This window comes from Pinus tabuliformis, chromosome 4_1 (genome assembly GCF_031772625.1).
Source record: "Pinus tabuliformis cultivar Carrire ecotype Pingquan chromosome 4_1, CPIR1, whole genome shotgun sequence".
NCBI classification, from domain to species: Eukaryota; Viridiplantae; Streptophyta; class Pinopsida; order Pinales; family Pinaceae; genus Pinus; species Pinus tabuliformis.
In genome coordinates, this window is record NC_142303.1 from 4,490,265 (window position 1) to 4,562,353 (window position 72,089).

The following is a 72,089-nucleotide window of genomic DNA, read 5'->3' on the forward strand; positions in this document are numbered from 1 at the left end:
TTAGACCTCTATGTGTTTGCGTTATGTTTCAATGCGTTGTTATGTAAATTCAATTTATTTTAAGTTGATCTTGTTTAGCAGTTTGCCTTTATGGATCACCACGAGATGTATGGTACAACTCCTAAATGCAGTCTAAGATGATAAGCAAGCTTTTCAATCTTTCAACTTTGAAAATCTTAACTACTGAGGGAAAAGAAAGACATCATCTTTTCACACAGATCATAGAGCACACACTAATGCACTTTTCCCTAAATCAACATACAAGCTGTCAAAATGCACATGCACAATGCAGGTATTTCTTTTCTCTTTCTTAATGTTGATGTACTACAAAAAGAAAGCTGTTGTATAACTTTTAATTCAATTTCAAGTGAAAGCAAACAAGCTTTTGTCCAAAACCAAAAGACACCTTAAGATTTACTTGTTTCAACACTAGAAATACATAAATTCTAACCATATGACGAAAGCAAAAGCTCAATCAGCTATGAACAGCAAACAAACTAACTCTTAAGATCAAAACGACACTTATCACAGGTCTAGATCTAAGAGGCCACAGCAAGACTAGTTCACTTTCGTTATGGGAAACTACAAATGATGTAAGAAATACACAAAGAACAAATACAGTTTCTTTATACAACCGAGGCGGAATAGTGGCAAAGAAAGGTGGTTTCAGATAGGTACATTGACTGATAACAGGCTGCAAAAACAAGGATGAAAACCGGGCAATAGAAAGCAGAGAACCCCAGTTGCACAAGGCAAAATTGGTTCAGCGCAGGTAGAACACTGTCAGTTTGACATTCAGCGCAGGTAGCCCCTTCGGGACCTGCGATGAAATGCAGACTGCCTTCACAGTGCCTGCAATGAAGAGAGAAACTCTCGTTTCTCTTGGTTTCCGGGTTACAGATTGCTCAAAAATCAACAGTTTTTGGCCAAATCAAAGCTACCAATCAAGTACACACTAAAGGATGAAAAGGAGGATGAAAAGCTATCACTAAGAGCTGTTCAGAGTCCTTGTGGATCAGCTCTTCAAATCATAAACATGCCCAGAAACTGAGCTAGAGTAGCTGCCCTCTACTTTGCATTTGAAAGATCCAAATGCAGTTCGATTCGGTACTCCCTGTGTTTAGGAAATGAATAGCAAAAACACAAACAACCAACAAGATACGATCCCCAGCGGAGTCGCCAATTTGTTGTTGGGAAAAGTATCCAATACGGAATGACCCTATCCCACTCTAAGGGTGATAGTACCTCAGCAACAATCGAAGCAAAGCTATCTAAGATTTCTTCTTTATGAAAGTAAAATAGGGGAGAAAGAGATCCACTAACCGATGTCTTTCGCTAATGGTTGATCCAATCTTCTCTCCTTGCTGCTTGCTCCCAGCTCCTTGCTCTTTCACTGGCCCATCTACACCAAGATCCTGCAAAATGGCAAGAGAGGGAAACTACAAGAAGCATACATTCATAATTGATTCAAGGATTAGAATAAATCAAATACACAAGTATAACAATACATCATTGAGACACATGCATATAGAAGAACCTCAAATGCTTTATTAATGGAAGAAGTAAAGTTCAGGAAGTGATACAACCATAAGAGGCCCAATCCAGCATCACCTTCCCAGCAGAAAGATATCTCCTCTTCACCTCCTTCAAAGCAAATCACCCAATAGTTCTAAACTCAAACCAACAGCAATTCTTTACATTCACAAGATTCCAGCCTCCCTAGACCTCATGAGAGAGATCTATATATAGGAGTTTTGGAGAAAGGATGAGTCAGCTTGAGAGCTGACTAGTGTCCTCTCTCACTTCAGTTATTCTTCAGTTCTTGAGTCCACTTGGAGGTTCTTGCTTCCACTTGGAGATCTAGACCCTCTTACTCATCACCAGTCGAATTCCTTGATCCAAGTGTCATTTTGGAAGCTTCCTGGGCATTGACACCTTGAGGAATGACTGTGCCACATGTCCAAACTCGCCCAGCGCAGGTAGCCTTCTTTGCAGTTGACATTCAACGCAGGTAGACAGTGGAGCAGTTGACATTCAGCGCAGATGCTCAGTGGAGCAGTTGACATGATCCAGAATTGCCTTGTTTTTGAGTGTTTTCAGGTGGAGAACTTTTATTCAGTGCTGTGGTTTGCTGACCTTGTTCCTCTAGGGGTAGGAACAACATGTTTAGGGACTTTGGATCCCTTAGATTATGGACATTTCATGCTTCACGCTGTAAGGCACAAAAATGTCTATAACACTCAGGCGATTCCATCTTATCCTGGGTATGCTCCGCCTAACCTGAATCAACAGTTGCCCTTTGTAGCAACTCTAGAATTACCAGATCTAAACCGGCTGACGAATGATCCAATTGCTTATGCCCCTTGGTGGCCAGCGATTCCGCATAAACTTCCATCGGACATTCCTAAATTCAATGGAAATCCAGGTGAAGACCCATCGAATCACGTCATGACTTTTCATCTGTGGTGTTCGTCGAACACCCTGAACGATGATTCGATAAGGCTTCGCCTTTTTCAGAGGACATTGACGGGTCCAGCGGCTAAATGGTATATTGAATTACCTAGAGCCTCTTTCGACAATTTCAGTTCCCTAGCCACGACTTTCTTAACCCATTTTCAATTACTGATAAGGTATGAAACTGGAACGGAAATCTTAACCAACTTCAAGCAGACGACGGCCACACATATATCCGATCATATACATGAGTGGCATCGTCATCGCAGGATGGTAAAGACTTACGTTCCAGATCATCTATTAGCTGAATGGTTTATAAAGTCGTTACTTCCTGCCATAACGGAAGATGTGGCCAAGGGGGGAGTCGTAACGGAGGAGCAAGTTATTGCTCGTGCACAATATTTAGACTTAGTATATACTCAGTCTGGCACGCTCTATGATAAAATACCTGACGCACCTAGACCGGAATTTTCAATTCCTCCTCCTCCTAAATCAAATAGTGACTCTCATGCCGGCGATGGCATGATTGGCGCAACAGACATGAAATCGATAAAGGCTGTATCTAAAAAGGCCCGTAATATTTCCAGTCAAAATACAAATGAGGAACTTCTTGCCTCGGAAGTAAGTGCCGTGTCGGACGACAAGGGCAAACAACTGAAGCAACCAGGGGGCAAGAAGAAAAAGAAAGGGAGAAAAAGGAAACCCCCTACGGGGTGTCATATATGCGATGAGGATCATTGGACAGCAGATTGTCCATACAAAGCTGAGCTTAAAAGATTCTTTAAGAGTTCGAAAACCTCAACTTTGTTGACTGATCCGTTTCCAAGCCCGAGAACCGAGCTGGTTGCTAATCAAAATGCTTCCCGATCCCAAGTGCTTATGTTGTCTGTATCAAAGCAGCAAAATGATGCTTTGACGAGGAATAAGGATTACAGGAATCCAAAGCTGTCGAACAACAAGGCTAATGAACAACCTAGTAGTTCGACAACAACTTTGACCGAAGTTGTGCCACCCATCGTCCCTGAGCCAATGATAAAGTCGCAAAAGGGAGCAGTACACAAATTGACATTTAATCCTTGTGCGAAAATAGCACAGATAGAGGACCTGGCCCAATCGCCGTCCGTTATGTTGACACTTGAGGTACCACAAAATTGCTTCTCCCAAGAGCAAGCTTTATTATCAGCAATAGGTGGAATTGACCCAATGGATTCCAATCTTGTGGCCTTTGATCATAAAGGATATGACCCTCAGTTACCAGCTCAACTAGCTTTCCTTATTCAAGTGAAAGCCCTCAACAAAACTGTTCATCGAACAATTATTGATGAGGGGGCATCTACATGCATTATGTCGATGAGTTGCTGGAAAACTTTAGGATCTCCAACCTTGTCGAGGTCTGCGACGACGTTAAAATCATTCGACGGAAGGACATATACCCCATATGGTATACTAAATAACTTGAAAGTTGAACTAGAGGGAAAAACGGTAGAAATAGATGTTGAAGTCATCGATGGGAATCTTGATTACAACATCCTACTAGGAAGACCATGGATATATGCCATGGCAGCTGTTGTGTCGACCTATTTTAGGAAGATTTCATTTCCCTTCCAAGGAGGAATTACAATCGTTGACCAACAAACTTTTCTCCCCAACAGTTCGCAAGTTACGGGAAGCATTCCAATGATCCATGGAAGGAATCATTCGCTCCAAAATATCGGAGTAGGTCTCCTAAAAGACCCTGCCTTAATGGGTACTTTTTCCCTACCGCCTCCGAGTAATCTGGCGGAAGTGGCCACAGTGGAATATGAAACCTTCTACATCTAATGGATTTGGACGCCGAGGACGGTTCTTATCTTGTGTCAACCTCATTAAAAAATGAAACAAATCCCCTTTCTCAAAGGTAAACCTTCATTCCAACCACCGAGTTGAATGCAATGAAGCTTGGGTGGCGTGCACCTCGATTTGCGTTATTATGTTGGGGGCATGCAAACTTATCACCGAGCAGTTTTAGCACATAGTTCATGCTCGTTAAAAAATAAACATAAGATTGAGCAGTGTTTTGGCGCATTCAAGCTCGTTAAAAAATGAACCCATCCCGGTAAATAACCATTGAGTATGTAACCTGATCAACCATAAAAGCCTTGGTCGTGTTTCGTGCACCGTCACCTCCACCGTTCATTTGGCCGATCGTTTACCTCCATTTGATTGTTTACCCATTTTGAGGAACAGCTGCGAAGAGTGATTTCACCTAGCCATCCTTGTGACACTGTCGTGATTAGAAAATTCCAACCTGTACCTGGAATCAGCTGCTAACCCTGTTCATCACTCGTTCCTCAAAAGACGAGTCTTCTTTAAGCTCTTTTCAATTGACTCGTAAAATATGAAAAGATTGCCGAGTTTTGGCCTTCCAGCTCATTAAACGACTGGAAGAGCTATCCCTCCTCTAGATTTTAATCTTTTTGGACCTGAGGGATTATTGCACAAAAAGATCGAGCGCTTGTTTTGTTCGGCTCGTTAAAACTATCGAAAACTCATCCCTTCTGTATTGTTTTATACTTTTTCGGACTTAAGGGATTAGATGACGAAAAAGGAATTTTGGAGTTAACTTTATGTACCTTTTCAGACTCTCTAAAAATGAAAAGGGTCGAGTTTTCCTTGTCGTTAGACTCGTTAAAATCACTAAATAGCGACAAACTTGTCTTTAGACGAGAACGAGTTTCCCTATCACTAGGCTCGTTAAAACATAGCGATGGGCTTGCCCGAAGGGCAGGTTATAGAACAAGCATATGTTATCCTCCTCAAGCTTGACAAAAATAAAGAGGTACTGGTCAACAATGACTGGGGAAAAATTGGGAAAAATCAAGAAAACTTTGATGGTAGCAGGTCGCTCTTGAACATGACACTTTTCCTCCGTATCACATTCGGGTTGGGTTGTTTCATTCACCGGTCACATCACCATGGTCTTGCCATACCATCCATATTTGGGGTAATGCTACCGATCCATCGCATCAGTGTCGCCATATGTTCAAGAGAAGTCGTTCAGAAAGAGTCAACCGGGTCCCATCCACTGCCATACATTATCCTTCATCCATTCATGACCGCCACCCTGAATCATATGTCACAGATTGTTTTCACCTCCATTAAAATCATTAGCTCCGTTCCGTGTCACTGATGTGGGATTCATTAAGGCCCTCCTCTGACGGATCGCTCCTTGTCGACATCAGCTCATTATCCAAGGAGTTGATCTAGGAAAAACCCCTTCAGTACTTTGAAGCTTGCATGCCCCAATGGCAAGTTTCTCACTTCCGGCGACAGGTATACATCAATGACCTTCGACCAGAAGATTTTGCGTGGTGTTCGACGCCAAATCCTTTATTCACACCACGTGAATTGTACTGCAGTACCTTGAGGGTCATTATCATTATCGGTGATTCCTCTCGCGCTTGTTAACGGTTTACATCATTGACCGGTAATCAAGCGATGTCTTTCCATGTTCGACTTCAGCGCAATTCTCACATGGATCGACTTGTACTTAGAGTGAAGATCGAACGAGTTTGAAGACCCCGGATCTAGTTTCATCCATCCAGGCTGCGATATATATTCAGGAAAAAATAAAGACATTTGACATGTACATCATTGCAGCAGATGATCATCCTACTCAAAGGATGATAATTTCACCAGAATTATCAGTCTACTATCAGACGATCGTCTGTTCTATGTACAAAAATGAATTTATAAAGCTGAGCATGGGCATGCCCACCTCAGCTAGATCATGAAAGCAGTATGAATCATAATGTATTGTATTGTATTACAGGTCTCCTCCCAGTAGATGGATGAACTTCGAACCCTCCTGGATAAAGCATTTCACCCGATAAACGGCCTCATACTTTAGGGGGCAACTGTTATAGACATTTTTGTGCCTTGCATCACTGAGCATGAAATGTCAATAATCAAGGGATCCAAAGTCCCTAAACATGTTGTTCCTACCCCTAGAGGAACAAGGCCAACAAACCACAGCACTTAACAAAAGTTCTCCACCTGAAAACACTCAAAAACAAGGCAATTCTGGATCATGTCAACTGCTCCATTGAGCATCTGCGCTGAATGTCAACTGCTCCACTGTCTACCTGCGTTGAATGTCAACGGCAAAGAAGGCTACCTGCGCTGAGCGAGTTTGGACAAGTGGCAGAGTCATTCCTCAAGGTGTCAATGCCCAGGAAGCTTCCAAAATGACACTTGGATCAGGGAATTCGACTGGTGATGAGTAAGAGGTTCCAAATCTCCAAGTGGAAGCAAGAACCTCCAAGTGGACTCAAGAACTGAAGTGGGAGAGGACACTAGTCAGCTTCGTACTAGCCTCAAGCTGACTCATCCTCTCTCCAAAACTCCTATATATAGATCTCTCTCCATGAGGTCAAAGGGGGGCTGGAATTTGGTATTTGCAAAGAATTGTTGTTGGTTTGTGGCTAGAAACATTGGGTGTGTTATGCTTTGAAAGGAGTTGAAGAAGGAATTCCATTCTGCTGGGAAGGAGATGCTAGATTAGAGCCCTATGGGTTGTATCTCTTCCTGAACCCTGTTACTTTCAATAAAGATATCTTGATTCTTTCCTATATGCTGGTGTGTTTTGTATGATTGCATTAGTATATTTGATTTACTTCTAATCCTGAATCATTTATGAATATGTGTATTTTCCTTTGTATTGTTTGCAAGTAGTTATTCTCTTGTCACAGGTAGCTGTTCTCTTGTGATCTCGTGGGATTCAAGTAGCTGTTCTCTTGATCAAGCGAGGAGGCAAGTAGTTGTGGACACACAAAGAGAAGAGGATCTAGTTCGAGGGACAACCGGAAGACAACGGTAAGTCTGCCAATCTCCTCTCTTTCATATTTCATAAAGGAAGAAATCATGATAGCTGTATTCGTTTGTTGCTAAGGCGCTGTCACACCTTAGGTGGATAGGATCGTCCTAAATAGGCATTTTTCCCCACAACAAAGAGCAATTTCTATAGGGTTCAGAGGAACTTCTAATAAAACAAAATTTTCTTTTCTTTTCGTTAATTCACGCTTCACACTCACAAAAGCTAACAAAGCTATGTATGCCTAAAAGGGATGCAAATCTATCCTAATGCAACAAATATATGCGGATGCAAGATTTAAAACTACTCTAAAAACAAAAAATGAAAGTTGCTTGCTTATCAATATTTATCTTGCCACTTTAAAATGTCTAGATGGAATATGAGATGCTACAATTCATTTCGTCTAAACACTAAAAACAAGTTCTAAGACAAACATAAAGCACTTTCACTCACTAAAAGGAAACCAAATTAAAACCAAGTTCAAGAAAGCAAAACTAAGTTTTTCAAAAAGATTTTCTTCAAAAGTAACAACAAAAGAGTCTTTTCAAAAATTCTCTCAACAACATTGAAACTTGTGATTGAAGAATAGGCAGTCAAACACTTTTGCAAGTTGACACCACACAACGGATGAAAACTCAACAAAAATAAATGTGTTTAAAAGTGCTCTTAACAATCAAAAGCAGCAATGAAAGATTTGGCAATGAAAACCAAAAAGATCAAAAAGACAAATTCTAAGAAAGTGTCAATCAACAACTTTCATGAAACAAAGAAGTGGATGGTCACAAAAAGCGTTTTTTGTCAAGCAAACAAAAAGTCACCAAAAGCAAGGTTAACACAAAGATTGAGATCAATCTTCCTACCCTGATGAATCAGAGTAGCCAAGATTCCTAGCAAGAAATCTTGCGTGCTTTAGCAAAAAACGATGACGCTTGCAATCAACAAAAAACAAGACCAATACCTCTTATAATCAGAGAGAATTCGGAACAAGATGCTCGCTGTAGAACAAATAACTGATACTGGAAAATAATTGTTTCAGACTGAATCAAACTACCAGACAGACCTTCAAAGACAAAAATATTTACAAATCTTGAAAATTGCAAGATATACGCGACTGTACTTATGTACAGAATGCGTGTATACGCTACTGGAACTAAGGAAACCTGCGTATACGTGGGTTCACTTAAAGAAACATGCGTACATACGCCTCTGTAACTAAGAAAAATAGCGTATATAAAAGGTTTCAAGAGAAATAAAAAAACAAACTGAAGAAACTGGCAAAACTTAAAGTTCAAAAACAGACCAAACAGTAACAGCAAACAAACAGGCAGCTGAGCCCTGATTGGCTTGAAAAACACCCAAACTAGGAACAACAAGAGTGTTGTCCCCAGTGGAGTCACCAATTCTGTTGGAGGGAATTGCTCCCCTAGGGATTTTTGGGTTGAAACCCTAGCAGACTGAAAGTTGTCTATTCAAAGAAGCACACATTCACACAACCATTACGCTATTATAAGCAAATTCTATTGTAAAGGGTACGTACCTTAGGTCCTACGTTTGAGAAGGCCTTTAGGGTCCAAACCCTTCTTGGAGTTCCCTTCTTCTCTTTTGTCCTGCAAAACAACCAATTCAAAGAACACAACAGTATATGGACAAAAACTTATAAAGAAACCATCTTCATGTTATAAAGAAAGGTAGTTAGTTATGAAATCCAAACAACCATTTACATATGAATTCTAAACATGAATATCATTAACATAAAGAAGATTCATTTCGGGAACCAAGACATGTGTTTCTTTTATTATAGACAAATAAAGTACATAAAAAGGAATATTTTCTCATGAGTCACCTTCAGCAGGCTCCAAGCAAAGCTTCCTTCTGGATCCATTCCAACCTCAAGCCTTTAACAAACTCCTTCCATGACTCTCTCCATGATGTCATAAATGGTGGATGAACATCAACACACAAGGAAACAAAGGTTTCCTATACAAAATGGGGGAAGTGCAAAAGGCACAAGGGACTTCAGACCTGATCAAGGGAAAAATCTCAACATAATAACCTTTCTCTCTCTTCTCTCCTCCCTTAGGCCTTCCCTTTGAGGTCTTTTTATACCTCTCCCAAAGTAGTTTTTTAGTTGGGCGTTGGTTGGGAACAGTTGGGCCACGGGCACTAACAGGTGATCAGCAGGTAAAACCCACGATCTCTGCCCGAAAATAAGGAATTTTATATATTTTTAAGTGTTTTAATACATATACGCGGGTTGGGTATACACAGACCCGCGTATACACGCGTTTAACTCAGGGCAATGTCACGTATAAGGGATAAAACACTGTTTTTTAAATTTTAGGACCAGGTCTGGAAGGAGGGGTTGCCCTAGGCCATGAGTACAACATCACAAACCATAAGAGTGAGATTTGGAGCTATAACACCGCCGCAGCTAGATCATGAAAATATTGTGAAGATAATATATTGTATTATATCTTATTACAGGTAACCTTCCAGTTCGAAAAACCTCAGATCCTCATTATAAAGCATTTCACCCGACATCAAAGGATTTACGACCTCATGCTTTAGGGGGCAACTGTTATAGACATATTTGGGCACTGCAACCCCAATCACATATGTCCATAAACCAAGGGCTTCTAAACCCCTAAAAGTGTTGTTTCATACCCTAAAGGAACAAGGTCAGTTGATTACATCATCTCCTAGAAGTTCTCCATGAAAAGCTACTCAGAACTGGTCAAAATTGGACCATAAAGATTGCTCCATGCATAGGGTGCGATGCATCTCACCTATTACACACAGGGGGTGCGATGCATACTGGAAAGCCCTTCTATAGGGTGCAATGAGCAAGAGCGGACGAATGGCAGAAGCAGTGTGCTAGGTGGAAACCCAAAGAATCTTCTAGAAACTGCTCATATGACACTTGCCTCTCTGAATTTGCCCAGGGATGAGTAAGAGATCTAAAATCTCCAAATGAAACCAAGAACTATTAGTGAAATGACACTAATCAAAATCCCAGAAGCTGACTCACTCTCCTATAAACATCTATATATGGATCCCTCATCCAAGAGATCCGGAGGCTGAAATTTTCTAATTTGCAAGGAAGTGTTGTTGGTTTCTCTTTGAAGACATTGTTGGGTGATCTTGCTTTGTATGAGGTGAAGAGGGCTTTCATGCTGGGAGATGATGCTGGATCAGACAGCCTGGTTGTAATCCTCTCTTCTACTACTTCTATCAATAAAGCTATTTGAGTTTTCCTCCATATGCTTGTATATATCTGAATCTTGTATTTGTATATGCATCTATATGGTTAATGTATATCTGATCCTACATTATTTATGTTTATAGATCTCTATGCTTTGATGGTATTTTGTTGCCTTGACTCTGCAGGTGTTCTTTGAAGTGGGACAAGTGAGAAAGGAGTGGCGAAAGATCTATCAAAGGAGAGAGGAAACGAGCAAGGAGACTAGCTAAAGACTGAAGTTGGTACTCTCTGCTTCTCTCTCATCTATCTCTCATAAAGGAAAACACAAGTAACTTTAGTTTGTTTGTTTCTAAGATAGCTACCCGTCTTAGTGGGACTAGCAGCTCTGAATGGACACTAGTTTTCCCGATAACAACTAGGGTACCATCAACTTTGCCTCTTAACAGCTCATTAGTTCTTCAATGATTATTGTAAATTCAAAGCACTAGTGTCTAATTTGATTGATGGCTCTGATACCTTGTAGAAATTTGATAGATATTGCAACTACTCAAGATTTCAAACTGAAAAATAAGAGATACAACTCTACTCTACAATTATACAGAATGGAAATCACAATTTAGATACACATGAATAGACATGCAACAAGAAAAACCACGAGTACTCATTTATTTCTATGGGAACCCAACTAGGAAAAACCACTCAATCATTTTACATTAATCATTTGAATAGAGAAACTATTATAATTGCATGCTCTAGCTCTAGGCACCACCTACAAAGGTAAAATTGTTCTCCCTACTGAATGAGAACTTCTAGCCAACACTTAGCCACTTTATGGCTCCTCCAACCTCATATTTCCTTACGCAAATTGGAACTAGTTTGAGCTCCTAAACAATATGGAAGTCCCTATTTCCTTGCGCAATTCCCAAGGATGGATTATCTGCTTGCATTCAAAATTTTGTACACTCTTCTAGTATACAAATAATTTTACATTGGCCTTAATTCCTCCACTCCACCGAGGAATTTGAATGCCATGCATGCATGAGCTATTTTGGGTTGATTGATTAGTTAACTAACAAATCTCTGAGTTAGATTGTTGTGTCACTGCACAACTGACCTTCAACTCACTCTATTTATAGTTAGATGTGAGTTAAATGAGTATAAATGAAAATAATTGAGCTAGATTGCTAAAATTTAGCAATCAACACAGGCATGACTCAACTCCAAGCCCAGTAACTCGATTTAATTGAGCTAGTTGAGTGACAAGAGCCATGTCACACTAGTTAATTGTCTCTAAGTTGTCTCGCTGATGTGGAAATTTGATTTACTCAATTTTACTAAGGCTAAAGTCAAATTGAGCAGTTCTTGCTACACTTTCTAATAATATGTTAATGCTTAGCCAAGATATTTTAATGCTAATGGATAACATATTGGAAATTCAACAAATGCTTGGGTGACTAGAAGATGAACAAGACATAAGAACGTTATTAGAAGGGCTCTTGCAAAACTTGAATGAAGTAACCACATCTCCATTCTAATAGCATAATTAGTAGAAGTGTCAACCTCCAGGAACTATGGTTAATTAATAAAGAAATCGTTACCAAATTTTGCTACTTGCTCAACCAGTTTTGAAATTCAGTATATGCTAAAGGCTATATATTGTAATTTTCTTGACACAGTAAGAAAAAAACATGTTGGAATATTATGGAATATAAACTTATGTATACATGCAAAATATTTTGTAAATTATGTCGTACTCTTCCATACATCATTTCTTTGAACATAAGCATTTGATTTACAAATTTGTTTGAGTTCTATATGATAATGATTAGTTTATAAATTTGTTTAAATTCTGCGTGACCGTCCCTTTTGATGGAAATTAGTTAAAAAAAATTATTATAAATATGTTAATGCAGTACAAATAAATGAAGAAATGTATGTCAAGAAACATATAGTAAAATATTCTAATAACATTGCATCACCTATACTTTGATTTGATCATGTTCATGGAACATAAATTTTGTAAATAATGCCAAACTGGATCAACAAAATAATGCAAACTTTGTGAAATTATTTGCTTTTGTTTCTAATCTAATTGAATTGTACAATTGCAAATAGATGGAAATACATTTTTAATATTGGTTGACTATTTATACGATTTTCAAATTTGATAAATCAATAAAACAATGTAAGAAATCACATTGCAAAAAAGTTGACACACCATAACACAATGAACTAGTTACACATTTAAAATCAAAACATAGTAAATAGCATAGTACAAACATAAATACTCAAAGGTGGGGAGGGAGGCATCATTGTGCAGAGCACAGAGGAAGAAATGACAAGGTGGGTAGGGGAACAAATCCTTCTCTGCATCTTCACACAATGTATCAACATTAACTATTCTACAGACTATGCAAGGGTCTCGAAACGAGAAAGAATATTTATTAATTTGACATGAATGAAGCTTGGAATTTTTTTTTATTTTGTCTTGGAAATGTAAAACTTGAGTTCCAAACACAGATAACTATAATATATTGTATGTTTTATTTACACATTTTTTATTTTTATTTTGGGAAAGTAAAAACAAAATAACAATGTAACATTGAAAACTTTGATTTTACTTTGTAAATTTTAGATGCTTTGACTTAGATTGAAAAGTACGAAGGTCGTCGTCAAATATTATTAAACGCAACTTTTTATTTCTAGAGACATTAAGCAAGTATTAAGTATCCACAAAATCCTTAAATATATAAATACAAAGACTCTTCACACAATGTTTTGCTAATATAAACTATGTGCAAAAGAAATACTTTTTGTAATATTGTTTAACTAATTATAGACTTTGCAAATATGATAAATCAATAAAACAATGTAAGAAATAACACTGCAAAATTGCAGATACAACATAACACAATGAACCAACTACACATTAAAATAAAAACATAGCTAATAATCTCAGTGAATCACATAGTATAAAACATAGAAATTGAATAAAGAAATTCATTGAAATGTGTTTTTTTATAATGCTAATGGCTACAAATTACGTAATCATAAGACAAAATCAGATTCCAACTATCTAATCAACTAAAAAACTCTTTGAAAATACTCAAATTATTGAACCAAAAAGTAGAATACATTATTAATAATCGAAGTACAGATATGGGGAAGCACAAAAATGTGGATGGCCCCCCACCCCTCGCTAATATTCAATGGGAATTCAGCCTTACTAGTTTATGGTAAGAGAGATATCTGCAATTTTCATACAACACCTCTTGATTTTGACAACATGGCAATAATATTATCTCTAGAATACCAATAGTACATTGCTTGACAATGCAAGCAAAGAGAATAATAGATCAGCTAACCATAACATGAAATCAGATCTCAATCATCTAACAAATCAAAAAATATTTTCAGCAATAGTTAAATTCTTCAAGCAGAAAGTACAAGGTCATGTTAATATTGGGACTATGGATATGACAATGTGTATAAATGTGGACTATTCCCTTACTCCTTTCCAGCGACAAATTAAGTAACCAAAAGATGAAATAGGATCCCAAACATCCAACAAACCAGAAAATCTCTTCGACAATGCTCAAATTCTTCAAGAAATAAGTAAAATGTAGTGTTAAAATTGAAAGTATGAGTATGGAGAGGTGCGAGAGTGCGAAAAATGCTAACGAAGAGAATGAGAATACCATCAGTAGCAGTAGAATACTTGACAATGCAGGCAATGATAACTATATTATCACTGGATTCCTCAATAATGTAAACAAAGAAAATTTCCATGGTATGTGTATAATCACAATTTGATGGCTTATTGTAAATGTGCATGTATCTCGGAACTAGAAAGAACATCAATAACAATTGATTTGATTACACAATATTGCTCATAAGAAACTTTTCGTAGATCAAGTAATACTTTCTCTAGTTTCGTGCCTCCTAGGACATGGTATATTGTAGTCTTGTTGTTTTCATGTATGATACAATTTAATTGATGGAAACAATGGCGTGATAGTTTTCACTGCAAATGGTACAATAAAGCATAGTTTCATTCATAGTTCTAGAAGTTGTAATTGAACTACTGCATTTTACACATACAGTCAAATAGATTCATATATGCACTAGTCGGCGTCAATTGTCCTTGCAAGTGCTACAAAATTGATATAGAAAATTGAGACTTAGCGACTTGAAATCAAATCTCTCTCTCTCTCTCTCTCTCTCTCGCTATATATATATATATATATATATATATATATATATATATATGTTGTGTATATTGCACTCGTCAAAGAAATCAATTTTCTAGTAATAATACTAATAATTAATAGTCAACAAAGTTTGATCGTAAGGAAAATGTTATAGTCCTTGGCAAGGAACAAACTAATAATGATAATTTTACATTGCAATTTGTGGAGTGCAGAGGTGCGTGGGTGTAGAGAAAGCACAATGACATTTTGGTAATTGGCATAAACTTGTAATTTAATTCAAATCTCACCCTCTATTTGTCATTTTATTAAATGTAAGCAATTATTTCCATAGTTTGAATGCACAAAATATTATATTTTGAAATAATAAAAAACAAAGTATAAACAAACACAAAACGTAAGGTTTCCATTTCAATGTGGACACATCTAATTTGATATTGGGATGCAAAAGAATTTTTGTTAAGTAAATAGTGCATACTTTCTTCTATATGTGAGTACTTATTGTGTTTTTACAATATACATTACACATGTAGCAATGAGATGCAGAGTTCAAAAAGTTGATAATATGACAGTGCTAAAAACATTTATACAATATATGTTATTGTCATGTGGCTATTACATCTGAATTGTTTTCATGTTATGACATTATTTTCATGTTATTTCTATATATTTGATCTAACTCATATACAGTTGAAGACAATGATAACTTTGGTAATAGGTTTGACTTTGTTCGATTTTTTGTCACTTTATTATTGTTACATTCTATAGCTCTATGTTTTTTTTTGCTATATTTTTTTATGTGCTCTATGATATGTAATGTTGTATAGAGGAAGGTATACATAAATGTATGCAAACATACAAAACATTGTGGAATAAATTTTTTGTTCCGTGCTCCGCACAATCGTTCTTCCGCACAAAACATACATCACTTATTATTGCATGAAAGAGCAAATGAAAGCACCATTGTTCCAATTTTGACAAGGAATAACTAATTTAAAGATTTTAATAGCCTTGTTAAACTCTCATTTAGACACAAGTTGCAGTCTCAACATCTTTTGAACAGTTCTCCGCAAGCACTTCCTGCTTCAAAAGTCTTACTATTAATTAATTATGCATATTGGCTCATAAGTGTTACATGTTTCCTGAAAACTAAAAAGGTCTTGCCACTCTAGAACTTGGGTCATCTCCTTCAAATCTATTATATCCTACTTCTTTGCATATATAAAAAAAAATAGGGAATTGATTAAAGTTAAGAAACTGCATGTTCTCACATATTCTCATACAATCCTTGTCCAGGTGCAGAGGTGCTTCACTGCACTTCCTTACCTCTGCACAATCCTTCATTCTACAGAGATTCTTGACTATATGTACCTTTTCTCCTGCATAGTTAAATATGTAAAAGTTTAAGATGAAAGAACTGTTTAAAATGAAATAAGATTGAAAGGCACTAGCAATAGCTATAACCGTGTAAATGTCAATGTTAGGACTATGAAATATTCTTCCACACATCCACACTCAACTTTGGCATTAGTGGATAGTGCAGTAGCACGCTCAAGCATAACAGTGTTAGACCACTAACTAACAAAATGACCACTCACAAAATTAGCCTTTTTCTCCCATGCCTCGAGTCTGCATAATAAATTAGCTTTATGCACAATATGGAGGAAGAAAACATGACTCTATATAGTCCCTCCTCCTTAACAAACTCCTCTGCACCCAATTTCTTTGCACACCCTTTTTGTCGCACTTCTCGTATAGCCTTTCTCTTTCCTCCACATATCACAAAATTAACATTTTGTGTCCATGCCTTGACTTCACATATTAAATTAGTCTTATGCAAAGTATGGTGGAAGAAAACTTTACTCAATATATTATGTGCTCTTTAACAAACTCCCCCGCACATAATTTCTCTGCACACCCTTTGTCTTGCACTTCCCACACATCCTTTCTCTGCGCAACAAAATCATAGTTGTCTCATATTAAATTCATATTTCAAAGCTATTTTTTCATATTTCTTCCCAATTTCTTCGCACACCATTTTTGCCACACTTCCTCCACAACCTTTTTCCTTCCTCCACATATCACAAAATTAGATTTTTTTGTCCATGCCTCTATTAGACCAGAGCATACATAACACATAGTGGATTTATACTCAGAGACAGAAAAATGGAGAAACAACAAGATTACTCAATCAAAAACAGTGGAATAGATAAAACAATCACTGGAGAACAGAAATCACTTTGCATTACATAACAGGCTTGGGCCTTGGCTTGCTTTCCTTGGCCAGAGAAATTACAAATTTATGGAGGCAGAAGAAGGATCTAGAATCCTGTATGTGATTCAGATGGAGATCTGGAATGATCTAGAAACTAATGGCGGTGTAGAAAGATCTAGAATCCTGCATGTGATTCTAGAAACTACTTGCGGTGTAGAAGGATCTAGAATCTTGCATGAATTTGGCTTCACACTTAACATTCTCCCACTTGAAGCCAAATAAGAGTCATCAAGTCACACCGAGTCCTACCATGCCTCTACATAACTCATGTTTATTTCATGGTAGAATCTTAGTGAGCATATCAGCAGGGTTCCTATCTGTATGGATCTTTTCCAAGGATAACTGTTCTTCCTCCAACACATGCCGAATTCAATGGTACCTTAAGTCAATGTGCTTGGTTTTTGAATGAAATGCTGGGTTTTTTTCCCCAAGTGAACGGCACTCTGACTATCACAATATAACACATACTTATCCTGCTTTATTCCTATCTCTCCTAGGAATCGCTACATCCACAACATCTCTTTACAAGCTTCTGTTGCAGCTATGTACTCTGCGTCTTTTGTAGAGAGGGCTACTATTCTTTGTAACCTTGACACCCAAGATACTGTTGCACCTGCAAATGTATACAAATAACCTGTAGTGGACTTTTTCGTATCCATATCTCCAGCCATATCCGCATCTGTAAATCCTTCAAGCATAGTCTCATCATGACCAAAACATAAACAATAATGACTAGTACCCTTGAGATACCTCAAAATCCATTTTATTGCTTGCTAATGTTGTTTGCCTAGATTGGCAAGGAACCTAGTCACTACTTCCACTGAATATGCAATGTCTAGTCGTGTGCATACCATGGCATATATCAAACTGCCAACTACTGAAGCATAAGGAATATTGCTCATTTCTTCTTTCTCTTTGTCATTACTAGGACATAATTCAGTACTCAGCTTGAAGTGGGCTGCAAGGGGTGTACCAACTGGCTTGGCATCCTTCATATTAAACATGGCAAGCACCTTCTTGATATATTTTTCTTGTGACGGCCACAACCTTTTGTTTTTCCTATCACGCATAATATGCAAGCCCAATATCTATTGTACTGGTCCCAAATCCTTCATTGCAAATTTGCTACCCAAATATTTCTTCAACTTATTGATCTTATTCTTATCATTTCCAACAATCAACATGTCATCCACATATAACAATAATATGATATACTTTCCTTGATCATACCTCTTGATATAGACACAATGGTCAGCTTCCAACCTCTCAAAACCATGTTCCAACATGAATGAATCGAATTTCTTGTACCATTGTCGAGGTGCCTATTTCAACCCATAGAGACTCTTCTTCAACCTACAAACAAGGCCTTCTTTTCCTTTTTCTATGAAGCCTTCTGGCTACTCCATATAAATTTCTTCCTCCAATTCACCATGAAGGAATGCATTTCTTACATCTAACTATTCACATTCTAGGTCTAAAGCAGCAACTAGACCAAGAATGGCTCTAATGGATGACATTTTAACAATAGGTGAGATAATTTCAGTGAAGTCAATACCTTCTTTTTGGCAAAACCTTTCACCACCAGCCTTGCTTTATACCTCTCCTTCTTTTTGTCACCTTCGTGCTTAATCCTGTAAACCCATTTGTTTTGTAGAGCTTTTCTACCTTTTAGGAGGTTTACCAACTCCCAAGTTTTATTTTCCTGCAAAGAGTTCATTTCTTCTTCCATTTCTTTCTTCCATTCCTTACTGTGCTCGACTTTACAAGCTTCTTGAAAACAATTAGGTTCACCTTCATCAGTCAACAAAATATAGTTTGAAGGAGGATACCTTTGTGAAGGCTTATGAGGCCTAGAAGATCTGTGAACCAATTGTGGTGGTGCATTATCAGGTTGAATCTCCTGTAAAGTTTCCTGCAAGATTCCTTATTCTTGTTTTTCATTATTTTCCACTTGTTGTTCTTCATGCTCCTGAATTTGTTGTTCATTTTCTTGTATTGGTGGTATGTTTTTCTGCTGCTCTTCAAACTTGTCAATAAACTTCTTGACTTCCAACTCACCTATAGTCCTCTTGAACATTTCTAACTCATTAAATATAACATCCCTGCTTCTAATAATTTTATGTTTGACTGGATCCCATAGACGATAACCAAAATCTTCATCCGCATATCCCAAAAAAATGCATTTCATAGATTTATCATCTAGCTTAGTTCTATTTTCTTTGGGAATATGTACGAATGCTTCACATCCAAAGATTTTCAAGTGAGAATAATTCAAATTCTCACCAGTCCAAACTTCTTTAAGGATACCTCCATCCAAGGTTGTAGTTGGAGATCTATTTATGAGGTAGCAAGCAGTCCTGACTGCTTTAGCCCAAAAATTCTTCTCCAAACCGGAATTGGACAACATACTTCGCACCTTTTCCATAATGGTGCGATTCATCCTTTCTGCGACACCATTCTGTTGAGGAGTACCAGGCACAGTCTTCTCATGCTTTATGCCAAACCTGTTACAATATTCCTTAAATGCATTTGAGCAATATTCTCCACAATTATCTGTTCTTAAACACTTCAGCAATTTGTTAGTCTCTCTTTCAACAGCAACATGGAATTTTTGAAATATTCCAAACACTTCACTTTTATTTTTCATAGGATATGCCCAAACCTTCCTGGATGCATCATATATAAATGTTACAAAATATGATGCTCCTCCTAACGATTTGATGTTAACAGGCCCAAACACATATGAGTGTACCAATTCTAAAACATTTTTCTTTCTATCATGGCCACCTCTAAGAAATGAAACCCTTCTTTGTCTACCATAGATACAATGCGCACAAAGATCAAGATTGTAGGATTTCAAACCTAGCAATAAATTTTTATCAACATTTTAAACCCTTCTCGCTCATGTGACCCAAACGCTGATGCCACAAGTCTGTTGAATTTCCTTCTTTTGTGATAGCAGCCAAATTTGATTTTCCTATCAGTGTCTTCAATGTGTATAATGTTCTTGTCTTGGGTCTTTTGGCCATGACCAATGCACCTTTGCTAATTTTCCAGCCTCCTTTTCCAAAGCTTGTCGAATAGATTTCATCATCCAATTGTCCCATAGAGATTAAATTCATGCGCATTTCTGGTACATGCCTAACCTATTTTAACAATATATCTTGTCCATCTTTCATCTTGATCTAGACATCTCCCACTTCAACAATACTGCAAAAATGATTATTCCTCAAATGCACTCTACCATAATCACCAAGATTATATGAAACAAAACTATCTTTGCATGGGGTTACATGGTCAGATGCCCCAAAGTCAAGGATCCAATCAAAGCTACTGCTAGATGTATATACACATGCATCCTCTACTGAAACGGTAAACAACACATCACCATCTGTGGCTACAACAATAGTCTCACCTTCATTTGTGCTGGATGACTTGTGATTTGCACTGGACGGTCTCTGATCCTTTTGTCCTTTCTTCCAGAATCGACATTCTTTCTTCATCTGCCCGAGTTGGCCACAATGAAAGTAGATGATTTTGCCTCTCCTTGATTTTGATCGGCCTCTCGATCTTGATCGCCCTTGCTGGCCTCGATCCATTTTCCTATCACGATCAGCTAGAGCTAGAGCCTCTCCTCCCTAGTTTTCCGCAATTGACTTGCGTCGCAGTTCCTCATTCATTAAACTACTGCTGACATCATCAAACTTCAGGGTCCCTGTAGTTGCTGAAGTGCTCATAGCTACAATTAAATTTTCCCAATTGTCTAGCATAGAACACATCAGCAATATGGCTCTAATTTCATCATCTAAAATGATTTTAATAAAGGCAAGTTGATTAGTAATAATATTAAATGCATTCAAGTGCTCAGCAACTGAAGCACCCCCCTTCATTTTGAGATTAGAAAGCTTCTTCATCAAGAACACTTTGTTTGATGTCGTGTTCTTCTCATATAGATCATGGAGCTTCTTCCATACTCTTTTTGCCGTCTTTTCTCCAGACACATTGAAATAAACATTCTTTGCTAAATATTGGTGGATTGTTGCAATCACCTTTCTATCTAGCTTATTCCACTCTTCATTTGTCATCGATGAGGGTTTCTTTGTTGTGCCCTCAATCGGCAAATATTGATCCTTTAAAATTAGTATATCCTCCATCTGTGATTTCCATAGGGCAAAATTAGCCTCGCTCAAATATCTGTAACTGTTGTCTCCATTTTCAATCAAATTCACGCCCCAAAACACAAAAACTCCACTTAAAAATAAAACTTTAATTATTACTCTTTAAAATTTAGTAATAATGACCTTCCTCCTTTTAAAATACCCTTTTCAAAATTCCTACTCCTTTTTAAAATATACTTTTCAAAATTCTAACATATAATTATATATGTTTCATAATAAATATAAAAACATATATAATGTTTTAACCTTTTCACATTTCACACATACATATGTTGGTTTGAGAAAAAACTTGACGTATACATGCAAGCTTGATGTAAAAAAAACTTACGAACACCACGTTTCAACTCCAAACTCCACGGATCTCCATGTTTCAAACTCCAGCAACATGTTTCAACATAGATCCATGACCTTGTTTTTCTTGCAGCAACTGCCTTTTAGTTCCAGCGTTCCTCAGCTATTTCCTGGACAGATCCTTCAACAGCTCCAGGGGTAGCAACCAACGTTTTAACAAACGCTACCAGAGTAAGGCAATGGCACTAAGCGGCTTGCACAATGGATATTCGACCCTAGCTCTGATACCAGTTGTTAGACCAGAGCATACATAACACACAACGGATTTATACTCAGAGACAGACAAATGGAGAAACAACAAGATTACTCAATCAAAAACAGCGGAATAGATAAAACAATCACTAGAGAACAGAAATCACTTTGTATTACATAACAGGCTTGGGCCTTGGCTTGCTTTCCTTAGCCAGAGAAATTACAAATTTATGGATGCAGAAGAAGGATCTAGAATCCTGTATGTGATTCAGATGGAGATCTGGAATGATCCAGAAACTAATGGCGGTGTAGAAAGATCTAGAATCATGCATGTGATTTTAGAAACCACTTGCGGTGTAGAAGGATCTAGAATCCTGCATGAATTTGGCTTCACACTTAACAACCTCGACTTTGCATATTAAATTAGCCTTATGCAAAGTGTAGAGGAAAAAAGTTTGACTTGATATATTTCCTGCTCTTTAACAAACTCCATCACACACCTTCTCCTACATTTCCAGCGCACCCTCTTTTGCACAACAAAATAGTAGTAGTTAGCCCCACCCCCCTCACATACACAAGGGAAATGCAACCCCGTCAATTATAGTATTATTGCGCACTCACCACTGATGAAAATACCACTCACAAAATTGATATTTTTTATTTTAAAATGATTTGTCATGCACGGACAAATAGTGAAAATAAACCCTCTACCAAGGGAAATGTGCCATATCAAACTCACTCACCTAAAAAAAATTAGAAATAAAATTTCCACAAATTAGAAAATAATTTTTAAATTTACTAAAAACTAGGAATACTCACCATTTCCCAAAAAAAAAACAAAATTACACTCTATAAAATAATTGATAGTCGAAAGACTTTGACCTAGGGGCTAGTGATATAATCTTACACAAAAGAGAGACTAATAAAATGAATATTGTGAATAGAAATAGACTACTCCTATAATATTGTTTTATTAATTTATTAAAATTTTCAATACTCTAAAATTCATATGAAGTGTACACTAATACTCACCATTCGCCCCACTGCCCTCCCCTCCCCAAAAAAAGAGTTCAAAATCACAAAACTTTATAAAATAATTGATAATCGAGAGACTTTAACCTAGAGGCTAGTTATATAGTCCTACACAAAACAGGGACCAATAAAATGAATATTGCGAATAGAAATAGGCTACTTCTGTAATATTGTTTTATTGATTTAGTAAATTTTTCAATACTCTAAAATTTATATGAAGTGTACACTAAAGTTTTAACTGAATTCAACTCAGTTTTTACTAGAAAACCATCTTTTGTTATAACCGTCGCCTATCCTGTTTTTATTGAGATTTTGAATGTAATCCACATACGTGGAAATAATTTACAGAAGCAAGAAATAAAATTCAGGGTACTTCTAAAATTTAACAGAATTCAACTCATTTATTACCAGAAAATAATCTTTTGTTATAACAGTAGGCTATCCCTGGTCTTTATTGAGATTTTCAGTGTACTGTTTTATTGTGATTTTGAATGTATTCCACATACGTGGAAATAATCTCTAGAAGCAAGAAAAGACTCGCCCCTACGTTATCTCCGCGCGGTATCTAGGTGGCGCACGTTCTTTGAATGCAATGCGTTTCAAATTTGACGCATAAAGTGTGGATGTTTCTTGCTATTATCTCCAAGCAGATGTAGGTGGTCCACGTTCTTTGAATGCAATGGGTTTAAATTTGACACATAAGTTGTGGATGTTTGTTGTTATTAGCCCCTGCATTATCTCCCTCGCACCAGAATCTAGGTGGTCCACGTTCTTTGAATGCAATGGGTTTCTAATTTGACACATAAAGTGTAGCTCACGGCTCACTTTTTGAATATAGAAAGCAATTTCATCCATCGTGGACTGCGATGTGACCTCAGGTCCACGCCCACATCCACAGTGCGAGAACAGCCCACGATCACGACTCAGGGGAGGGGAGTAGTCTACCAGGTGGAGGAATGGCCCGGTTTTCGTCGCCACCCAGAAAAACCTCCGGCTTCTGCCGCTGGCAATTCCTCCGCCCTCCGCGAGCTCCGCCCAGCTTCGCATTAATGTCGAAGACTGACAGGTCCCTGACATACAGCCTGATTTCCATCGCGTCTTGCCGCACGGGAAGTTAATTCAGCATGGAATTTGAATTATTCCAAAAACCCGCGGGCTGCTCCCTCACCAATTCGACCCTATTAGACCCTGCATTCTGGGAATCTCACTCACCAATTCGACCATTGGAGGGTGGAAAAATCTGAGCAACTCTATCCAGAGCCTCACATTTCGCAGCAATGAGGCCCTGGTTGGAGAGCTCCCGTCTGAGCTATGTGAGCTGGGAAACTTAGAAAATCTGGTTGTGAAAGAAAATAACATGAAGGGTCCATTGCCAGAGGAGCTGGGGAGATTGTATAAACTGAAAAAGCTCGTTGTCAGTCGGAATCAGTTCTGTGGCCAAATTCCAACTTCGATTGGCAACTTGGAGAATCTGCTAATCCTGGACCTGAGTTTCATTAAGTTGAATGGTACTTTGCCTTCTGAAATTGGGGGCTTAAAATCTCTCATGAAGATGGATTTGAGCGATAATTTTATCAGAGGGAAGATTCCGCTGGAGTTGGGCGATTTGAAAAATGTGATGCTGTTGGATCTTCGCAACAATGGGCTTCATGGCAATCTTCCACAGACATTGACGGACATGAGTAATTTGCAGGAGCTTTATCTAGGAACCAATCCTATTGGGGGCAATATTTCTCTAGCATGGGATAAGCTGCCAAAGCTAATGAGTTTCGATCTCTCGACCTCAAGATACGAGTGAAGAATACCAGAGTCTCTGGGTTCATCCAAGCAATTGCGATATATTGCTCTCAATGGCAATTGTTTCACCGGGGAAATCCCATCGAATTTGGCGGAGATTCATTCCTTCCTTGAATACATTATATCTCAATGGAAATAATTTATCAGGCACAGTGGTTTTTCCTGAGATCTTTTGCAGGAGATTGGGAAAGCGCCTAGCCCTGTGGAATAATAGCCCGGGCCTTTGTTATGAAGGCTCTGGTATAATAATTCCTCATGGTGTCAGTTGCAGCTCCGAACCATCAAAGGCAGCAAGCCACCCATCTTCTCCAACTAGTTTTGTAAGCCCAGGCATAAAGAGATATGATGTTGAATATGTTTCTGTACTGCTGTTATTACTGTATGTAGGCACTATAATGGCTCAACAGCCATAGATAAAAAACAGACCGCCCTTATTTTGAAAGACGCGTATATAATTTTATGTGTATACTACATCAGGATACCTGTGTTCCTTTTTGTTATCGTTCGTTATATTAAGAAATATAAAAAAAAGGTTCGGGGATACAAAATCTGTTTCATCTTTTTGTGTTTCTCTAAGTAATATTTGACCCAATCAGTCATTTGGTGATGATTTGACTCAGTTACTGCGAGTACATGTTACCTGTCTGACCTTATTTTGCATATTTTTTCAGGAAAAGACTTGCTAATATATGAATTGACCATGGCTTTAAATTCCAAACTGGCCATGGCATTTTGGTGGAAAAGTGAGGACAGTGTAAACTGGCCATGGCATTTTGGTGGAAAAGTGAGGACAGTGTTTGATATAAATGTGAAGAATCAGCCATATTTTAAGAGATTGTCAGTCTGTAACAGTAAACCCTAACCCTACTGTAAAACGGGAATTGACCATTGCTTTAAATTCCAAATTGGCCATGTCATTTAGATGGAGGAGAAGTCTGAGGGCAGGGTTTGATATAAATGTGAATAATCAGCCCTATTTTAAGAGATTGTCAGTCTGTAACAGTAAACCCTAACCCTACTGTAAAACGGGTATTGACCATTGCTTTAAATTCCAAATGGAGTAGTCTACCCAGGCGGAGGAATTGCCCGGTGACTGTGTATCAATTAAAATACATGAAATAGATATAGTTAGTAACCCAAATGATAAGCATGTTCCATGTTTTCAGTAAAATTAAAATGATATTGAAGGGTAGCTTGAAAGAGACCTTAGATGAAGGAAATCAAAGCAACAACATTTTGTGGCAAAGGATTACTCTATTAGAGTACACATAGCTGGTAATATTGATTACAGAGTCTGAGTTGGTTAGAGCATTGCATCAGCCTCTGAAACAGCAATGGCCAAAACCTGCACACAAGTAAAATATATATAAATCCACTCTTCACTTCACTACTTTGTGAATTGTGACAAAGCAGAATCTTACATCATCTAGAGCTGAAGACTGTTTAGATACTGTTAAGTTGAGCTTCTCAAAACTTGACAGGGACGTTTCATCAAGTGCAGGGGCTAGATTATGCGTATCTTTGATGCCAGAACTGTATGTTGTCTTCAATTTCCCCACTCTCTCTGTTAGTCCTTCTGTAACCTTCGGCAGTATGTTATAAAATGACATTGTAAATGAGGACTGCTTATATTAACAAGGAAATGGAGCCAAAACCAAAAGTCAAATTCTTGTTTACAGTCTTGTGTTAACTGCTTTTTAGTAGAAACAAAAAGCTGCAATTGTTCTTCCATACTTCTTAGCTGTTGCTGTTGTGAGACTGAATCCGAAACCGATCTATGTAAGACATCCAGATGTTGTGAGTCCGTACTATCAGTGGTTGAACTCTCGAATATAATCAGTTGCATGATCCATATTGACCCTATCACCATGATCTCGGAGTAGTCGAAAATCTAAGATTTGAATGAATTGAATTGTAGCAGAGTTCATAAGATTGGCACGCCAAGCAAGACTCAAAGCCACAGAAATAACAAGTTGCGTGCCCGAGCGATATTCGGAGCCACAGACCCAAGAGAGATCGAAGCTGCAGATGCAAATACAATTATTTTCACACCATGTTTCACAGAGTTTGCCTTTGATTGAAATTTGATAATACAATCATTGATGAGGATATCACAGCAGTTGTATCGACTGAATACTATCCTAGTTCATTAACAAAGAAAATTGATGATATTTAGGTTTGAAACTTTAATTTAAGGTTTATTAGATTAGGACAATGCTTTGAGCAAAGATTATTGTACTGCTTATTAAGGTGTTTGAATTAGGTTTGACACAATGACAGTTGTGCAGTGGTACTCTGATGTGAAGTTAACAATACATAATGCAGGTTGTGAATTAATACGATAATAACTTTTAAGTATCTGTGGAGCCTACAGTAACATTGGAAGTATCCAAGATCTGAAGATATAATGTATGATGATGCATGTATTGAATTTTTTGAAGAAGGTGAGGATTATAATTAACATTGATAAATGCGATAAGTGAAATTAATGAAAACATTAAAAAGGGGTGGACTACTTTGAGAAATGCCTGTCAACTTACCCACCAGAGGAGGTTCCTTGAATTGGCAGCAGTGGAGCATCGTCTGCAACTTTGTAAACTCCATTCCCACATGGCAGCTAGAGAAAGACTTGTACCAGAATGATCCCAGGCCAGATACAGTTCCAACCAGGAGGAATCTAGTTTGGGGTGTGATCCAAGCCCAACAACCGAAGGTCAGTTTTCTGATCACTGACAACTGCACCAGAAGCAACACATAGTATGTCCAGGCACTCTCTAATCAAATTAACTGAGGTTTGGTTGGTGTGAACAAATATTATAGACCATGGGTTATTGATGGTCCCATGAGATGTCTGCATTTTGCCTAAGGAGGAGGGTGGCTTGTGGCTGATTGATATGGTGGTTCAGGGCAAGCCTGCAAGATTTTGGCAGCAAAATGATTGTGATGTGCTTGGAAGGTTCAGCCACTTGGCAGATTTGATTGAGATTATCTCTTCTCCACACCTTTTCCAATTTAGAGGTTCTTCTATGTTAAAAAGCATCTGGTCCACTTGGAAATGTGTTGCCAAATGTGTGTATTGGATTTATACCGGCACTGGATGCCATTGGGATTTGGTGATACAACCAAGCTGGTGCTGGAAGGGTCATGGCCAATGCTTTCTGGAGATTCCTCAGTATCAAGCTAGCAGGCTAAGCAGGCAGGGCATCTTATTTTGGAAGGACTTGCAGGATTCATATTCCAGATCATGGTTTGATTGGAGGGTGCTAGCTCTTGAGAAAGCTCTCCTTTCTTTAGATAGATTGACTATCTGGATCTCCAAAAGATGATCCCCTTGGAGGATTTGTTTAGGATCAACGTTCAGATGCCCTGTTTACAGAGAGTGGCACTGATCCTTTTGTAAGCAGCTACTGAACTGCGGTAAGAAGTAGTTGTACTTCTTGCTTCATCAGAAACAACCTATGGCACCAGTCTTAAATGGTAGATGGACCTCCTCATATTCAGAGACCAAGTGAATTCATGGATTACATAGTCTGTTCTGTTTGATTAAAAAATGTGAAGATGGGTTTACATGCAGCAACATGATGACAAAGATGACGATAAGCCATGTATGCATCTTTCGGAACATCTAATTTTACAAGGAATAAAAACTGTCATTTTTTTAGAATTTGCAAACAACAAAAATAGTCATGTTTTTTTCTATGTAGTGTGCAAACAACTGATGAAATCCCTGGAATTGGATTCCCATTTTCTGGTGGGCATTGATAAGTTGTTGCAGTCCAAGCTTTGTGTTACCTCTATTTTTGTACATGGACTGTGATTATGAATATTGTGCCTAAGTGCTATGTCATGTGGACCTTATAAAGGGTCAACTTAATGTATTGTAAATGTCGTTTTAGTAAAGTTATGTAACCATGTAAAGTTTCCTACAGCAAGCTCAAGGCCAAGGCCCCATTAGTGAATATGATTAGCTTGGGAATATCTTTGCTTTCCTGAGTTGACGGGGCGTAGAGGTCAAAATAAAATGTGCAAGCAGATTCAAGGTGATCGCGGTTCTGGGTTTAGGAGCTTTATTATAACTGTTGTTTGAAAGGAGGTAATGGAGAAGCAAACAATGAGGTTCATTGTTAATGGTGTTAATAATATAAACATTATGTATTAAGTGAGCATGATTATAATAACATGACAATATAGTTAATTATTGATTAGGTTAGTGAGGTGGTTAGACCACCTTAACTGTCTCGGGGTACTTTAAACTTGTGACAGCTGAGAACCTACCTGATTGTAACAAATTTGAGATAATGAACTCCTTTTCCTTGATTGTGCAGTTAGCTTGACTGTGTTTCTCTTGAAAATCTTTCAAGACTTCCTCAGTGTCATCAAGCTTTTTCTGTGAAAGAAAAATAGGAAGTGTTCTAAGTCAACAGAGTAACACAAAAACACCTGAAAAGTGCACAGAATTAACTTATTGTATGCTAGCATTGGGACTATTCATTCATACTTGTGTCATCTGGAGTTTATCAATCAAGTCCGCATTTGTTTGCTGGTGAGAAATATTCATGTAGGGAGGTATATGTGGGCCAAATATGGCAGTTGCCTTGAAATGTATTTGAGGGCTTATCGACAAGTCATTTTCATCATTGAAAAGACCATTCTAAAACATACATTTGTTCATTTGCCAAAAACATCTGAGAGAATGTTGGAGTCACCAAGAAACCATGTGGATAAAATTCTCAAAGGTTGGAAATAAAGATTTCTCTTCTGCAATATATTGTCAGACTTCAAATGAACTTCATTTGGCTTCCTGCCATACTCACAAGCTTTGAAAACTGATTGAAACTGTTTTTTTGAGAATTGCAATATAGATGATATCTTTTATGTGAAATTAATGGATGGTTCTGAAAATGACACATTTTTTTACAAGGATATTTATATAAAAAAAAAATCAGTTAATCCGCTAAATTTAACCCTTAAAAAATCCATTTACATCGATAAGAAGCCTGAAGTCCTTAATTTATGGCAGTATTATCTAATTAAAGCAAGGGAAAAAAAACAGAAGAAACATGTTGTCATCTATCTTAGAGATGCTTTCTTGGCAATACAAGATATGGCCATCTCTAGTAGAGATGATTCAAAAGTACTATCTCAGAGCTACAGGCACGAGATGGTGCCATCTTTCTATTATTGAAAATTTGAATCCTCATCATAAGCAGCAGAGAGTGACTGCTACTCTGAATATCTCTATCTATAGACCATTTCTACCTTATCTCTAGTATGGAAGCAGCAGGTGAGCAGAGCGGAGTAAGAGAAAAGGGCTACAATTGAACAAGGTCAAGCAACACCTCTTCCACTAGCACTCCAAAAATTGCTAGCTCTATGTTAACCCCTACTTCCTCTGCTTCCTCTCTGAATATTTTCCACTCTTGTCTCCCCCTCTTAAAGTCTAGCTCAACAATCCTGTCTGCATGACTATCGGTATCAATCTCTTCTTTCCATGCAGAAGAAGGAGATATTTGTCCACATATAATCTTCTTTACCAATTGCTCCTGAGCCTACTGTTGCTGTTCTCTCAGCCATGGCTCTACCCCTGCCATAAACCCACAGCCATGGCATTTTCTGCTTGACTGTAACTCTTCATTCACCCTATGAAACAGAAGCTTGTGCGCCTGCCTTGCTGCAACTAAGGAAGGATGATGAGAACCCCATAATGAAGTTAATGGGGATGCAGGAGGAAGACTCTCTGGAATTGTTTGAGAGAAATGGACATCTTGTTTCATATGATATTCTGTCCCCACATCTTCTTCCCAATCCATTTCGTTATCGTGACTTGTACAGGGGCTTGTCTGAGCTGATGATGATATATCAGTAGAATCAACATCTATACCCATGCTCTGTGACTCGTCCTCCTCTGTACAATTGCCACTTTCATCTTCAGATGAATCCTTCCATGATGCTACTCTCTTTTCCAAAAGAAGAGGGTCCATGTAAGCAAGCTGTTCATATGCAGAAATTTTTTTAAGTAGCTGTCATTTGGCCCCTGCCATCAAAACAAAACTTATCATACTCAAACTGGCAAAATTGGAGGGAACTAAAAACAACACCCATAAAAACAATAAACAAAATGTGCATGGAAAGTAAAACGAGACAAAAGATTGAGGATGGCTTTAGAACTTACTCTGGATAGTAGCATATGTATTTTCAAAGCCTGGAGTATCCTCAAAAGGGGAGTCCAAGACAGAAACCGGACTAAGTTGTTCAGCCTCTTCAAAACAACCAGTCTAGGGCCTGATGAAATTAGAAAATAGTTAGTTGGCAATAATGCTGAATAAGAATTGCCTGATTTATGCAGGATAAACCCTACTTCAACAAAATTGAATTGGCTCTATTCGAGATGACTGTTTTTGCTTCTTTTTTCTTCTCTTGGTTCTTTGATGTTAATTATTATGTCCCTCTTGAATCCCATCATTTTCTCTGACCAGCCTATAGGTTGAACATATCCTACATAAGATCTGAAGTCTTCCTCACTCTGATAGATAAGAACACTTTTCATTCATCTTCATTTTCCAACTTTTATAATTGGAGACTACTGGAATCCTGTTTGTTGCTTGTGGGCCTTTATGGTAATAACAGGTAAAGGATTCTTTCTGGTTGTTTTTTGAAAGTGATGAGATTATTGTTACCCTTCTTCTGTCTGCTAATTGTTCTCATTTGGCAACCTCTGAGACAACGTTGTTAATGAAATGGGTTTGTTTTTCACTGATTCCCTTTTGTTAATCTTGACCCTGCTGACCTTCAGTTCCAAAGCATGTTCTTGTCCACTTTCTTAAAGTTTAGTAACCACATTGTTGGTTTGCTTCCTCTCTTTTCAGAGTTCTTTATGCAGGCTGCTCTGTCTGAGAGTATCCTAAGTACTGATCTTTAACTTGTTGATGAGAAAGGCCATTCTATTTGTTTCTGTGAGAACCCTGTCTGAAATCCTAATTGAAGAATAGTTAATCATGATCATTAGTGTTTGGAGAGAAACCCAAATAGTCCTGGTATTTTAAGAATCAGTGCTGAGGACATATTTTGTGTTTTCCTTGAGGCAATCAGCGCTTTTTATGTCTTCTTTTGGAAAATATGATTGATCGCTTTAGCTCTTTTAATGAAGCGTGCTGAATCATTATTTTTCTTTTTCCTTTGCAGTTCTGGAAGCCGAAGAAGAAGCAAAAAAGTATGAGCGAATTCATCTATGATCTCCCTACTATTTTTTATGGACATATTTCTGTATATTTATAGAGTCGAGTCTCTGGATGCTTCTGCTTAATAAATTGTGTCTAGAAGGAACTGAGTTTTCTTATTTCATTTACACTGGTTTAATGAACTTTCTATCAATATGGACTGACAAAATTGTTTGGTTTTGCGTTCTTCTCAGAGTTTTGGTTCCATTGAAAGAGGATCACCAACATGGAAGAACCGGGCAGAACAACGCAAGAAACAAGTCAGGGCCACCCCTAAAAGGCCTTTCAGGCTACTGACAGAGGTATAAACATGTCTCTTCTGATTTATATACTCTTTCTTCTCATCGACATAATACAGTCAGGGTCACCCCTAAAAGGCCTTTTAAGCTACTGATAGAGGTATAAAGTCATAAACATAACTCTCCTGATCTACATACTCTTTCATCTCATCAACCTAATACATTTATGGTTCGCTCAATTGTACATATATAATTCATTTTATAACACACTGTGAATTCCATGCACTTCAAAGCTTCTTTGGCTTCCATTTCATTCCTGTGTTCTGTCCAACCCAAAGCTCAAAGCGGAGTGCCTGTTGCCAATAGGCACGAACTGCAATTTTTCTTCTGTAACTACTGTTTTTCTCAGCTAAAGACAAATCGTATCTTAATAATTAACTCAGACATTAGTCCCAGTACTGGGGTTTGTGCAGGTTATGTGGGAAAGTTTGTCATTTCGCAGAGCTCCTGTATATAATCTCCTATTTCTTCGCTGAGTTCGTACTCTTTCTGAATCGATCACGGGAATCGGTCTTGGAATCTTCAACGAAGCATTATCTAAAAATATAATTACAGAGAAAAGCTCTCCCAGACACTAAAATAAACTTGTTTTAAGTTCAGTGTCTCAATGGGGATGGAGGGCACGGTTAGGGTTAGGTGAGTACTGTTTGTGATAATCAGGATCATTACCCATGTCCAATTATGCGATCTGTCCAACCCAATTTTTTCGAGTTAACTTACAATACTCAAACGCTTAGAGCGATGGCAAATTTTAAACTTGAGTTTTCATCTAGTTTATTAAGAAACATAGTTTGCAGGAACACTCTCTGACCTTTTTATCTGAGGACACAACAAATCTCAGCAAACGAGGCCTCTCTGAATTCGATCCCAGCAGCAATCACCAACAAACCCCAAACGTTGAGCACGCAACTGATCCCTGGAGCGTAGAAAGCATAGCTTAGAAAGCGGAGTGAGTTTTCCAGAATGCCGGGTCGAATTGGTGAGTGAGTTTTCCAGAATGCAGGGTCGAATTGGTGAGGGAGCAGCCCGCCGGTTTTTGGAGTAATTCAAATTCCATGCTGAATTAACTTCCCGTGCGGCAAGACACGATGGAAATCGGGCTGTAGGTCAGGAACTGGTCAGTGGTCGACATTAATGCGGAGCTGGGGGAGCTCGCGGAGAGGGCGGGAATTGCCGGCCGCCGGAGCCGGAGGTTTTTCTGGGTGGCAACGAAACCGGGCTATTCCTCCGCTTGGGTAGACTACTCCCAGGAGAGGTTTGCCTCATTGTTTCCATATTGTTTGGACTGGGCATTGATCCCGCCGTCCAAAGTGTTGGTACTCAAGTTATACACGAATTTCTAAATAAACGCGACACTAGTGGAATGGTTGTACTCGGTGATACAAAGCTCATTATTTATTACTGAGTGTGATATTTAAGGTGTCCATTATCAAAGTTGAAATTTTGTTTACCTAGAGAAAATAAATTTTTTAAAAAGTTTAAAAATAGAAATAATTATACAAAACATTTAAATAATGTATGTTCATTGAAAAATTTGCACGTGAAGAAATTGGATCCCTCTTGGCTCATATTAGATCCATATTTAAGCTATGTTGGTATGTAGATAAATGACCAGATTTAAGATACATGGATGTCAGTCAACTAAATTGCACATCACGCATAACCGCAAGTGAGAATTTGGACTTCTTTTCTTCTCGATCCTCTAGTTTTGATATGTTAGAAGTGCAACGTGCTCATTTTGCATTTTTGGATAGAAGAATTTTTTTGTCAATTTCGGAGATGGACCTCTTCCTTGTTAAAGCAACTTCATCAATTACAATTTATTATCCAAAGAGTTGTCTATCGAAGAGACACTCTTAGATGCACTGTTTAGCTCAAGAAACTTAATGGTGTTTTCAATCACCTTTAGGAGTTCAATTTGGTTCAAAGCAAGGAGATCATACAATGATACATTAGATTTTAACTTCTTAAGATCATCAATTAAGTTGTAACCGGGGATCGTGACACTTGAAGGGATGCAACTTTGTTTAGTCGGATGGGAGGACCCACGGGTTGAGGTTGTTATAGCCAAAGGCACTACAATTTTGTGCATTGGGATTAAACTTTTGTTGCAACTATTATATGCTCTAATCTCCTTAGTATCCTAACTCGAAGAGGGATGAATATCCCACAAACCATTTATGGAGGAAGGATGATCCTCTAGTTGTTCTCCATCTAGTTCTTCACCTTATGAGTCATTTTTTCCACGATCTTCTTGCTTTGAGTCCAAAATAGTCTCCATATATTTCAAAGTGTCAAATATGTACTACAATTGAGATAAATCTGAAGGGGATGCACTTTAGTTAGCTAGCGGATTATATTTCTTGAAAGTGGGCTTGCTGTTAAATCGAGATTGACCTTCCCTAGCTACCCTTTCCAAATCGCTGACTTTGCATGTTAGATTCTTTAATAGTCTAGTTATATCTAAAAGTTTAGGGAATGAAGATTCCTTAGAGTCGGCATTACTCGAATGAGTTCCTTGTTTTTTTTATAGAGGTAAAAGGCTTATCGTAGTCGACCAACGATATCTTGTGAACATTTACAAGGTCCTTCTCAAACTTAATAACTTCTTCAAAATTTTCCCAATAAGTGGCCTTCTCAAAGCTTTTGACAAGCATGGGCATAGATGGTAGCAGGATAGAAGTATAAATATCGATGGCCACTTCATTTGTAGCCTAGGATGCTTGAGGAATCTTATTCTGAAGGAGTTGAAACCTTTAATTGAAATATTTTACTTTTTCCTTAGGGCCCATTTTCATCGAGGATAGTTCTTGAGGGAGACTAGCTAGAGTCTTATCCTCTCCAAAATTTCCAATAAAGAGAGACTCAAAATCCTTGCAAGCAAAAATTGTCCTCAGAGTGAGGGAAAAGTACCAAGAGGAATCTTTCCCTTTAAAAATATATGGGAACAAATGGAAAACTACACAAGTCACACAACCAACATAAACCTCTTATTATGGTTATATGTGCCATCACCTTTATCGGGGTCAAACACTGGGAGGAATTTCTCCAAGTGCTTAGGTAGTGGATGTTTTGGTCTAGGGACAACAACAATGTCTTGAGATAACTAGGGTCTATCGGCCATAGTTAGGTTTATTGGATCTTGTTGACGATACAATGGAGAATGAGGTCGAGATGACTTGATTGGAGAATTTGGCTCAAGGAAATCAGTAGACCATGAGTGTGGAGAAGGGGTAGAGACAGTGGCTACCTAAAACATTCGACTAATAAATTTTGAAGTTGTTCTTTTGGAAATCCTTCGACACTAAATGGGAGGCTAGTAGAAAAATAATTAGAAGTGTCACTCTTCAGAGATTTGGACCCCATAGACGACTGTGTTATGGCTTCTTTAGCTCTCCATATGTATTTCTTAGGTTCTATCCCTTGTTCCAATGCTATAGTGTGGGTAACTCATCAACTTGTTCAAAGAAATTCAACTAGATGAGGAATTTTAATTTTGGAGGCATGGCTGATGGGATGATTCGATGAAAGTTGAGTTGAAGTATTCACTTTAGCCAGGGATGTGTTAATCAATTGCGGAGTAGATGATGAACTAGGCATCGAATTTATAACAATGTCTTTCTAAGCCATCCATCTCTTGCAATCTACAGTTGCAAATGATTACAGGCTAAACCTCATTGAGAGAATGAGAAGAATACTTTCTATCCCTCATGGAGTGGCCCTCCTTATAGCCCCATTTCTATTTATGGGTGAAAGGTGACCTTTGTTGGAATGTCATCAGCAATAGGAGGAAACTTGATCATGAGTCCCAATTAGACTCTCATTTGGTGTAATAACCTCCGAACAATATGTGGGCCCAATGGTTGCTTAGAGGATGAAGAATCACTTTCTTCTTCTGTTTGCTTATATGATTGAATTATCTACATACTATTAGCAAAATTCTTCATTATTTTAATTTGATTCTTATTTCGATTGGTGGAGGATAGGGGAAATTTATTACCGAAATGAATAAAATTGAGATAACATAAACTAAATTATTCATTTACATATAAATTGAGAATAAGATGTTTGTGGGCCTTTCAAAATATTGATCAAATGATAATCGTAAAAAAGAAGAAGTTATTGATCAATAAATCTTATGAGAGTGACGACATTCACATAAATATATGTTAATATGCAAGACTCACACAGAGTAATGCACATAATTCTCTAAAAAAGGATGATACATATATCTCCTAGATAATAGAATTGCATTAATAAGGAAAATGAGGCAATCATTTAAAAAATATTTCAGAGTAGGGCCTTCTAAAGAGGTATTCAATCTTTATAATACTCTCTTCTTTCCTCCTCTTCCTTTTCTCCTTTTCTGAAGGAACTACTTTTTATATCTATATTGACAGTGCAGTTACAAAAATGGCCCTTGGTGAATAATTCCTTAGGCACCATGAAGATGTTATGGCTTCTCTAACGAAGCTTGGTATCAATGTGTCTTCCAAGAGGCGGGTATGTTTAGGATTTTATAGATCCTAGGATCTTCTTCCTTTTGTAACTATTTTCTTTCCTTCAACGTTCAATCTACCAAGTCCTGCATGTTGGTCTTCATTCTAGAATCATAATAGTGGAGTTTTTTCACCTCCCTCGTGGGTATGATGATGAATTTTTGCATTGATTCTTCATCCACCCTTTGTATTTTCTCAATCATAGGGACTATCTTGGCTAACACATTAGAATTCTCATTCAATATCGGTTTAATGGAGGATAAGCTAGATAATACTTCTAAGGTCCCTAATTTCCATTCTTCTAACATCTTGGTGGCTGCATCCCACATCTTTTTTGCCAAATTGATGCTATGGTTTTCATAGCTTTACCTTCCTCATGTTCTAATTTCCACACGTTTATCAACTGATGATCCTTCCTTTTCTTCTCCTTGCTTAATCTGGGAAATGAATTGAAAGTGTCCCTGTTCTCTTTTTGCTACTCTAGGATTTGATAGAGAGTTTTGATGGCTCTCTCATATACCTAGGATTCAATATCTACTTCCTATAATATCTCCTCAAGTTATGTGAACCATTCTTGAACTTGTTACAATTTGTCCATAAAAGAACAAATTTCCCTTTGGAAGTTATTATTGACCTTGATTGCTTGGGATTTCGGTACTTGGATGTTGAATCAAGTCCTTTATGTATGGTCAATCCTTGCATTGATCTCCTGTAGGTGGTCCTCCTTGAGCTTCTTTAGCTCATTAAGATAAGATTCCCAAATATGTGGGGCTTCTTCTTCAAACTAAGCTTTGAAGGATTTTGTGTTGGGCATTGGATAATCCAGCGCTCCCTGTGTGTTTCGTGACATGGACTAACCGCCTCTCGAGGATCCGTTAACTCTGGCAATGCGTCCGTTTACTAACACCTGCGGGTTTTGGTGTAATGGCAATCGTGATCCCAACAAGTGGTATCGGAGCCAAAGGTCTCGAGTTCGAATCACACCTGGCTCGCGCTGGGGGGAGATTGTTGGGCATTGGATAATCCAGCGCTCCCTGTGTGTTTCGTGACATGGACTAACCGCCTCTCGAGGATCCGTTAACTCTGGCGATGCGTCCGTTTACTAACACCTGCGGGTTTTGGTGTAATGGCAATCGTGATCCCAACATTTTGATAAAGATATGGATTATGTCTCTAACCCTTACTGCTTTTCATCTTCCAAAAGTTGTTTTTGGTCTTTTAATTATTGTTGGAGTGACTTTACCATCTGATTTAATTTCTCCACATCTTACGATAAAATTTGAGTGGTACCCTTATTAGTTATTATCCATGACGACCTGTTGGCTACTTTGTTCGACTATAATCTAGATAATTCTCTGCTCTAGGATTTTTAAAATAATAATTTCCTTTACGCTAATCCCAATCTTTCACCTCTTTGAGATATTGTGGATGATCTCCCTTCTTGATTTATAATAATAGTATTCACATAAGTCGATGACTTCATCATCGGTATCCTTGAGATGATCTAGTAGAGGTGTAAGTTGCACATGTTTGCCCAGTGATTGGAAGGATATAAGAGATTATACTCTGTGGGATGATAGGGCCCTGTACCATAGTAATTGTTGGAACATGTAGCTCTGAAACTTCTAGTTGTTGGGAAGGCTCTGGAGAATGTTTTGTTTCTTCCAACTTACTGATATATCTACCTGGTAGACCTTTTTTCACCCTTGGTTAATCTTAATCAATGTTGATCTACTCAATGACCAAGGCTCCATCCTAGGCCAAATTTTGTTGTTGTAGTATCATCTCTGTCACGAGTCTTTTCTTTTCAAAGGAATTGACTTTAAGCTCATTTTCTTCATTTTTTACTTCTTAGAGTGCTTCTACCTTAGAAAGATGTTGTTCCTTTTGTTTTTTTTCTTTGTTTTGCTTTTGGAAGTTGGATGATTGATAGATGTTCATGTCCTCTCAATTAAATTCTCAGATTTTCTTTCGCGTACATGAGGGAATCCTGAAATATTGATTCATCATTGTCAAATTCATGTTCATACAAATAAGTGAGCCTCGCATACTTATAATGTTCTTTTATTACATTGTGGGGATCATGGCTTTTTAAAATGCATGTAAGAAGCTTTAGCTCCTTGATGTTATCATTTTCTTTAATGGGTAGTGGAAATTTTGTTACAGCATAGTGACCTATTCTTCAAGGGAAACCTGACCATGACCTCTTATTATTATTTTCCAATGCTAATGCCAACCCGACTCCCACATTCTGATAGGTGATCTCTTGGATCATAAGCCTCTAATAATAATAATAATATTATTATTATTATTATTAATTAAATACTTAATTAATTTCTTAAGTGATGACGGCCGTGTGAGCGAGGACTTTGGTCCCTATGGTTCTAGGTTCAAGTCCTCTTTGGGTGAACAATGTAATAATATATAATATAGTATTAACACTAAAATAATAATAATAATTACTTAATTGATAATAATAATTATGAATAATAATACTAACACTAATATTAATATTAATATTAATTAATAATAAATAATAATAATAATTAACTAATAATAATAAATTTAATTGATAATAAAAATATTAATATTACAAACCCAAAGAATTGATAACCGAGGAATTATCAATATTATAAATCCCAACGATTATAAACACAAGTGATCAATAAATCAAAAAAATTAATATTATAAACTCTAAGACTAAAAACTAAAGAGATTAATATTATAAACCAAGATATTAATATTATGAACCCAAAACATTAAAGAAATCACTAAATTAATAATATTATAAACCTAAGAAATTAATATTAAAAATCCAAGAGATTAATAAACCCAAAAAATTAATATTATAAATCTATATATTAAAAACCCAAAAAATAAATATTATAACCCAAAAAAATCTCATTTTCCTTATATAACTAAAACATAATAATAAATAAATACACTGAACAGTCCATAAATATAAAAAATACAAATAATATTATCTAAATAAATTATCCAAGCATCATAAATATAGAAAATCCAAATAATATTATCTAAAAAAAAATTAATCCAAGCATAAAAATCATGACGTATCCAAAATAAAATTTAAATCTTAATCTGATAGATGATAAATCTGCCGCCTCTCATGTAGATTTCTAGCTTCTGTGTTCTTCTATTTATATTTTTCTTATGCTTTAAGCGTTTTATGGTCTCTGTCGTTTATGCGAGTTGTCTGTGATTATTTATTGACTTTTAGGGTTCATAATATTATTTGCGGTTCCGTTGTTTTGCTGTTCTCTTATTTGTGGTTCTGTTGTTCTGCGGGTTTTTGCGGTTCTGTTGTTCAGTGATAGTGATCCGGGTTATTGGGTTGTCTCTGCCGTTTATGCGAGCAGTCTCCGCTGGATATGGGATAATCAGTGCCGGATATGAGTTGTCCCAAATCGCATTTTCCTACAGGTTCTTCTCTCACAGGTTTAATAACTCTGATATGCACTCGCTGTTTAGGTGAGATCTGGTTAGTCACTGACATCTAAAAATTTTGAGTGAAAAAGTATGTTAGGATATTTTGGGTTCTAGATTTAATCTTCTGCGGCTAGATCTAGATTTAGGCAGCTATCTTCCTGCGGCTAGATCTAGATCCAATCTCATCTTCTGCCTTATTTCTCTGCGGCTGGGTTCTACGGGCAAGTAAAATATGGCTCCCAGCGTCGCAAAAATAGCTGCTGGCTCATCCACTTCTGGAAGGCAAGCTCCTGCCCATATTGTCAATGAAGCCCCAACTCTCACTGTTCAGGTGGTCCAAGCCTCACTTGATGAGGCTGTGAAGTTTTCCGAAAGTGCCCTAATCTATTGGTTCAATGGTTTTTGGTCGCGGCTGACAACTCTTCACAATTGGATCTCGGAGGTATGGAAGCTTGTCATTTCTGATGAAATTAATATTTACCCCTGTGTTAGGGGTTTCATTATAGTAGATTTTGAAAATTTTGAAAGCAGACAATGTATTCTAGATTCCGGCCCTTGGTTTTGGGGAAAATCATCACTCCCCATGAAAATTAGATCATATACATATAAAACCATAATTAAAATCTTACCGTCACATTCTTTGATGTAGATGTTAGGGGCATTGTTAGCTCTGCTACATGCTGCTGATTTTCCAGGAGAAGGAATAAGTTTGATCCTTGGTTGCTGGCTCAGAGATGGTTTATAATGGTTATCATTGTCTCTCCCTATTCTCCCCACACCTCTATTTCCTCCTTCCCCTTAAATCCTCTTTATTTTCTTTTAAGCCCCCTCTATCCCTGTTTTTCTCCCAATAGCTCCATTTCCGGCTTAATCTCTTCACAAAACTCATTTAAACTTCATCACCTTTGTTTTACACCTGAAGTCAATGTAAAAGTGGTGTTTCCCCGCTTAAGTCCTTTAACACTATAAAGGCCCGCCTAAACCCTTTCTTACCAACTCCCGGGTCGTATTGTGTTTTAACACTATTTAACCCCGTTACCCTTTATAAAACTTCGATAACACGCGTTCAAACCCGTTCGCAAGCCTTTTAATGTCTTTTCACCTGTCATATCAACCAAAGCATGTCCATTAATTCGTGGCCATCCGATCATCCCGTGGAGATCCAATGATTGACGCTTCCCCTGTTCCGCGAACTTGTTCATCTGTTAACCTGCGGGGAAGCAGTTTCCCGCCTGCCACATGTCGCATTTTCGTTGGATCACTCGCTGTTGAGCTAATTTATGTTCCTAAACTAACACAATTATTTATTATCAATCCGGGTTGTTTATTCTTTGAGGCAAATTCACTATTTGTGAAGATCTAATATAACCAAACCTTGAAAGATAAATGATTAAAAACTAAAGAGAATATATCTTATAACTCTAATTCAATCAGCTCAAAAGAGAAAACATTGAAAGGGTTCTTGAACTCAAGAAGTCCACTTCCACCTTAGTTATTACTTAATGAATTAGAGATTGCAACCAAAAACTCAAGATGCATAAATTATACATGAAAGAAGCTCTTAACTTAAGAGACACATAAAGTTTTCCATCATAATTCATTCATCCCAAGATCTAAATCTAAATAGAAACAAAACTATTTGCATGTAAACAAAAGAAACTAGTTCTGATTCACCATTTCATAGAGGGGATGCCCAACTTGAACATCTGTTTTCCAACTCAATTAGATGATGAATAAACCATTAACAAATAAAATCAATCACTATGCATAACCATAAAGCAATCTGAAATAAGACTTTGAAAAACTAAAGCTACAATCAACCAAATTGCAATGAAATAAAACTAGTTTAACTTGGAAGTGTACTTAGCTTGGAGTGGGGGCCCTCCACCCTTGCCTTGCACACTTTGGAAGATGATATCAGAAGCTTAGATCAGTCACACATCCATGTATTGAGCAGCAAAAATGAGAATAGCACAAGTCTTCAAATTAAGTCTTCAAACCAAAAATATTACAGCATAAAAGTATCATAAGTCAATGTGTTGAGCCATCAAAGTTGTGGCTCTTAAATAAGGAGTCTCATGAAACAAACTGATCTACATTCACTCTAACAAACCTAGCTACTCTAATCCATCTATCCAAGTCGAATCCACTCCCCTCATCCCAAGAAATATGACTAATATCATGGAGTCTCAAAACTGCCCTATTTAGATGGGATTTCTGGATGACTAGTCATGATTGACTAGCTCCAAATAGGCATGATAAAGCTCGTTCTGTTGGAACCAAGCATAGGTGGCTTGGTCCTAGTTCCCAAGCTTTCCATTCATGTATCTCATTCGTGCTGAAGTGGCCTGCATCCATATCAACCATGAAGTGATTACGGGAATTTCTGAAATTACCAAAATTGCACTTAAAATCAAACTTTTATAAAAACTTTAGAAATTGACAAATTAAAGCTAAATACCTGATTAGACATCAAATATTCATTAAAATGGAATGAATGGAGTGAAAATGAAGGATAAATAGATGGTTAGGTAAGTTTCTCAAAACAAAATAAGATCAAAACTAAGGCCCAACATCTCTCCCTTGCTTATGATCAAGCATGTCCCCATGCTTGCTTGCTCCTCTTGGATCTTCTACCTTCTGAAGTGGATGCTGTACCTGTAGCTGTTTCCTTGTTCAAACAATCAATTTCTGTTTCCTGCTTTACCTTCAACATTACTGCTTTAACCTTTTGTTTCTCATATTTGGCCTGCCACATATTTTTGTCCTTTAACCATTTGAATGCTTGCTTGGAAAGTAATTCATTTCTTCTTTTCAACCTGCTTACTTCTTCTTGTAACTTTTCATTTGTTTTGATCAGCTTAGCATTGTCCTTTTTATGTGCCTTATTCTCTGTTTTTAATTGCTTTTCCACAATTTTGCTTATTTCTATTTGATCAGTTAAGTCTTGGATTTTGGCCAAATTAATTTCCTTTTCAAAGTCTTGTGTTGTTTTCATTAATGATGCTGCTGCATCATCATCATATGTGGAATCCCTGTCAAGAATTTCTTGTGCAATATCATGTTCTTCTGGTTTTCTGGGAGAATATGCCTCTACTTCTTTTTCCAAGTCAACAGAATTCTTATTCCTAGGAATAGACATGACAGATGTTTCAGTCTCATGCATGGCCATATTTCTAGCTCTTGTTCTTGGATATAAGGGAGAATTCATCAAGCTCCTATTTTCCTGTTCTACTTTGTCCTGTACCCCAATAATCTGTTCAGTAAAATGATTTTTATTCATGAATTCTTTCCACTCTAGGCCCTTTGATCTCACCTGGTGTTCCACTAAGATTTTGATTAACCCCTGATGATATATCTGTGCTGATTTAGGCCTATGTTCCTGTTTTACTGTTTCAATCATTTTCACAAGACTCTTATATAGGAAATATGGTAGATTAATCCTATCATCCCCTTTGATATGCTGTAGTAATCTAACATGATATAAGTGAGGAATGTTGTATCCACGATTACAAGTCAAGAACTTTTGGATGACCAAGACCAATTCCCCCCATGGTTCATTAAACCACTCCCTGGGTATCCCTTTCGTCCTATCAAATGTCCCCTTCTGGTTTTTCTCAAGGAAGAAAGTCCACGCTTTCTCCTTGAAGTGTAAACCTTTATGATACTTCTCCCCTATCATTGACAAATTTAAGGCTTTGGACAAGTACTCTTGAGTTACTGGGACAATGATTTCTCCTACTTGAGTCTGGTCTTGGCTGAAATTATTGATAAAATCTTTAGTTATCTGCTCAGAATGGCCATTAAAATTCTGTAAAAATCCTATTATCCCTGACTGATATAGTTTTTCTACAGTTTCTTTTCCCCAACTTTCTATCTGAAATCTTGGTTCTACCCAGTTTGTCATGATTTCTGTGAACCAATCAATATAGGCCTCTGCTGTTACTAACTTCATTTTAACAAAAATTATGACTATTGTTTTTAAATGAAATTCTGGAAGCAACGAGGCTTACCTTCCTCCTCTGACTCAACTTTACTCTGTTTGACTCTGCCTTCTTTAACCTCTGCTATCTTTCCTCTGCACAAGCATTGTTTCAATTCCTTGTTTAATGCAAACAACACCTGAATATCTTCTATCAATACACTGCTCTCTGTTTGTTTTTGAAAATTAAATACACATGCAGCAATAACCATGTTTACTCAGCTCAAAAAAAACATGAGTTACTGTGTATTTAAACAAAAACTTAAAAAATTTGGCTCTCGGCCTCACAACAGATACTCAAGAACACTCTCGGCCTAATCTCATTTTATCATTTTTTTCACAAAAAAAATTGACTGTGTAATGTAGCAAATACTGCACATGGACTTAATCAACAGAGTTATAAGCTTAGAGGACTATTCACATGCGCTCTGCCTCATTATGCTTACTGCTGTCAATTTTTTTTTTTAAAAAACGCAGAATACATTTCTTAATCCTTGGCTTCAAAATTTTGAAAAAGGCTCTCGGCCTCAAGACACAGAACAATGCAAATTTTTGGCATTCAACTAAATCTTGCAGTCAACACAGCATGTATGCAACCAATCCCTACGCATTTCAATCCTCTGCTTTAATGTAAATGGCACAAATACATTAAAATCTCAATACACAGGCGCGCAACAAAGACATGAATGCATGTCATTTGTTTTTAAATCGACGCATTCTACAACACTCCCTTGCTTCAGCATTACATACTCAGCATTACTCAACAATCTGATCTCGTTTGGTAGCCAACAACACATATGACAATTTAGCATGCGTTCCTCTGTTCTGGTCAAACCACATATTAACATGCATAAACACATGACAGAGACCAGCGCGTAGCAAAAGGGAATGTTAAATGCAACAATCGTTTAAACAATCAGCGCTCATATATAAACAACCTTCAACGCTCTCTGCCTTTCCTGTTCAAACTAACTCTCCGCGTTTGATGCATTATATTCCATATTCAATTCGAATTCTTATAACGTGTTATGCATGCAATATCTAAACTTTAAATGCTGGCCGGTTGACCACTGTTTCTACACCATGATTGACGCATAAAAATCTGTTTAATCTATCCATAAGCGCTGTCAACTTGGAGTTATCACGGTTTTATAGTGTTACCTATCTGTCACTGGGCACGTGGAATGTAAACAAGCACTTCAAATCCATTTTTCTTCGGTCAGTCAAACTGGTGGCAAAGTAACAAAATCTATCAGTTTAATGGCGAGGAATCATACATATCCACAGTCGCCGAGCGAAATAAACTCCAGTCTTACCTTGCTCGATCCCAAAACTCGGCTTCCTCTGTTTACTAGACTCGGATTTCTTCTTTAAATCTCTCTCAACTCTGTTCACTTCTCTTTTCACAAAACTACAGTTGCAACACCATTTCTCTGAGCTTGTGGGCGATGAAGATTATGGGTTAAACGATGGTGGGATTGTTGTTTTAATTAGTGCAATGGCCCGGTCAGTTCATGACCGTTTCTTGCTGTACAGGCCCTTGTATATTCATTGAGTTGTTTTGAATTTCGTGGCGTACATGGCCGTCCTATTGACCAGTCGCCCGACTGTCATAAGGATTGGCCAAGTCGTGGTTTTGTACGCACGATCCCTGCATAACATTTCAACCAATAAATAATAATCTGCTATGACACCGTGTGCAGTCATACCTGTGTGCTGTATGATGTTTACTGTTTTGACTCATTGCAATTGCGTTGTGATTATACCCATCGTATAACCATTCTCCGCTTATGGTGCAATGATCGTTGGTTGCCATAATTTTTGTTTGCATACCATTTTCTCCCGCTATCATATTCTAATGCTTACGGCCTCCACCTTATATCATTCCTTTTCAACCCATGAACTTTGTTTATCATAACCCTCGGTCCTTCATAACTATGCTATATTCTTTTGGATATGCGCATTTGATTTGTATATATACCTTATACCTCAATGTTATATGCGCATTACCTTATACTTCAATGCATTTGATATATGCGTATATTATATTCTCCTTGTAACATATATACCTTATACCATTAGCTTATGCGCATGACTTTAGCGCATTTATAAACTTATGATATATATGTTAATGATTTTTGACTTCCATATAGCGCGTAATCTTTATAACATAGTTTTATAATTTTAAAATGACCATTGGGGTCATTTTTTAAATTATAATCATTTCTAATGCTCTGAGTTTATGTGCAGGTGAAAGGAGTTGTCCTAGCTTGATCTTTTTGCTTTCAAAGAAAAATACCTAGGGTTATGAGAAGATGTATGGGAAATGTATGTGAATGAAATGGAATATGTATAGGGGATTTGGGATATATAGGGAATGAATGTTAATAAATATCCTTAGATACTAACTTCAATTAGATCAAAACTAAAAGTTCCTAAAAAAAATTTGAATCTCAAGCACAAAATGGCTATGAATATACTCCCTTGAATGCTGTTTGTACAGGTGGAATGGAATCCAAAATGTTGTAGATGGATGAAAAGTAGACTTTTATTACTGCTCCTTGTTCACCATGCTCCATTTCTCAAATTGTTCAGGTCCCTTTGTAACAATGTTTTTATCTCAGGTCCCTCTGCAATGCTTCTAGAATGTTGTGTTGGCTTTGATCTGGTTCCGCTGCAACAAGTTTGCTTCAGGTCCCTCTGGAATAATGTTTCATCTCAGGTCCCTCTGGAATGTTATGTTGCTTTAATCTGCTGCAGCAAAGTTTGCTTCAGGTTCTTCTGTAGTAATGTTTCAGCTCAGGTCTCTTCAGGTTCCGTTGCAACAAGTTTGCTTCGGGTTCCCCTGTGGACAATACAATACCTTAGCTGTTCTAGCTAAAAGCTTGCTACAAGACTCTCCCTTGCTGAATGTTTGACTTGTCCTCAAGTCAATTGTGGAAAGGTCCTACATTGAAATTGTGTGAGAATAGTAGAACAAGAATATAGAATTCATAGAGTCCAGGTTTCCCTGGTTTTCCCCTATGAATTCGTGTTTGCATGGTGCCAGTTGCCTGGTTTTCACCAGCAAACAAATTATTTTTTATGTTTTGTTTTTTTTATATACAATTTTTTTATTATATATATATATATATATATATATATTATTCTTTTTCCAAACTGGAAGATGGCGGAGCCATGATTTCCAGTCCTATTTCTTCTACCAGTTGTTTCATGAATGCCTCTTTGCTGATAGGCTGATGATAAACTTTCAGCTTATGTCCATTTACAACAAATGAGGTGGGGTCCTGGTCAATTGTCTTGATCTTTACTGCTCCATTGTCAAAGAGTTCTTCAATTTCATATGGGCCTAGCCAATGTGTTGTAAACTTTGCTTTGAAGTCTTTGAATTTGGAGTCAAAAAGCAAGGCCCAGTCTCCCTTGTGAAATGTCTTTGTTTTAATGTATCTATCATGCCATTTCATTCTTTGTTGTTGTACTAATGTTGTCTGTTCAATTGCTTGTTGACGATGTTCATCCAATTGGTTAAGTTCCATGATCCTCTGTTGTTGTGCTTCAGTCAGGTCCATGCCCAATTCTGCTGCTAGTCTATAGGTTTGTATCTGAAATTCAATAGGCAATAAGGCTTCTTTCCCATAGACCAACTGGTATGGACTAAAACCAGTTGTGTTTTTCCATGTGATTCTGTAGGCCCATAATGCATCCTTTAACTTTTCAGACCAATCTTTTCTATTCAGCTGCACCGTCTTAGTCATGATATTTTCTAAGACCTTATTTGTGGATTCTACCTGACCATTTGCTTGAGGGTGATATGGAGTAGACTTTCTATGTTTAATCTTATATTTCTCTGTCAGATCCCGTACTAAATTTGATGTAAACTGTGTTCCTTGCTTTGTTACAATTTGTCTAGGTACTCCATATCTCACAAAAATTTCTTCAAAGAGGAAGGTGACCACTGTGTCTTCTGTCGCTCTGCTTACTGCTTTGGCTTCCACCCATTTGGTTACATAGTCCGTGCATACTAGAATGTACCTTTTTCCATTTGATGGTGGATTGATGGGTCCAACAAAGTCAAGTGCCCACTGCTCAAATGGCTCAATAAGAACCTGTGGCTTGAGCGGCATCTCATCTGACATGATTGGTCTCCCTACTCTTTGGCAACTGTCACATTGCTTGACATATGCTTTAGAATCTCGGAAGATGGATGGCCAGTAATAGCCCAATTGCAGCACCTTATATGCTGTTCGTTTATCTGCAAAATGGCCACCACATGGTTCATCATGACATGCTCTGAGAATGTCTAATATTTCATCTTCACGCACACATTTTCTAATCATTAGATCCGAACCAGTATAGAATAAATCACCATTTACCCAGCTATACCTAGAACTTTCTCTAACAATTTTCTTTCTTTGTTTGCTAGTGAATTGAGTTGGAAATTTTCCAGATGACAAATAATTTGCAATATCTGCAAACCAAGGTGTCTTTACTGTTATGGCAAACAAATGTTCATCTGGAAAGTTGTCTATAATTGGATTTGGGTCATCAGGTGATTTTATGCGGGACAGAAAGTCAGCCACCTGGTTTTCTTTACCTGGCCGATCTTGGATTGTGATGTTAAATTCTTGCAATAACAGGAGCCATCTAGTAATTCGTCCATCAGTGATGGGTTTATTCATCAAGTATTTTATGGCTGAATGATCTGTGTGAATAAAAACTTGATATCCTGTTATATAATGCCTGAATTTGTTTACTCCATGTATGATGACTAACATTTCCTTTTCCGTGACTGTATAATTTGTTTCTGCAGGTGTCAAATTCTTACTGATAAAGTATATTGCGTAATTGAACAAATTTTCTTTCTGTCCTAGCGAGGCACCTATCGCAGTATCTGATGCGTCAGTGGAAATATGGAATGGCAAAGACCAATTTGGCCCTCGAAGTATGGGTGCTACTGACAACTTATCTTTTAAAATTTGAAAAGCATTCTGACAGCTATTCGTCCATTGAAATTCAACATCTCATGCTAATAGTTTAAACAGGGGTTGAGCTATTTTGCTAAAGTTTTCAATGAATCGTCTGTAATAGCCCGCATAGCCCAAGAAACTTCTGACCTCCTTTTGTGTTGTAGGTGGCATCAGGTTAACTAGGACTTGAATTTTGGCTGGATCCACCTTAATTCCTGAGCCGGAAATATGGTGTCCCAGAACTATACCCTTTGTCAACATCATATAGCATTTTTCGTTACTTAATGACAGATTTGTTTCGATACATCTCTTCAAGACTTTCTCAAGATTGTTAAGACAATCATCATATGTATTTCCATACACTGTGAATCATCCATATAAAATTCTACACATTCAAGGACTAGATCAGCAAATATCGCAAGCACTGCTCTTTGAAAAGTTGCAGGTGCATTGCATAAACCAAATGGCAAAACATTATATGCATAGGTTCCCCATGGGCAAGTAAATGTAGTCTTGTCTTGGTCTTCTGTTGCTATTATAATCTGGTTGTACCCACTAAACCCATCCAAGAAAGAGAAGTATTTCTTTCCAGCCAAAGAATCTAGCACCTGGTCAATGAATGGTAGAGGAAAATGATCTTTTAAGGTAGCTTTGTTTAATTCTCGATAATCTATACATACCCTCCATTTTCCATTTTTCTTTGGTACAACAACCAGTGGTGAAACCCATTGACTATCTGAAATAGGATAGATGAATCCAACATTTAACAGTTTTTGCAGTTCCTCTTTCACTATTTCTTTCATCATAGGATTCATTCGTCTTTGAGGTTGTCTAACAGGTTTAAGTTTATCATTTGTATAGATGTGGTGGATACATGTGCTAGGATGGATTCCTTGCATATCAGTGTAATCCCAGGCAAATGCTTTTGAGTATTTTTGTAGTAATGCAATTACCTGTTGTTCTTGTTTTGTTTGCAGCTGGTTTCCAATATTTAAATGTTTCCCAGGATGTACCTCAATTGTTTTGATTGTTGGGTTGATAACTGTGTTTACAGGAAAGATGTCTCCCAAAGAATTCTGCAAAGTTTGAATAGTACATGTTTCCTGAAAACATTGATTCAAAAGTTCATTTGCAGCTTCATATTGAACTTTCCTAAGCTGCTCTGAAATACTTGGTTCCGAGATAAAAAGGTCCATCAAATCTTCATTCTCCTCTTCTTCTCTAAAATCAAAGAATTGAATGATACTTAAAACTGCTTTTGTCTGTTGCTTTTCCTGAGTTTCAAGTATTGATTCTAAAGAAGTGGTTTGTGCAGGTGAATAAAGAGTGATATGCTTCCTCTCATCTCCATGTGAAATTATCATACTTCCAGATCTGCATCCTATGAAGGCATCAGCAGTGGCTAACCATGGTCTGCCTAATATCAGGGGATGTCCTCCCAAGTTTGTCTTTGGTTGCAAGATCAAGAAGTCAACATGATATTCCCATGGATCCAAGGAGACTATGATATCTTCTAACATTCCTTCAGGAACAACTTTAGATCTATCTGCTAATTCCAAGACTGTTGAGGTTGATCTAATGTTGTTTAATTGCAAAGTTTTCATTGTCTCCATTGTCATTACGTTTATAGCTACTCCCAAGTCTATTAATGTGTTTGGTACAGAGAAATTATTTATTGATATGGTAACCATTGGGATACCAGGATCAATGTATTTTTCTATTATAGTTTGAGTAGACATGAGACTTGCTAATTTACCAATGACTTGGATTGTTGTAGGATCCTTTTTCTTTCTTTCTTTCCGAATGCACAATTCCTTTATTGTTTTTGCATATATCGGTATTTATTTAATGGCTTTTAACAAAGGAATTTTAACATATGCATTTTTTAACTCATCTAAGATATCAAATTCAGGAAGGGTTATTTGATTTTGATTTTGTTGTTCTACCAACCTTTGGTGGTGTTGTAATATTTGTTCCTTTTTGATTTTGTACCTTAGTTTGTGCTGTTTCAGATGATTCTCCTTGTTCAGTTGGTTCTTCTATAATTGGAGGAGAATCCTTCTTAAGTACTTTTCCAGACCTTAAATGGACATCATCAAGAGGAAGAATTGAATATGCAGGATAATATGCTGCTTCCTCTACAGTATATGCAGATTTGTCCACTTTGTTATTCGGATTGGCCACCGGTTGGGATGGTAATTGCGTTGGTCTGGGTTGATTTGAAGGTAACTGTAACTGTTGTGGTTGTGTTAACAATGGTGGTGGATTCTGCTGTTGGAATGGATATGCAGAATTTTGTTGCGGAAATGGCATGGATGGAGGATATGGTGGGTATGAAAATGGCTGTTGGTACTGTTGCTGGTAATGTTGTTGATACTGTTGAGACTGTTGAGGTTGTTGGTTTCCATAACCATATCCCCTCCAACCTTGTGCAGGTTTTTGTGGATATTGTTGTGGAGGCCAAGCTTGCCATGGCATTGGAGGGGTCCAAGGATTATAAGATGGATAAGCATAATTTTGCTGAGGGATTTGTGGCTGATTCGGTTGAGGCATTCTAGGTGGCCATGGTCTTCTTGGTGCAACGTAATAGAAACCTTTTGCTCTTGGCATTTCTTCCATTGAATTAGTTTGTAAGTCTTTCAATGTTACACAATTTTCGGTGGAATGATTGCCTGTACAAAGACCACACACTTGAATGCTATCTAAAGGACAATCTCTCAAAGGATGTTTCTTTTTACATTTTGAACAAAATATTGCTAAGGCTTGTTCTTGTTCTTCTTTCTTCTTGTTTGCCTTTAGCACATCTACTTGTGTCCCTAATGTACTCAAAAGATCTGTTTTGAAATTTTCTAATAGACTTCCTATTTCAGCTCTTGTTATCCCTCCTGCAGCTGACTTTGCTGCTTTAGAACTTACTTCCCTTCTTCCGGTTTTTGATCTTCCTCTAGAATATTTCTGACATAACTCGACAATTTCATCGAATGGAAGATTTGAAATATCTCCTTTACCCATTACATTTAAAATGTCAAGGTACTCATCTCTTATGCCTTTGAGGAAGATTGTGCGAACAGTTTCTTGATTTAGGGAATGTTGTTTAGACTTCTGAAGATTATATGCAAATCTTTCTAAATATTCTTCTAGATTTTCATCTTCTTGCTGTGTCATTCTAAACACATCTTCCTTTGAATCTCTAGATCTACAATAAGGCTGATATTTCTTAAGGAAGACTATTCACATATCATCCTAGGAGGCTATTGTTTGTTCTCCTAAACCCATAAACCATTTTAAAGCTGCTGCTTTTAATGTTGCAGGAAAAAGACGGAGCTTATGAACATCATCAGTATAACCATATGTTCTACATAAGATATCGAATTCAAACATGAATGAATCAGGATCTTCTGTAGACATTCCATAGAAGTTTGGCAACACAGAAGGTGGAATGTTTTTCATTTTTACTTCTTCTCCTAGTATTGCACTTGTATCTATTATCGGGAAACCAAAAGTAGATTCTTGGTCAAGTCCATCTTCTTGTCTTTTCCTGTCATTTTCTAACTTCCTATCATTTTCGTGTTTCCTTTCTTCCTCTCTCTTCCTTCTCCATTCTCTTTCTTGTCTTTCATTTTCAGCTCTTTGTTCTTCAGGAGTAAGATGAATGGATCCATGTCCTTCTTCTGCCATTGTTTGAGTTGTTTCAATTTCAGGTGGACTTTCAAATTGTGGGAAGATAGGAGGATCGATGGATGGAAAAACAATTTGTTTTCCCTTCTCTTTTTGTTTTCCGGAAGTGGAGAATTTTTGCTTTGCTTCCCAAGCTAACAAAGTTTGTCTTTCAATCAAAGTTAATCTTTGGCCACTTCTTTGTTTTTCTATCAACTCTTCAATTTTTGGATTACCAGTAACTGGTGTATGTGATGATCCTATCTCTACTTGTGGGGGGTTTTTGATAAATCTACCTTGAGGATCTCTAAATCTAGGCATAAAGAAACATAATTAAAGAAATGAAATGTAACTAATGTTTTTGTTTATTTTGGATTTTATCTCTCTATTGACTATGCCGATATTTGCCTCCCCGGCAACGGCGCCAAAATGTTGAGCTAATTTATGTTCCTAAACTAACACAATTATTTATTATCAATCCGAGTTGTTTATTCTTTGAGGCAAATTCACTATTTGTGAAGATCTAATATAACCAAACCTTGAAAGATAAATGATTAAAAACTAAAGAGAATATATCTTATAACTCTAATTCAATCAGCTCAAAAGAGAAAACATTGAAAGGGTTCTTGAACTCAAGAAGTCCACTTCCACCTCAGTTATTACTTAATGAATTAGAGATTGCAACCAAAAACTCAAGATGCATAAATTATACATGAAAGAAGCTCTTAACTTAAGAGACACATAAAGTTTTCCATCATAATTCATTCATCCCAAGATCTAAATCTAAATAGAAACAAAACTATTTGCATGTAAACAAAAGAAACTAGTTCTGATTCACCATTTCATAGAGGGGATGCCCAACTTGAACATCTGTTTTCCAACTCAATTAGATGATGAATAAACCATTAAAAAATAAAATCAATCACTATGCATAACCATAAAGCAATCTGAAATAAGACTTTGAAAAACTAAAGCTACAATCAACCAAATTGCAATGAAATAAAACTAGTTTAACTTGAAAGTGTACATAGCTTGGAGTGGGGGCCCTCCACCCTTGCCTTGCACACTTTGGAAGATGATATCAGAAGCTTAGATCAGTCACACATCCATGTATTGAGCAGCAAAAATGAGAATAGCACAAGTCTTCAAACCAAAAATATTACAGCATAAAAGTATCATAAGTCAATGTGTTGAGCCATCAAAGTTGTGGCTCTTAAATAAGGAGTCTCATGAAACAAACTGATCTACATTCACTCTAAAAAACCTAGCTACTCTAATCCATCTATCCAAGTCGAATCCACTCCCCTCATCCCAAATATCATGGAGTCTCAAAACTGCCCTATTTAGATGGGATTTCTGGATGACTAGTCATGATTGACTAGCTCCAAATAGACATAATAAAGCTCGTTCTGTTGGAACCAAGCATAGGTGGCTTGGTCCTAGTTCCCAAGCTTTCCATTCATGTATCCCATTCGTGCTGAAGTGGCCTGCATCCATATCAACCATGAAGTGATTACGGGAATTTCTGAAATTACCAAAATTGCACTTAAAATCAAACTTTTATAAAAACTTTAGAAATTGACAAATTAAAGCTAAATACCTGATTAGACATCAAATATTCATTAAAATGGAGTGAAAATGAAGGATAAATAGATGGTTAGGTAAGTTTCTCAAAGCAAAATAAGATCAAAACTAAGGTCCAACACTCGCCCTCATATGGATACCGCCAAGCGCCAAGAGCGGTGCGGGGAAACCACTTACCGCCCTTCCGGTACGGTCCCCCACTCGTTAACTTGTGCACTGCCCATGCTCCCGATAGTCATCCGATCTTTCCTGCTATGATCTGGCGGCCCAGATCTTTCTCCACTAGTCTTCCCCGATAGCACCCTCCGATCCAATCTCCACCGTCTATTTGTCAGATCCAGCAGTCAGTATTCATTAGCAGACCATCGTCCATTTTCATGCATTTTCCATGTCTTGAGACTGTTTTATGCGCACGAAGAAGGAAGAGATCATCTGGTACACTGTGCATTGAATTCTCAGCAACCACAGTTAAAGAGACAGCACGGCCGAGGAAGGAAAGTACTTCCTGGAGCAGTCGAATTCATTAATCATTCATGGAGCCTTGTACACATTACATTCCATTTACTCAGAAAGGGACGACCAAGCACCAGAAAAGGTCGATTTATTCATTAAGACCATCAGATTGTAGCAGACAAACTATTAGAAAAATTAATATGTGTGGGTGGTCCATTATGACCCCTCCTCATGGAACTTAGCAGAGTGTTTTTGTAAACAAACTCTATATATACCAAAAAGAAAGATGTAATCAGGTTGATGAGTGTTATTCTGTTGTAAGCTTCAAATTTTGGAGATTGTAACTACTGTGTAACCTGCAGCTTCTGGTCTTCATTTCTAGCTAATACAAGATTCTTTTGCTGTCAATTGCTCACTTTCCACTTCTTCTTCTTTGTTCCAGGCTGTGCCTGTTATGCATTATTTCATGTGTTATTGATGTTTAGCATTAGAGGGGCTATCATCCCACCTCTGTGTTAGAATTTAGCATGTATTATTGCATATGTATGCAGGTTTATATTGTTTTAATGCCAGAGAGTTGTCATCCTGTCTGTGCATTAGGAAATAGATTTACAGACTTTTAAACTAGTTGCAACTTGCCATCACAGGTTCCTGTGCATCTGCTGGTGTGATTAGTATTCTCCATCATCACTTTTTCTTTAAAACTGTGAGTAACTGATGGTCTAAAGCCTTGTAGTCTGGGGGTGTTCACCCATGTCTGGGGTTAAGCATAGTAGAAGTGGTTATCTGGCTTGAATGTGCAACACTGCTTTCATTCATCCACCATTTTCCAACATTTTGTTGAGTTTGTAATGTTCTTGAGCATCTCTGATATACAACCTAGGAGAGTTTCTTGGGGTGATAACATTAATTGGCACCGTTGCTGAGGAGAGGAGAATTGAAGCTCAACTTCCCTGGGAGAACGACACAACTTCAAGCTTTGATGATAGACAAGGTTTGAACACAGTTTTTGGTTGTAATCATATATCTGCCGACTCCATTGGAGGAAGACCATCCTTTGGTGACTCCACATTGAAGTGTTGGCTCAGTTTGTGAGACACACTCGAAGAAATCCTCAGAAATTACAAGCTGAACCAGTGCTTGAAACTAAGAGGACTGTTAAATCGAAAAAAGCATCACAGAAAGGGGCATCAGGATCAGGTAAGCCTAAGAAATCTTATTCATCTCTGAAAGATAAAGTTATTGCTGAAGAGTTACAGTTTGAAGATTTAGAGCACAACACTATTATTAAGGAAATTCCTTCAGAGATTAATACAACCCCTTTGTCAGTTAGTTCCCCTTTGAATCTCAATCCAAAGAAAACTTCCCATTCAGTCCAAAATATCCCTTTGTCTCTGCCATCCATCACATTATTTCCTGCTATTCAATCTGCCACTATTCTTCCACATATTCCAATCATGGCAGGACATCAAGCACCCATGAATATTGAGAGAATTGTTTCTACCAAATATGGACCATTGGTATTGCCTGTGCCTTTAAATCCTATGCCTGTGGGAGAATATCATAAATATATGCCTCGATTCACTGGTATAGAGGGAGTAACAGTAGAAGAACACCTTGAAGCTTTTTACAATTATGCTGATAATTTAGATATCAGTGAAAATGATGTGTGGATGAGAGTTTTTGTCCAGAGCCTTGATGGAGAGGCTAGGAAGTGGTTTAGAGAATTACCCCAGAGATCAATAACAGATATTGAAGCATTAGATGATGCGTTTTTGAAGCAATGGGGAGATAAAAAAGACTTGTTGTATTATCATACTAAGTTTGGTAATCTGAAAAGAGAAAATGGTGAATCTTTGCCTGATTTTAATAAAAGATTCAATCGAATGTATAGTAAGATACCAACTGAGGTAAAGCATACTCCTACCTCTGCTAAACTCACTTATGCCAATGCTTTTGACTCTGATTTCTGCTTGTTGCTAAGAGAAAGGAGATGTTCTACTCTAGCAGACATGCAGGATGCAACACTAGAAGTAGAGTCTAATATTATGGCTGCAGAAAAGTTAAAATTAAGCTAACAGGAGGAGACAGAGAAATCAGGCTTCTACTTCTTCTACATCATCTTCAAAGCATAAATTAGACAATATTATTAAGATGATAGAGTCATTGGCTGTTGAAATTTCTAAGCTAAAGGTTGAGCATAATTCAACAAAAACAAGGCAGCAAAACACATTTGCTCCAAGAAATAATAATCCATTCAGAAGAGCAAATGAGCAGTTACAAATAATGCAGAGGGGTGAAGATTCAAAAGAAGATCAGAAAGTTAAAGCTCCTTTCCAAAATGTAGTCATGGAGGAGGAACAATTTGAAGAAGATGGGGATGAAATTCAATGCATGGAAGATAAAAGCAGCACCGCATTTTTGACTTTGGCTACTTATGAAGAATCATTACTACAAGAACAAAATAGTCAGGAGTGGGACAGAGGAGTTGTTCTACAAACTGAACAATAGCAGAGATATAACCTGAGGTCAAATGCAAAGAATGTCAAAGAAAATCCCGCACAAAGAGCTGCTGTCCAAACAGAACCACAGAATATCAAGCAAAGAAGACCAGCAGCTGATCCAATCATCCTCAAAGCTCCAGTTCAAGAGGTAAAAAGTTCTGATAAGTCATCTTCTTCTTTCAGCTTTGAGTTAGAAGTTCAGAAATTGAAAATATCTGTGCCTCTGGTTGAGTTGGTGAAGAGTGAAGTATTTAGGAAGCCTATCCTTGAAGCCCTTGAGCTAGAAACCAAACAAACCTCCACTAACGCTGTCAATTTGCAAGATGACAAGCTTGCCATTGTGCTTAGCCCTATGATTGAACCTACTGATAATAATTCTCCACCTTTTTATGTCTCATTGACCATTTATGACAAAATCCTCCATAATTTCCTGCTAGACACAGGGTCCAACCACAATTTAATGCCTAAAACTGTCATGGAGGAGTTAGGCCTTGATATCACTAAACCTTATCATGATTTATTTTCTTTTGATTCAAGGAAGGTGAAATGTCTTGGATTGATTAAAGATCTGACCATTACCTTAACTCAGCTGCCCATGAAGAGCATGATGATGGATATTGTGGTAGTAGATGTCCCTCCTAAGTTTGGTATGTTGCTGTCTAAAGGGTGGATTAAGAGACTAGGTGGGACCTTGCAGAATGATCTTTCTTATGAAATTGTCCTAGTTTTTGGAGGAAGCAAGAGGTTATATAGAGAAGCACAGTTGGCATATATCATCAGTGACGAGAAGAATCCCACAAATCATCCCATATATGCAGTGGACACTGATTTTGGAGCATGTATTCTCCAAATAGAAGAATCTCAAAAGGCCTCATTGCAGATCAGGAAACCAACAGTTCAGGCTGAGGAAAAGCAAGGAAGTCAGATTTGGGAAATGTTCTTTGATGGAGCATGTTCCAGGGAAACTGCAGGAGCAGGGGTCGTGCTAGTTTCTCCAAAGAAAGAAAGCATTCAGCTGTCTTTTAAGCTGGTTTTTCAAGTCACTAATAACATAGCAGAGTATGAGGCTTTGTTGTTGGGCCTTAATGCAACAAAAGATAGAGGAATCAAGAGTATAAAGGTATTTGGAGATGCTGATCTGATTATCCAGCAAGTAAATAAATCATTTCAAGCAAAGCACCCAAGGCTGAAAGCACACAGAGATGAGGTATGGAGAATCAGAGATTCTTTTGATTTTTTCTGTATTTTATATATTCCTAGAAGCCAAAATCAGCTTGCTGATTCCCTTGCTGTTTCTACTAGTATATTCATCCCTCCAATACCTCCCAGACTAGTGTGTGAAGTCCAAGTGAAGTATAGACCATCCTTGCCATACAATGTCCATAATTGGAAGGTTTTTGATGATGATGATGAGATAAATAGGTTCCTTCAAGTCATTGATGAGTTTGCTAAAATGCAAATTGACCAAGAAAATGATGCCTTGGAAGAAAAACCCCAGTCCCAGCTTAGAAATAAAATTGGTAAAGACAACATTGTCTAGCTTCCTAGTAACCATATTCCTAAGGGTCTAATTCCTCTAGAAAGACTTTTTGACTAGAATGACGTGCCTTACAAGGCTGTCCAAAAAGAAGATCAATCTGCAGTCTGTAAGCATGATATAGGAAGTTCAGGTCAGCCTAGGTATGTGAATTTGTCCACTCATTTGTCTGCTAATCAAAGTGATGAATACTGCAATTTAATGAGGTAATTTGCTGATGTGTTTGCCTGGGAGTATAGTGATCTGAAAGCATATGACAAGAACATAATTCAACATAAAATCCCTCTAGAGAAGGACACCATTCCTTTCAAACAGGAGCTGGGACCGATAAATCCTACACTTCTTCCACTAATTGAAAAAGAAATTAAAAAGTTGCTGGCTGCTAAGTTCATTGTCCCTCTCAGGTATTCAAAATGGGTAGAAAATTTGGTGGTGGTGAGGAAGAAAAGTGGTGAAATCAGACTGTGTGTTGATTTTAGAAATTTAAACAAATTCTCCAAGAAAGACAACTATCCTCTACCAAAGATGGAACATTTGTTGCAAAAGGTCTCAGGAGCTAAAGTGATGTCATTCTTGGATGGTTTTTCAGGCTTTAATCAGATTGTTGTGCACCCAAATGATCAAGAAAAGACTGCATTCACCACTCCTTGGGGTAGTTTTGTGTATGCCAAAATTCCTTTTGGATTGATGAAAGTTGGAGCCACCTCTAAGAGAGCTATGGATATAGCATTTGTGGGAGAGAAGGACAAATTTGTGCTTATCTACCTTGATGATATAACATTTTACTCCAGCAGCCATTAAAATCATTTACAACATTTGAAAAAAGTGTTTCTAACGCACAGGAGGTTTGGAAGCTCAGTCAATCCCAAAAAATCACAATTTTCTTTAAATGAAGGCAAGCTGTTAGGACATGTTGTGTCTGCTGCAGGTGTTCAGATTGACCCAGAAAGAGTCAAAGCAATATAGACTTTTTCTGTCCCTAGATCAAAGAAGGATATTCAGTCTTTAGTGGGCAAAATAAATTTTGTAAGAAGGTTTATTCCAAATTTTGTTGAACTAGTGAAGCATATTACCTCCATGTTGAGAAAAGGATCAGAGATTAAGTGGACTAGTACAGCAAGAAAATCATTCGATTCCATCAAAAAAGCTATTATGGAGGCTCCCACATTAATAAGTCCAGACTACAACAAGGAGTTCCACATATTTTCATTTGCCTTCGAAGACACCATTGCAACAATTTTATTGCAGCGAGATGAAGAAGGTTCATAACATCCAGTGGCATTTTTCAGCAAGAACTTGAGGGATGTTGAATTGAGCTATGATATTATTGAAAAACAGGCATATGCTCTTATCAAATCCTTGAAAGCCTTTAGAGTTTATATCCTTCATTCCAAAATAGTTGCATATGTACCCTCTGCTGCAATTAAAGATGTCTTGACACAACCTGATGTTGATGAAAGAAGGGCGAAATGGATTGCAAAAATCATAGAATTTAATATAAAGCTGAAGCCCACCAAGCTGGTGAGAGGCCAGGATCTTGCCAAATTATTAGCTGAAGTAAATTGCAGATCTTTAGACATTGATTTCCTATATGCAATTGCAGAAAATGGTCAGACAGATAAAGAAGACGAAGCAACTGAAATAGAGAGAAAGTAGTTAGTGGCCGAAAATCTAGCTTCATGTAACTGGTACATTGAAATAGTTAATTTCTTGCTGAAGCTAGAGATCCCTTCAAGATTTACTCAAAGTCAGGTCAGAACTTTAGAACTTAGAGCAGCAAAGTATCACATTATGGAAAATCTGCTCTACTGGAGGGATCCATCTGGAATATTTTTAAGGTGTTTGGACAAAGAACAATCAAAAGAAGTTATGCAGCAGTTTCATAATAGCATGTGTGGAGGGCACCATTATTGGAAGACTACTAACCATAAAATTCTCAGAGCTGAGTACTATTGGCCCACTTTATTTTCTGATGTGTTTGCTTTTGTTAAATCTTGTGACAGGTGCCAAAGATTTGAAAGAAAACAGCAGTTGAAATCCCTGCCCTTAAAACCAATTCAGGCAAAAGGACCTTTTCAGCAGTGGGGTTTGGATTTTATTGGAAAAATCAATCCACATTCCAGTGGCTAGCACAGGTGGATATTAGTAGCCACTGATTATTTCACAAAGTGGATTGAAGCAGTCCCTACAAGGAAGCCTGACCATAATGTGGTTATGAAGTTTTTGACAGAAAATATCTTCAACAAATTTGGTTGTCCACATAAATTAATAACAGATAATGCAGTAGTCTTCATGGCAAAAGAATTGGTGGAAATGTGTGATTCAATGGGTATCAAACTTGTTCATTCCACATCATATTATAGACAGGGAAATGGTCTAGCAGAATCCTCTAATAAAAGTCTGATCAGGATAATTAAAAAGCTGTTAGAAGACAATAAAAAGAATTGGGATTCAAAGCTCAAGTATGCACTGTGGGCTGACAAAGTGACCATTAAAAAATCCACAAGAAATTCTCCTTTCAAGCTCGTATATGGCACTGAAGCTACATTTCCAATTCAGCTAACTCTCCCTATGGAAAAATTCCTTCAAGAAGAGGAGAATGAGGAAGAAGAAATGGCAAAGAGAATCATTGATTTGGCAGAGTTACATCAGATTAGAGAACAACTGGTTGAAAATGCTACTACACATCAGAGAAAGGTCAAGGAAGCCTTTGACAAAAAGGCAAATACATATAATTTTCAGATTGGTGACTTGGTCTTGAAATGGGATGCACTAAAGGAGAAGAAAGGCAATCATGGGAAATTTGATGCTTTCTGGATAAGGCCTTTCATCATTTCACAAACTCAAGGGAACAACACCTTCATAGTGACCTCCGATCCAATCTCCACCGTCTGTTAACCCGCGGGGAAGCAGTTTCCCGCCTGCCACATGTCGCATTTTCACTGGATCACTCGCTCTCATTCGGATACCGTCGAGCGCCAAGAGCGGTGCGGGAAAACCGCTTACCACCCTTCCGGTACGGTCCCTCGCTCGTTAACTTGTGCGTTGGTCCCGCTCCTGATAGTCGTCCGATCTTTCCCGCTGTGATCTCGCGGCCCAGATCTGTCTCTTCCCGTCTTCCCCGATAGCGCCCGCCGATCCAATTTCCACCGTCTATTTGTCAGATCTAGCAGTCAGTATTCATTCATAGGCCATCGTTCATTTTTATGAATTTTCCATGTTTTGAGCCTGTTTTATGCACGTGAAGAAGGAAGAGATCATCTGGTACACTGTGCATTGAATTCTAAAAAACCACAGTTAAAGAGATAGCATGGCCGAGGAAGGAAAGTACTGCCTCGAGCAGTTGAATTCATTAATCAGTCATGGAGCCTTGTACACATTACATTCCATTTACTCAGAAAGGGATGGCCAAGCACCAGAAAAGGTCGATTTATTCATTAAGACCATCAGATTGTAGCAGACAAACTATCAGAAGAACTAATATGTGTGGGTGGTCCATTATGACCCCTCCTTGTAGAACTTTGCAGAGTGTTTTTGTAAACAAACTCTATATATACCAAAAAGCAAGATGTAATCAGGTTGATGAGTGTTATTCTTTTGTAAGCTTCAACTTCTGGAGACTGTAACTACTGTGTAACCTGCAGCTTCTAGTCTTCATTTCCAGCTAATACAAGCTTCTTTTGTTGTCAATTTCTCACTTTCCACTTCTTCTTCCTTGTTCCAGTCTGTGCCTGTTATGCATTATTTCATGTGCTGTTGATGTTTAGCATTAGAGGGGCTGTCATCCCACCTCTGTGTTAGAATTTAGCATGTATTATTGAATATGTATGCAGGTTTTTGTTTTTTTAATGCCAGAGAGCTGTCATCCTGTTTGTGCATTAGGAAATAGATTTAAAGAATTTTAAACTAGTTGCAACTGGCCATCACAGGGTCCTGTGCATCTACTGGTGTGATTAGTATTCTCCATCATCACTTTTTCCTTAAAGCTGTGAGTAATTGGTGGTCTAAAGCCTTATAGTCTGGGGGTGTTCACCCATGTCTGCGGTTAAGCATAGTAGAAGTGGTTATCTGGCTTGAATGTGCAGCATTGCTTTCATTCATCCACCATTTTCCAACATTTTGTTGAGTTTTTAATGTTTCCTAACATCTCTGATATACAACCTAGGAGAGTTTCTTGGGGTGATAACATTAATTGGCGCCGTTGCCGGGGAGAGGAGAATTGAAGCCCAGCTTCCCTGGGAGAACGACATAGCTTCAAGCTTTGATGATGGAAAAGGTTTGAACACAATTTTTGGTTGTAATCATCTATCTGGCAACTCCATTGGAGGAAGACCATCCTTTGGCGACTCCACATTGAAGTGTTGGCTCAGTTTGTGAGACACATTTGAAGAAATCCTCAGAAATTACCAGCTGAACCAGTGCCTGAACCTGAGAGGATTGTTAAATCGAAAAAAGCATCACAGAAAGGGGCATCAGGATCAGGTAAGACTAAGAAATCTTATTCATCTCTGAAAGATAAAGTTATTGTTGAAGAGTTACAGTTTGAAGATTTAGAGCACAACACTATTATTAAGGAAATTCCTTCAGAGATTAATATAGCCCCTTTGTCAGTTAGTTCCCCTTTGAATCTGAGTCCAAAGAAAACTTCCCATTCAGTCCAAAACATCCCTTTGTCTCTGCCATCCATCACATTATTTCCTGCTATTCAATCTGCCACTATTCTTTCACATATTACAATCATGGCAGGATAGCAAGCACCCACGAAGATTGAGAGAATTGTTTCTACCAGATATGGACCATTGATATTGCCTGTGCCTTTAAATCCTATGCTTGTGGGAGAATATCAGAAATATATACCTAAATTCACTTGTACAGAGGGAGTAACAACAGAATAACACCTTGAAGCTTTTTACAATTATGCTGATAATTTAGATATAAGTGAAAATGATGTGTGGATGAGAGTTTTTGTCCAGAGCCTTGATGGAGAAGCTAGGAAGTGGTTTAGATAATTACCCCAGAGATCAATAACAGATATTGAAGCATTAGATGATGCGTTTTTGAAGCAATGGGGAGATAAAAAAGACTTGTTGTATTATCATACTGAGTTTGGTAATCTGAAGAGGGAAAATGGTGAATCTTTGCCTGATTTTAATAAAAGATTCAATCGAATGTATAGTAAGATACCAACTAAGGTAAAGCCTACTCCTACCTCTGCCAAACTCACTTATGCCAATGCTTTTGACTCTGATTTCTGCTTGTTGTTGAGAGAAAGGAGATGTGCTACTATAGCAAACATGCAAGATGCAACACTAGGAGAAGAGTCTAATATTATGGCTGCAGAAAAGTTAAAAAATCAAGCTGACAGGAGCAGACAGAGAAATCAGGCTTCTACTTCTTTTGCATCATCTTCAGAGCCTAAATTAGACAAAATGACTAAGATGATAGAGTCATTGGTTGCTGAAATTTCTAAGCTAAAGGTTGAGCAGAATTCAGCAAAAACAAGGCAACAAAACACATTTACTCTAAGAATTCATAATCCATTCAGAAGAGCAAATGAGCGGTTACAAATAATGCAGAGGGGTGAAGATTCAAAAGAAGATCAGAAAGTTAAAGCTCCTTTCCAAAATGTAGTCATGGAGGAGGAACAATTTGAAGAATATGGGGATGAAATTCATTGCATGGAAGATAAAAGTAGTGCTGCATTTCTTACTTTGGCTGCTTAGGAAGAATCATTACTACAAGAACAAAATAGTCAGGAGTGGGACAGAGGAGCTGTTCTACAAACTGAACAATAGCAGAGATATAACCTGAGGTCAAATGCAAAGAATGTCAAATAAAATCCCTCACAAAGAGTTGCTCTCCAAACAGAACCACAGAATATCAAGCAAAGAAGACCAGTTCAAGAGGTAAAAAGTTCTGATAAGTCATCTTCTTCTTTCAGCTTTGAGTTAGAAGTTCATAAATTGAAAATATATGTTCCTCTAGTTGAGTTGGTGAAGAGTGAAGTATTTAGGAAGCCTATCCTTGAAGCCCTTGAGCTAGAAACCAAACAAACCTCCACTAACGCTGTCAATTTGCAAGATGACAAGCTTGCCATTGTGCTCAGCCCTATGATTGAACCTACTGATAATAATTCTCCATATTTTTATGTCTCATTGACCATTCATGAAAAAATCCTCCATAATTGCCTGCTAGACACAGGGGCCAGCCACAATTTAATGCCTAAAGGTGTCATGGAGGAGTTAGGCCTTGATATCACTAAACCCTATCATGATTTATTTTCTTTTGATTCAAGGAAAGTGAAATGTCTTGGATTGATTAAAAATCTGGCCATTACTTTAACTCAGCTGCCCATGAAGAGCATGATGATGGATATTGTGGTAGCAGATGTCCCTCGTAAGTTTGGCATGTTGTTGTCCAAAGGGTGGATTAAGAGACTAGGTGGGACCTTGTAGAATGATCTTTCTTATGCAACTGTCCCAGTTTTTGGAGGAGAAAGCAAGAGGTTATATAGAGAGGCATAGTTGGCATATATCATCAGTGATGAGAAGAATCCTACAAATCATCCCATATATGCAGTGGACACTGATTTTGGAGCATGTACTCTCCAAATAGAAGAATCTCGGAAGGCCTCATTGTAGATCAGGAAACCAATAGTTCAGGCCGAGGAAAAGCAAGGAAGTCAGATTTGGGAAATGTTCTTTGATGGAGCATGTTCCAAGGAAACTGCAAGAGCAGGGGTTGTGCTAGTTTATCCAAAGAAAGAAAGCATTCAATTGTCTTTTAAGTTGGTTTTTCAAGTCACTAATAACATAGCAGAGTATGAGGCTTTGCTATTGGGCCTTAATGCAGCAAAAGATATAGGAATCAAGAGTATAAAGGTATTTGGAGATGTTGATCTGATTATCCAGCAAGTAAATAAATCATTTCAAGCAAAGCACCCAAGGCTGAAGCATACAGAGATGAGGTATGGAGAATCAGAGATTCTTTTGATTTTTTTTGTATTTCATACATTCCTAGAGCCCAAAATCAGCTTGTTGATTCCCTTGCTGTTTCTGCTAGTCTATTCATCCTTCCAATACCTCCCAGACTAGTGTATGAAGTCCAAGTGAAGTATAGACCATCCTTGCTTGACAATGTCCATAATTGGAAGGTTTTTGATGATGATGATGAGATAAATAGGTTCCTTCAAGTCATTGATGAGTTTGCCAAAATGCAAATTGACCAAGAAAATGATGCCTTGGAAGAAAAACCTCAGTCCCAGCTTAGAAATAAAATTGGTAAAGACAGCATTGTCCAGTTTCCTAGTAACCATATTCTTAAGGGTCTAATTCTTTTAGAAAGACTGTTTGACTAGAATGACGTGCCTTACAAGGATGCCCAAAAAGAAGATCAATCTGCAGTCTATAAGCATGATATAGGAAGTCTAGGTCAGCCTAGGTATGTGAATTTGTCCACTCATTTGTCTGCTGATAAAAGTGCTGAATACTGCAATTTAATGAGGCAATTTGCTGATGTCTTTGCCTAGGAGTATAGCGATCTGAAAACATATGACAAGAACATAATTCAGCGTAAAATCCCTCTGGAGAAAGACACCATTAGTTTCAAACAGAAGCTGAGACCGATAAATCCTATGCTTCTTCCTCTGATTGAAAAATAAATTAAAAAGTTGCTAGCTGCCAAGATCATTGTCCCTCTCAGGTATTCAAAATGGGTAGCAAATTTGGTGGTGGTGAGGAAGAAAAGTGGTGAAATCAGACTATGTGTTGATTTCAGAAATTTAAACAAATACTCCAAGAAAGACAACTATCCTCTACCAAAGATGGAACATCTGCTGCAAAAGGCCTCAGGAGCTAAAGTGATGTCATTCTTGGATGGTTTTTCAGGCTTTAATCAGATTGTTGTGCACCCAGATGATCAAGAAAAGACTGCATTCACCACTCCTTGGGGCACTTTTATGTATGCCAAAATTCCTTTTGGATTGATGAATGCTGGAGCCACCTTTAAGAGAGCTATGGATATAGCATTTGTGGGAGAGAAGGAAAAGTTTGTGCTTATCTACCTTGATGATATAACAATTTACTCCAGCAGCCACCAAAATCATTTACAACATTTGAAAAAAGTGTTTCTAAAGTGCAGGAGGTTTGGAATCTCAGTCAATCCCAAAAAATCACAATTTGCTTTAAATGAAGGCAAGCTATTAGGACATGTTGTGTCTACTACAGGTGTTCAGATTGACCCAGAAAGAGTCAAAGCAATACAGACTTTGTCTGTCCTTAGATCAAAGAAGGATATTCTGTCTTTTTTGGGAAAAATAAATTTTGTAAGAAGGTTTATTCCAAATTTTGATGAACTAGTGAAGCATGTTACCTCCATGTTGAGAAAAGGATCAGAGGTTAAGTGGACTGATACAACAAGAAAATCATTCGATTCCATAAAAAAAGCTATTATGGAGGTTCCCACATTAATAAGTCCAGACTATAGCAAGGATTTCCACATATTTTCATTTGCCTCCAAAGACACCATTGCAGCAGTTTTTTTGCAGCAAGATGAAGAAGGTTCAAAACATCCAGTGGCATTTTTCAGCAAGAACTTGAGGGATGCTGAACTGAGGTATGATATTATTGAAAAAAAGGCATATGCTCTTATCAAATCCTTGAAAGCCTTTAGAGTTTATATCCTTCATTCCAAAATAGTTGCATATGTACCCTCTACTGCAATTAAAGATGCCTTGACACAACCTGATGTTGATGGAAGAAGGGTGAAATGGATTGCAAAAATCATAGAATTTAATATAGAGCTGAAGCCCACCAAGCTGGTCAGAGGTAAGGGTCTTGCCAAACTATTAGCTAAAGAAAATTGCAGATCATTAGACATTGATTTCCTATATGCAAATGCAGAAAATGGTGAGATAGATAAAGAAGAGGAAGTAGCTGAAACAGAGAGAAAGAAGTTAGTGGCCGAAAATCTAGCTTCATGTAACTGGTATGTTGAAATAATTAATTTCTTGCTGAAGCTAGAGATCCCTTCAGGATTTACTCAAAGTCAGGTCAGAACTTTAAAACTTAGAGCAGTAATGTATCACATTATGGAAAATCTGCTCTATTGGAGGGATCCATCTGGAATATTTTTAAGGTGTCTGGACAAAGAACAATCAAAAGAAGTTATGAAGCAGTTTCATAATAGCATGTGTGGAGGGCACCATTATTGGAAGACTATAGCCCATAAAATTCTCAGAGCTGAGTACTATTGGCCCACTTTATTTTATGATGTTTTTGCTTTTGTTAAATCTTGTGACAGGTGCCAAAGATTTGAAGGAAAACAATAGTTGAAATCCTGGCCTTAAAACCAATTCAGGCAAAAGGACCTTTTCAGCAGTGGGGTTTAGATTTTATTGTAGAAATCAATCCACATTCCAGTGGCCAGCGCAGGTGGATATTAGTAGCCACTGATTATTTCACAAAGTGGATTGAAGTAGTCCCTACAAGGAAGGTTGATCATAATGTGGTTATGAAGTTTTTGACAAAAAATATCTTCAGCAGATTTGGTTGTCCACATAAATTAATAATAGATAATGCAGCAGTCTTCAGGGCAGAATAATTGGTGGAAATGTGTGATTCAATGGGTATCAAACTTGTTCATTCCACCTCATATTATCCACAGGGAAATGGTCTAGTAGAATCTTCTAATAAAACTCTGATCAAGATAATTAAAAAGCTGTTAGAAGATAATAAAAAGAATTGGGATTCAAAGCTCAAGTATGCACTGTGGGCTGACAGAGTGACCATTAAAAAATCCACAGGCAATTCTCCTTTCAAGCTCGTATACGGCACTGAAGCTGTATTTCCAATTCAGCTAACTCTCCCTGTGGCAAAATTCCTTCAAGAAGAGCAGAATGAGGAAGAAGAAATGGCAAAGAGAATCACTGATTTGGAAGAGTTACATCAGATTAGAGAACAGCTGGTTGAAAAGGCTACTGCACATCAGAGAAAGGTCAAGGAAGCCTTTGAGAAAAAGGCAAAAACAAAGAATTTTCAGATTGGTGACTTGGTCTTGAAATGGGATGCACTAAAGGAGAAGAAAGGAAATCATGGGAAATTTGATACTTTCTGGACATGGCCTTTCATCATTTCACAAATTCAAGGGAACAACACCTTCATACTAAAAATTATGGGAGGAGAAGCAGTTTTTGATGGCCCAGTTAATGGGAAGTTTTTGAAAGTTTATGTTGTTTAAGGTCTTTGGCCTTAAGGGTTGTAAATATTGTGTTTTTATTAGTTTTAGTACATATGCAGTAGACTCCATGCCCAATGGAACACTAGGAATTTTGGCTCATTTGTTTTCAGCTGGAAAGGCATTGATCTGTAGGTTCTTGAGACCTCACAGGGAGGATCTCATCCCCAGAAGGAGCCAGTGCTAGCTCTGCTACATGCTACTGATTTTCCAGGAGAAGGAATAAGTTTGGTCCTTGGTTGCTGGCTTAGAGATGGTTTATAATGGTTATCATTGTCTCTCTCTATTCTCCCCACACCTCCGTTTCGTCCTTCCCCTTAAATCCTTTTTATTTTATTTAAAGCCCCCTCTATCCCTGTTTTTGTCCCAATAGCTCCATATCTCGCTTAATCTTTTTACAAAACTCATTTAAACTTCATCACCTTTGTTTTACACTTGAAGTCAGTGTAAAAGTGGTGTTTCCCTGCATAAGTCCTTTAACACTATAAAGGCCCACCTAAACCCTTTTTTACCAACTCCCAGGTCATATTGTGTTTTAATACTATTTAACCCCATTACCCTTTATAAAACCCTAATAACACACGTTCAAACCCGTTCGCAAGCCTTTTAACATATTTTCACTTGTCAAATCAACCAAAGCATGTGCGTTAATTCGTGGCCATCCGATCATCCCACAGAGATCCAACGATTGACGCTTCCCCCGCTCCGCGAACTTGCTCGTCTGTTAACCCGCGTGGAAGCGGTTTCCTGCCTGCCACATGTCGCATTTTCGTTGGATAGCTCGCCCTCATATGGATACCACTGAGCGCCAAGAGTGGTGTGGGGAAACCGCTTACCACCCTTCCGGTACAATCCCTCGCTCGTTAACTTGTGCGCTGCCCCCGCTCCCGATAGTCATCCGATCTTTCCCGCTGCGGTCTGGCGGCCCAGATCTGTCTCCGCCAATCTTCCCCGATAGTGCCCTCCGATCCAATCTCCACCGTCTATTTGTCAAATCCAGCGGTCAGTATTCATTCGTAGGCCATTGTCCATTTTTATGCATTTTCCATGTTTGGAGCCTGTTTTATGCGCGCGAAGAAGGAAGAGATCATCCGGTACACTGTGCATTGAATTCTCAGAAACCACAGTTAAAGAGACAGCATGGCCGAGGAAGGAAAGTACTGCCTCGAGTAGTTGAATTCATTAATCAGTCATGGAGCCTTGTACACATTACATTCCATTTACTTAGAAAGAGATGGCCAAGCACCAAAAAAGGTCGATTTATTCATTAAGACCATCAGATTGTAGCAGACAAACTATCAAAAGAATTAATATGTGTGGGTGGTCCATTATGACCCCTCCTCGTGGAACTTAGCAGAGTGTTTTTGTAAACAAACTCTATATATACCAAAAAGCAAGATGTAATCAAGTTGATGAGTGTTATTCTGTTGTAAGCTTCAACTTCTGGAGACTATAACTATCGTGTAACCTGCAGCTTCTGGTCTTCATTTCCAGCTAATACAAGCTTCTTTTGCTGTCAATTTCTCACTTTCCACTTCTTCTTCTTTGTTCCAGGCTGTGCCTGTTATGCATTATTTCATGTGTTGTTGATGTTTAGCATTAGAGGGGTTGTCATCCCACCTCTGTGTTAGAATTTAGCATGTATTATTGAATATGTATGCAGGTTTTTGTTTTTTTAATGCCAGAGAGCTGTCATCCTGTTTGTGCATTAGGAAATAGATTTACAGACTTTTAAACTAGTTGCAACTGGCCATCACAGGGTCATGTGCATCTGCTGGTGTGATTAGTATTCTCCATCATCACTTTTTCTTTAAAATTGTGAGTAATTGGTGGTCTAAAGCCTTGTAGTCTGGGGGTGTTCACCCATGTCTGGGTTAAGCATAGTAGAAGTGGTTATCTGGCTTGAATGTGCAGCACTGCTTTCATTCATCCACCATTTTCCAACATTTTGTTGAGTTTGTAATGTTCCTGAGCATCTCTTATATACAACCTAGGAGAGTTTCTTGGGGAGATAACACTCACCATCACTTTTGATAAATCCACTATTCAACAAATATGAGTCTATCTTGTTATGGCATGCTTGTGGTACTTGCTTCAACCCCTAAAGAGATTTCTTTAGTCTATACACTTTGTCTTCTCTCCCTTGAACCTCATAACCAGGTGGTTGTTGCACATAAACTTCCTCTTTCAATACTCCATTCAAGAATTTTGATTTCATGTCAATTTGATATATTTTCTATTTATGTTGTGTTGTTATTGCTAAAACTCCTCATGGTTTCCATTCTTGTGGTTGGCGCAAACGTTTCAACATAATCTCTTTTAAGTTGTTGTTTGTATCCCTTAATAACCAGTCTTTCTTTATGTCTTTTTATCCTTCCTTCCACATGGATTTTTGTCTTATAGACCCACTTAACACCTGTGACTTCTTTTCCTTATGAAAGATTCAATAATTACCACATATCACTCTTTTCTATTGCATCTATTTCCTCATCCATTGTTGCTAACCATTTTTCCTCCTTAATTTCATCTCCAAAATTTAGTGGATCATCTACATGTGAAAATAAAGAAAAAAGAGAATGTAGACTTGTATTGCTTCCATCTTCATTTTTCTCATAAATATCTCTCAAATTCATGAAATTTTTTCTTCTCAAGCTTGCCAAAGTTGGATTTGATGTGTCACTTGAAGTTGAACTTGTAGAATGTGGAGTTGTTTTCCTTGCATAAAAAATTATTTCTATTGATGATCCTTGTTGCCCACTTGGAGGAGTGTTTGCTTGAATGCATGAAGTTGTCATATTTCTTGTTAAAGTTGTCACTTGAGGATTACCTTTTTTAGATTGAATAGGTGCAAGAGGAGTCCAATTGAAGAAGTACCTACTGCTACTAATTCCTCCTTGTCTTCTTCTAGTAGACTTGTTGCTACATAATTGTTTTCTCCAAACTTCGATCCCATGCTTCCTCTTCTATGAATTGTACATCTCAGCTAATTATGACCACTTTGGTTATTGTATTAATAACATATATGCCTTGGATTCATCACTATAACCCACAAATATTCATTTCTCCCCCTTGTTGTCTAATTTCTTTCTTAACTCATCTGGGACATGTGCATATGCCACACATCCAAACACTCTCATGTGAGTAACAATATGTTTTATTCCACTCCATG

General features: G+C 37.6%; 1 protein-coding gene across 1 annotated transcript; it reads right to left on the minus strand.

The window, feature by feature from the left end:
* Positions 1-29,586: 29,586 nt before the first annotated feature.
* Positions 29,587-33,334, minus strand: LOC149173960 (uncharacterized). The gene is made up of 3 exons (XM_089419128.1): positions 32,869-33,334; positions 30,714-30,823; positions 29,587-30,575 (listed from the first exon to the last, which is right to left on the minus strand). Exon 3 carries the CDS (start codon positions 30,520-30,522, stop codon positions 30,091-30,093), a length of 432 nt encoding a protein of 143 aa, XP_089275254.1. The 5' UTR covers positions 30,523-30,575; positions 30,714-30,823; positions 32,869-33,334; the 3' UTR covers positions 29,587-30,090.
* Positions 33,335-72,089: the final 38,755 nt, after the last annotated feature.

What these genes read in the sequence shown, in the direction of transcription:
- LOC149173960 (XM_089419128.1), bottom strand. Translation starts at nt 30,522, where the DNA reads ATGGACCCTCTTCTTTTGGAAAAGAGAGTAGCATCATGGAAGGATTCA.